This window comes from Eretmochelys imbricata, chromosome 14 (assembly GCF_965152235.1).
Source record: "Eretmochelys imbricata isolate rEreImb1 chromosome 14, rEreImb1.hap1, whole genome shotgun sequence".
NCBI classification, from domain to species: Eukaryota; Metazoa; Chordata; order Testudines; family Cheloniidae; genus Eretmochelys; species Eretmochelys imbricata.
The window spans coordinates 55,612,698-55,679,911 of NC_135585.1; the positions used below are offsets into that span (position 1 = coordinate 55,612,698).

Genomic DNA, 67,214 nt, shown 5'->3' on the forward strand with positions numbered 1-67,214 from the left:
CAATCCTCCTCTGGGAAGTGCAGACCCTGTCTCCTCCTCTCCCCCCAGACCCCGCACCGAGGCCAGGTTGGAGGCCGGAGGAAGCCGGAGCCGGGCAGTGTGGGGTGGCTGCCATGCTTGCTGGTGCCATGGCTCCCCATCACTTTCAATGGGGGGTGGCCAACCTGTGGCCCCAGAGCCGCATGGCTCCTTGCATAGGCCCCGGCTCCAGGGCTGGGGCTACAGACCCTAACTTCCCGTGTGCTCAAATAGATGGGTTCGCCTGTCAGGTGCCACGAGTCCTCCTGTTCTTTTTGCGGACACAGACTCACAGGGCTGCTGCTCTGAAACCACCGGTAAATTCTGGCTCCTTCTCAGGCTGGCCACCCCGGCTTCAAAAAGAGGGGCACCCCCCCCACTTGGCATAAGGAGACAAATGGGGGAGGTGGAGAAGAACAAGGAAGGGGTGGTTTCAGAGCAGCAGCGGTTTCAGATTGAACAATCGGGATGGGGTGGGGGGTAATAGGAGCCCATATAAAAAAAAGCCCCAAATATTGGGACTGTCCCTATAAAATCGGGACATCTGGTCACCCTACGTCCCCTGTACAGCCCCCGCCCCGTGCCCGGGTATGACAGATATCGCCCCCTCCCCCTCCGGCCGTGTCTGTGGGGCCCCTTGACCTGCGGGATGGTCTGTGTGTGAGCGTGTTCTGCCCCGGGGGTCCCCACAGCTCCCCCGGGAACGAACCACTGAGCGGGGCCCAGGCGAGTCGCTGAGCCTGTGACCAGCCGGGCACCTGCCCTGACCCCCGAGGCCGCACTCAGCTTGTGGCACGGTGCTCCTCGCAGCCGGGCAGCTCACCGGCTATCACTGGGGTCCAACGCAGCGGGGACAATTCACCCCGTGTTCCTCCAGGGCCCGGGCCCCGCGGACGCCCCCAGAGGGAAAGCGCCGGCCAGACGGCACGACAACGACCCCAGGGGCTGCCCAGTCCCTGAACGCAGCGCGCATCGGCCAGGGCAGGCGAGATGTCACCGGGGCTCTCAGCGCCTGGTGTGGGGGGTTGTAGGGCAGCAGCATCTGGGGCCCTGGGGATAGACCGATGGCACGGGGCGCTGCACGGACACAGAGCCCGCAGACGGTCCCTGCCCCTGTGACCTCAGACTGCGTTGTGTGTGTGCGACGATCCCCATCTCCTGGCACAATAGGCTAGAATAGCATTTGCTGGGTGCTGCCTGCCAGGAGCCGGGACTGGCCGACCGGGGAGGGATCCCTCGAGAACTGCCCTGTTCTGTTCATTCCCTGCGGGGGCCTGGCACCGGCCAGTGTCGGCAGATGGGACACGGGATGGACCCTTGGTCTGACCCAGTCTGGCTGCTCCTAGGATCGTTGGTATTTTTCGGCCCTGGATAGAACCGTTGTGATCCACCCCAGGCAGCGTGCGGCCCTGGGCCCCCAGTGCGGGCTGGGTACCTGTACCCGGCCTTGGAAGGGACGAGAGTTTTATTGGTGAATGTCAGGAAACGTTGACACGCCCCCCCCACGTTACCGTCGATAATAATGAAAACGTTCTCCGGGCAAGGTAAGAAACGAGCTGCCTGAGCCCGTGTCCGTGCTCGATTTGGGGCTGTTCCCTTGTGGGGTCTGGCACGCCGTGTCCACACGCTGTGTTCGGACAGCTGCCAAGCTTTAACATTCGCAGTCTCCCCATCGCTGGCAGGCAATAACCATCCGACCCCCCCATCTCCCACAAGGGCGATGTGTAAAGTGATAAAACCGAACAAACAAAAAGGCTTAAAACCCCCCTGGCTCTGTATTTCACCGAAGGCGAATGGGCTCTGCTGGGGCGTCATGCAGGAGAACTATGAGACGGTGGCCTCGCTGGGTAAGGACTCCTGCCCCCTTGGGCACTAGCGGTTTGGGGGTGTCCAACGTGCCCCCTGTCATCTCCTGCCCAGGATCCTTCCCAGGCCCCCTCGCTTCCTCAAAGCTTGTGGGAGTCTGTCCCCACCTCCCCCAAACCCTCCCAGGGGTAAGTGATTCAGAAACACAGAGGAGATGCTAATCCACCCCCACCCCAAGAGCTTTCGGGGGGCAGAAGGGTTGTGCTCACTAGTTTCAGAGCAGCAGCCGTGTTAGTCTGTATCCGCAAAAAGAACAGGAGGACTCGTGGCACCTTAGAGACTAACCAATTTATCTGAGCATAAGATGAGGCTTTCTTCCGGCAACTCGCAGAAGCTACTAGATCGCACGCCCTGGTTCTCATGGGTGACTTTAATTTTCCTGATATCTGCTGGGAGAACAACACAGCGGTGCACAGACAATCCAGGAAGTTTTTGGAAAATGTAGGGGACAATTTCCTGGTGCAAGTGCTAGAGGAGCCAACTGGGGGGGAGCTTTTCTTGACCTGCTGCTCACAAACTGGGAAGAATTAGTGGGGGAAACAAAAGTGGATGGGAACCTGGGAGGCAGTGACCATGAGTTGGTTGAGTTCAGGATCCTGACACAGGGAAGAAAGGTAAGCAGCAGGATACGGACCCTGGACCTCAGGAAAGCAGACTTCGACTCCCTCAGGGAACGGATGGGTAGGATTCCCTGGGGGACTAACATGAAGGGGAAAGGAGTCCAGGAGAGCTGCCTGTATTTCGAGGAATCCCTGTTGAGGTTACAGGGACAAACCATCCCGATGTGTTGAAAGAATAGTAAATATGGCAGGCGACGAGCTTGGCTTAACGGTGAAATCCTAACGGATCTTAAACATAAAAAAGAAGCTTACAAGAAGTGGAAGTTTGGACATATGACCAGGGAAGATTATAAAAATATTGCTCGGGCATGTAGGAATGATATCAGGAGGGCCAAATCGCACCTGGAGCTGCAGCTAGCAAGAGATGTCAAGAGTAACAAGAAGGGTTTCTTCAGGTATGTTGGCAACAAGAAGAAAGCCAAGGAAAGTGTGGGCTCCTTAATGAATAAGGGAGGCAACCTAGTGACAGAGGATGTGGAAAAAGCTAATGTACTCAATGCTTTTTTTGCCTCTGTCTTCACGAAGAAGGTCAGCTCCCAGACTGCTGTGCTGGGCTTCACAACATGGGGAGTAGATGGCCAGCCCTCTGTGGAGAAAGAGGTGGTTAGGGACTATTTAGAAAAGCTGGATGTGCACAAGTCCATGGGGCCGGACGCGTTGCATCCAAGAGTGCTAAAGGAATTGGCGGCTGTGATTGCAGAGCCATTGGCCATTATCTTTGAAAACTCGTGGCGAACGGGGGAAGTCCCGGATGACTGGAAAAAGGCTAATGTAGTGCCAATCTTTAAAAAAGGGAAGAAGGAGGATCCTGGGAACTACAGGCCAGTCAGCCTCACCTCAGTCCCCGGAAAAATCATGGAGCAGGTCCTCAAAGAATTAGTCCTGAAGCACTTACATGAGAGGAAAGTGATTAGGAACAGTCAGCATGGATTCACCAAGGGAAGGTCATGCCTGACTAATCTCATCGCCTTCTATGATGAGATTATTGGTTCTGTGGATGAGGGGAAAGCAGTGGATGTATTGTTTCTTGACTTTAGCAAAGCTTTTGACACGGTCTCGCACAGTATTCTCGTCAGCAAGTTAAGGAAGTATGGGCTGGATGAATGCACTATAAGGTGGGTTGAAAGTTGGCTAGATTGTCAGGCTCAACGGGTAGTGATCAATGGCTCCATGTCTAGTTGGCAGCCGGTATCAAGCAGAGTGCCCCAGGGGTCGGTCCTGGGGCCGGTTTTGTTCAATATCTTCATAAATGATCTGGAGGATGGTGTGGATTGCACCCTCAGCAAATTTGCGGATGATACTAAACTAGGAGGAGACGTAGATACGCTGGAGGGCAGGGATAGGATACAGAGGGACCTAGACAAATTGGAGGATTGGGCCAAAAGAAATCTGATGAGGTTCAATAAGGGTAAGTGCAGAGTCCTGCACTTAGGACGGAAGAATCCAATGCACCGCTACAGACTAGGGACCGAATGCCTAGGCAGCAGTTCTGCAGAAAAGGACCTAGGGGTGACAGTGGATGAGAAGCTGGATAGGAGTCAACAGTGAGCCCTTGTTGCCAAGAAGGCCAATGGCATTTTGGGATGTATAAGTAGGGGCATAGCCAGCAGATCGAGGGACGTGATCGTCCCCCTCTATTCGACATTGGTGAGGCCTCAGCTGGAGTACTGTGTCCAGTTTTGGGCCCCACACTACAAGAAGGATGTGGATAAATTGGAGAGAGTCCAGTGAAGGGCAACAAAAATGATTAGGGGTCTGGAACACATGACTTATGAGGAGAGGCTGAGGGAACTGGGATTGTTTAGTCTGCGGAAGAGAAGAATGAGGGGGGATTTGATAGCTGCTTTCAACTACCTGAGAGGTGGTTCCAGAGGGGATGGTTCTAGACTATTCTCAGTGGTAGCAGAGGACAGGACAAGGAGTAATGGTCTCAAGTTGCAGTGGGGGAGATTTAGGTTGGATATTAGGAAAAAACGTTTTCACGAGGAGGGTGGTGAAACACTGGAATGTGTTACCTAGGGAGGTGGTGGAATCTCCTTCCTTAGAAGTTTTTAAGGTCAGGCTTGACAAAGCCCTGGCTGGGATGATTTAGTTGGGGATTGGTCCTGCTTTGAGCAGGGGGTTGGACTAGATGACCTCCTGAGGTCCCTTCCAACCCTGATCTTCTAGGATTCTATGATTTTGTGACCTACAGCTCACGTCAGCGGATGACGAAAGCTCATGCTCAGATAAATGGGTTCGTCTCTAAGGTGCCACAAGTCCTCCTGCTCTTTGTTCATTAGTTTGTGTACAAACACACACACGCGTGCGCACGCGCAAGGGTGTCACTCAGGGATTGGTCTTGGTCCCTGACGCTGCCCCGATCCCTCATTCCCCCTGATTCCCTCCGTGTCTTTCTGTCGAGCAGGGTTCCCGATTTTCACACTCGTGGTGATCTCCCAGCTGGAGCGAGGGGAGGAGGCCTGGGTCCTGGAGCTGCCAATCTCTGAGGAACACACGATCCCCAGGGCCGCCCTAAGAGGTGAGGAATCAGTGAAACCAATTCCCAGAAAACCCGGGAGGGAGGGAAACAGCTTCCCACAGAGGCCTCGCGGGCTCCCTGAGACCTGGCTCCGCTCCCTGCGGTCGGGATTGTGCCCAGCGGACAGCAGACCTCACACCAGGCTCCACTCCCTTCCCCTGAGTGTTCGGACGGGCCCTGGAGGCCGGGTGGGTCCCTCCTGCTGCTCTGGAGAAGGCGGGTGAGGACTCCCGAACCTTCAGTCTCCTCAGTGGTTATTTTGGTTTGTTGCCCATGTCCTGGTCCCCGGCACAGGGCCTGAGCCGGGTCTGGATTCTCTCTCTATCCCCGCAGGTGACGGGCCGGCGAGTGGGAACGTGGAGGAGAAGGCCCAGCAGGCAGGGCTGGAGCGAGTGAAGCCCTGCGGGGCAGTTTCGGGCAGATCCCCCGGGAACGGTTCCCAGAGTCCTGCCCTGGGAAAGGCCTGGGAGAGTCAGAGCCGGCCAGAGCAGGGAAACCCCCCGGAGGAGAGACGGGGCAAATCTACTGAGCTGGGGGGAGATGCCACAGCCCCCCGTCAACCAGAAATGCAGCCAGGAGCCCCCGCGGGAGAGAAAAAAACCACGTGCGCCGAGTGTGGGAAGGGCTTCAGCGCCAGGCTGGCCCTCGTTGCCCACCAGCGGGCCCACGCGGGGGAGAGCGCGGAGCCGGCGACGCCCTAGGGGCCCCACCGGCCCTACCAGTGTCCCCAGTGCGAGAAGAGCTTCACCCGCAGCTCCCACCTGGTGGCCCACCGCCGGCTGCACGCGGGCGAGCGCCCCTTCCAGTGCCCACGCTGCCTGAAGGAGTTCAGCGAGAGCTCCAGCCTGGCATGGCACCCGCGCGTCCACACGGGCGAGCGGCCTTACCCCTGCCCGGTCTGCGGGGCCAGCTTCAGCCGCAGCTCGACCCTCACCAAGCACCAGCGGACCCATGCCCAGCAGGCCAGGCCCGCGGCCAGCCTGGCAACGGCTGTCCCGCCCGCCCAGGACACCCAGTGACAATCGGCTCTCGAGCGTCCGGCTGCAGGGTCAGGAGCTTGCAGCTACCACCCCCTTGCTGAGCGGGGCCCCTCTGGCTCCGCAAACCCCCGGGAGAGGTGGGGCAGCCCCAATCGACGACCCCTCAATGATGGGGAGAAAAGAACCCATCTGGGTAGCTCCCGCTCCTGCCCCCAGCCACGGAGACAGGGAGAAGGGAGCCCGGGCCAGGCCCAGCTCTTACACAAGAGACATTTCCCCACCTCCCTCCCAGCTGCACGTGGCTCCCCAGCGTGGCACCCGAGAAGGGCCACCCCAGGTCTTGGAACGAAGTCCCCTCCAGGCGGTCGGTGCGGGCGGCTCTCGACTGTTTGGCTGACTCGGGCGGCTCTCTCGGACGCTCTGTGGTTCTTGCTGTTCCGTAAACGCCAAGGCGATTAATACATGGCCGACATTTCGCAGCACTCCCCGGTCTGCACTTTCCCCAAGGACCAGCCGATCAATGGCTGTAAGAGCATCACGGAGCGGGCGACCGGGTAACGAAAGTGACCGGGAGCAAAGAGCGTTTGGTGGAGTCAGAGCCGCGGCAGGAAACACGATGGAGGCCTCAGTCCCCGTCTCCGTCGGGGTGAAGTTTCTGAGCCTTTCCCCGGCTGGGGGAGGCTCGTTCGCAGAGGGGAAGTGAGTGTGTCAAACGACTGACTGACCAATCAGCAGGAGGCGCTGTGGGAAGCCGGGTCAGGGGGATCACAGGACAACGGGACGGTGCGTTCCCCAGATCTGGAGCCGCTCTGGGATTTCACTCTGGATGGTGCGGACGGTGCCTCTCCCCTCCCTGCACTGGGGTGTGTCAGGACCCAGCACAGAGCGATCTGGGGGGTTCATTTCGGCAACTGTCGCGTTCCTCTCGGGTTTCTTTGCCTAATTTCTCCTACTGCCCCATTGTTCTCAGTCAGCCCGTGCGAGTTCAGGGCTGGTCGAATGATGATTATTTCTGTATCACCGTAGCACCGAGGCGGTCCAGTCACGGAGCCCACTGCGCCAGGCGCTGTACAAAGAAAACACACAGTCCCTGCCCCAGACAGCTTCCAGCCTCGGTGTAATTATGACAATAGGTGGGACTCCGAGAATGAGCAATAAAAGTGTATGAAACACACAGGTCCTCCGAGTCGGGGCCAGGATTCGTATCGACAGTTGAGCGATGGAGGGAACTGTGAGACCCGGATCCCCGCAGCCACGAGAGCCGTCGCCAGGGGGTGGCAGGAAGAGGCAGAGGGTGGGAGCGGGGAGATTTGGAGCTGGGATTCTGCAGGGTTTGCTCCTCAGAGCCAGACGCAGGCTGGGAGCTGGGAACTGGCTGCACTGTGGGGAGACGGGAAATAGCTGACGAGTGTCGGAAGGGTTTGCCCTGTGTGTCAGACACCCCCCAGAGAGGGAGAGGGGTGCCCCCGATTGCTGAGAGCCTGAGCTGTGTAGGGAAGTGGTGGGGAAGCCCCCAGGCTGGGCCTGGAGCCGGGCCAGGCCCAATGGCTGAGGGCCGAGGGGGAAGAGCAGCCCCCCAGTCCAGCTGGTCTCCCCACCCGCCCCACAGCTACTGGGTGGGGAAAGCAGACACTGAACCAGACACCCCCGGCCCCAGCACCCCCCGCCCCAGCATGGGCGTCTCCAGGGGCTTCACAGCCTTTCTCTGGAGATGATGGGTGTAAACGGGGCTCCCATGGGGGCAGAGACTCCCTATGGCCTGGGCAGAGACCCGGCTGGGATCCCTGGTGCCCTGTCGGCACTGCGAGTTCACAGCCCCGAAGGTGTCGCCCCATGGCTGAGTTACTGATGCCTCCCCCAGGCCTTCCTGGCTCAGCGCACCCCACTGCGCTGGCTTGGGGGTCTCCTGCTCGGGACATGCCCAGGGCTGTCCAGCTGCCTGCGGCCCAGCGCGGTTCTGCACAGACAGACTCTCTGCCCCCGACCCAGGTACCCCACCCAGGGACCCTAGCACCCACCCACCAGCTGGCCCAGCACCCACCCAGCCACCCTTGGCACCTCTTCAGCACCCTTCTCAGCCCTCCACAGAGCTGGGGGCTCGGGGTGAGTGGGGGCCAGGGGGTTCTGGCGGATTGTGGTGATGGGGGGACAGGCAGCCGGGCGCCCTGTCCCCGCTCACGGCTTGGCTGGCCGGTGGGGGAGGAGGAGACGGTGGTTGGGGCACGTCTACACTCCCCTGGCTGCGCCCTAGTGTAGACGCTGCCTACGGGGAGGGAAGGGGTCAGTCGATGGCAGAACGAGGGATCTTGGGGTGCCCAGGACTGTGGGGTGAGAGATTGTTCCCCCCCACCCCAAACACCAGCTCCCCCTCCTGGACCCCCTGCAAAGCAGGGCCCACAGCCCCCCCATGCCAGCCCTGTCTCTCTCTCCCCTGGGGGGCGGGTTCCACCAGCTGTTCCCCGGGGACCGTGGCTGGGCTCTGGGACACCCACTCCTGAGCCAGGGGCAGCGGGCGACAGGGAGACCCGGGGGCCAGGCGGGGCGCGGACCCTGCACAAAGGGCCCCGTCTCCGCCTGCCCCGAGCCCCCGGTCCCAGATCTGCCCCGAGCGCACTAGCAGGGGCCGCAGCCCCGGGTGTGCGGTGCGGTGTAGACGGGCCCTGCCTGTGCCGCTCCCCTCCCGGCAGCGGGGGCGGGTCCATGGGCCGCTCACCCCCCCCCATTCCGGGGGCCGCTCTCCCCGCCCCCCCGCCCGGGGGTTGGGCTTCCTGGGTCATCGCCGCGGCTGCATCCGCGCCCGGCCCCGCTGCTGCGCCCGGCCCGGGCGGGGGGAGCCCGGGGGCCGCGCTGGGCTCGAGCCGCCCCTGGGCCGCGCAGCGCCGAGCTCCGCAGGGGGAGCTGCTGAGCCGGGGCCGGCAGGTGCGGGGGGGCCGCGGGGGGCGGGGCGGGGCGCTGCGGGACCGCGGGCCGGGGCCGGGCGGGATACCGGGGGAGTGGGGCAGGTGGGGGGATACAGACCCCATCCAGCCATGGGGCAGGAGCAGCCCCCACTAGCGTCCCTTGGGGTGTTTCTCCCCCGGCGGGAGGCAGCGCCTGGCCGTGTGTGAGTGTCTGACAAAGATCTGAACATCCCACAGCCCCCCCCCCGCCCTCCCAGAGACCCCCCCACCGCCCTGGGTGTCTGTAGTGGGGACAATGGTACCCCCCTGGGGTGGTATCCCCCTCCCTGCCCCCCGGGTCAGCCCCACGGGCCCCTCCCGCCCCCTCCCTGTGTCCTTGGTCAGCCCCACGGGCCCATCTCGCCTGGTATCCTGCCCCCCCCCGTGCCCCGGATCAGGCCAGGTCCCCCGGGCCGGAGCGGGCCGGAGCAGGCCGGCGCTGGGTTTAAATCACGGGACGTTCCCTGTAGCAGATATTCTCCTGCCGCGTCGCACGCCCTGATCTCGCCTGTCCCCGTCCCCCAAGCAGGATTTCTCATCCCTGGGCCGGACGCGCTCTCCCGGATGGAGCGAGGGGCAGAGCTGCCGGTCCCAGGCCCCCGGGGTGCTGAGGAGACCCTGAGAGACGCCCGCACAGGTGAGGAATCGCTTAAACCGGCTCGGAAATTCACCCCTGGCTTCCTGGAGCCTTTAAATCTGGGCAGTAACAGCAGGGGATTTACAGGCCTTCTAGATTTGTGTGATGAGCATCTAGCCCGGAGTGAGGTCAGGAGCCCATTGTGCTCGGAGCTGGACATACAGCTAGCGAGAGACAGTCCCTGGCCCGCGGACCCGGCAGCATGCAAGGCAGCGAGAGGAGGGGTGTGAGGGCAAAGAGAAGCCCAGCGAGAGGACGTAGCAGCCGGCGATGGAGCCGGGAATAGAGCCCGAGGCGGAGGAGTGACTTGTTTGTGGTGGTTAAGTACCTGGGAGGGGGGAAAGTAGCAGCTACTAAAGGGATCTTTGTCCGGGTCCCTTCTGGCCGTGAGCTCTGCGAGTCTGACCCACCAGACTGCACTGCCCCTCGGCACCCGTCACACCGGTGATTCCCCTGGAGGTCGCTCTGAGTCTGACCAGTCACCCAGCGTCTCTGGCCGGCTGTGCCCGGTGCCCGGCAGCACGGCCGCTTTCATGGATCGCTCCCACGCCCGCCCCGCCCACGTCCTGGGACTTGCAGGGTCGTTTCTAAGCTCATTTCGAAAGCGCAGACTTCGGCGCGAGAAGCTGATCCTGGGACTCCCGGCAATGCTCCAGTCAGGGGTGTGGGGAACCTGGCGGCCGCTGGCTGCGGCCAAGGAGACGGGTCCGGTCTCGTCCCCAGACCCTGCACTATCTGTCCATCCACCCCGGATCCTAGTGTATCCAGTCTACCCCCCGGCCCCGCACTGGGAGCCCCTGCAGCGCTGCCAGAGTGAAATCCGCCTGACTCTCGGCAGTGTCGCAGCAGCCCACAGGAAACGGCCCTGAAAATGGCCTGTGTCTCTCAATTTCCGGCGGCCGGGGGATCTCTGAGCAGCACCAGGCTGCCTGTCTGCAGACTCAGGAAGGCGGTGCGGCCTCACCTGGCTCCCTACAAAATCAGCCTCCCAACAAGAAGGGCCAGAAATGAGAGCTTGACTCCTGTGGGAGTTCCTGGCTTGGGGCCTCTCCTCCCGCCAGGGGCAGTCACAGCAGCCAGGGGATTTTTTACGCCTTGGGTTTGTTCCGCTTACCTGAGGAGTCCAGCGCAGGGAGTGACGGGTGTCTGGATTCTCTCTTTCTTCCAGCACGTGGGAACGAGGAGGAGGCAACCCAGGCGGGGGTGGTGAAGGAGACGCTGCCAGGAGGGTCTGGAGGGGACGTTTCCCGGAGTCCGGAGCCGGGGAAAGCCTCCGAGGGGCAGGAGGGGAACCCCGCGGAGGGGAGTGGGGCTGAATCCGCTCCCCGCGGGGGCGACACGACGGACCTCAGCGAAGCCACGGCCCGGCCAGGGCGACTCTACACCTGCCCGGAGTGCGGGAAAGGCTTCGCCCAGAGCTCGCACTTCATCCGGCACCGGACGGTGCACACCGGGGAGCGGCCCTACCAGTGCGCGGACTGCGGGAAGAGCTACCGGCAGAACTCGGACCTGGTGACCCACCGCCGGCTCCACACGGGCGAAGAGCCCTTCCGCTGCGCCGAGTGCGGCAAGCGCTTCCGGCAGAGCTCGGAGCTCCTCGTCCACCAGCGGAGCCACACGGCCGAGGCCCCCTACCCCTGCCCCGAGTGCGGCAAGCGCTTCCGCCGCAGCTCCCACCGCCTGGCCCACCAGCGCACCCACACCGCCGAGCGCCCCTGCCCCTGCCCCGACTGCGGCAAGGGCTTCCGCACCCGCTCGGACCTGGCGCAGCACCGGCGGGTCCACACGGGCCAGCGGCCCCACCAGTGCCCGGACTGCGGCGCGCGCTTCAGCGTGCGCTCCACGCTGGTGAGCCACCGGCGGGTCCACACGGCCGAGCGGCCCTTCGCCTGCCCCGAGTGCGGCCGGGCCTTCGCCCAGAGCTCCACCCTCAACCGGCACCGGCGGGCCCACGCGGGCGCGCGGCCCTTCCGCTGCCTGGAGTGCGGCAAGCGCTTCAGCCGCAGCTCCAACCTGCTGACCCACCAGGTGCTGCACACCGGCGAGCGGCCCTACCCCTGCCCCCGCTGCCCCAAGCGCTTCAGCCAGCGCGCCAACCTGCTGACCCACCAGCGCACCCACACGGGCGAGCGGCCCCACCCCTGCCCCCGCTGCCCCAAGCGCTTCAGCCAGCGCGCCAACCTGCGGGCCCACCAGCGGCTGCACGCGGGGGACCGAGCCCCCGGCCGGCCCCCCGGGGCGCTGGACCAGCCGCCCGGCTCGCCGGCATCGGGTGCGGCCGGTCGGGGGCTCCCCCGGCTCGGCAGCCCCCAGCCGTCCCCATCAGCGCGTCCCTCCTGCCGGCCCGGCGTGAACGGCCCAAAGGCGCTAACGCTGTCCACCGTCGTTCCACGCTGTTAGAGGCGGGCCGGGGTCGGGTGCAGAGTCCTCTGCCCGCTCAGCGCCCGGGCACCTTGACCACGCCGCAAAAAAAGGCCAAGCCGGTAAAGCCTTCACAGTGTGAAGTACGAAGCCAGCCAGGCTTTCCTTGTCACAGCGTCCTTGGTCCCGTTCCCATCCGCCCGGGAGAGGAAACTCCCTTTCTCTGAGCGTCTCCTGGGTGCGTCAGAGCTGGCAGCGACGGGACAGGAGAAGGGAGCTGAGACGGGCTGGAGCCAGTCGTCCGATCCTGTTCAGCCCAGGTGTTGTCTGGGCTTTGGCTGGAGCTGGGGGAGGTGGCCGTGTCCTCTGGGTCCCGCTCTCTGGCCCGGGCTGGGTCGGCATTTCTCAGGGTCGAGATCCCAGGAGACAGGGGGGGGCAGCCAGGGTGGGGAAACTCGCTCCAGTAGACCCATCTGGTTGTTTTGTTTTTCCCCCCAAAGTTTCTTTCTTTGAGGCCCCGCAAAGGGGGTGGTGGGCGGCCCAGCCCAGCCCCTCGTTATTATGTTCACCGATTAAATTCATTTCCCTACTGGCAAACTTAGTGTAAGTCACTTCGTTCCCCTGTTTTCGTATTTATTAAGTTCAACCCTTAACACACACAGCCCCAGGGCCGTATCAATCGTCCTTTTCGGTTGAACTGTCTGGGTTGTGCACACCTGCCTGTAACACCCTGATTCAGAATAACCTGACTGACTTTTCGTGACTACTTCCCAGGCAGGATGAAGTTATAAACCCGGTTGTCCCTGTAGGTCCCTGGGCTAGTGACCTGACCCCGCTCTGGGGGGCTGCGGGGGCTGCGTAGCTCTGTCCCATACCCCGGAGCAATTACAGCGGGGCCCCGTGCATCCGATCGAACTGGGACCGGGGCCAGATTCCTACAACAGAACATACAACCCCGTAGTTTTCATGGACCCTGAAATCTATTGACTTGTTGTTGTTGTTGTTTATTCTTGTCTCTGGAGTCTGGACCTCGACTCTTCCTTGACCAAGAAATTTGGACTTTGGCAAAGTCCAACGACTACCCCTGCTATGTAAAGATTAATTCAGCACAGATGTGTCCCCAAATTCCCCAGTCCTCACCCTACGCGGGGGACCAAGAACTCCCCCAGGGGGGAGGCTCATGGCATGGGACGCTGACTAACTGGAATGACTGTAACCCAGGGCAGCGGGTGGCCTGGCTCAAGCTCACGGGAGTCAGAGCAACTCCCGCCCGGAGGAGACAGGACGGATGTTTCAATCCCAGTTCAGGAGAGAGGTGTGACGGATCTGCAAAGCTGGGGGGTACAGCTCCCATCAGCCCCCTCCCCATTGCACGGGTCCCTCCTCCTGGCTGAGCAGGGACTGCCTGTCCCATCAGTTCCCCCACTCCCAATCGCACTCCAAGCCAGGTCAGGGGAAGGTGCTGAGCCGGGAGGTGGCTGGGCTCCGGCTGGGGGCCGGGAACCGCGTGGCAGCTAGAGAGAAGCCCAGGAACGGTGCCAGAGCCATGCGTGGAACAGGCTGTAAGTGCCGGACATCCCAGTGCTTTACCTGGCTGATTTCAAAGGCAGCTGTGTGAGAGTCCCGGTTCTGGGCCCATTTCCCTCTGCTGCGGCTGGGGAGGCTCTGAGCACGCAGAGGCACCAGGTGGGCTGGTTGCAGACTCAGGAAGGTGGTGCTGGGATCCCCATTTGGCTTCTGCTTCCCGCCCAGCCAGGCTGGGAGCTTTAACAGGTTGAATCCTGCAGGTGACGGGCCGGCGAGCAAGAGCGAGGAGGGGCGTCCCCAGAAGGAGGATCGGGAGCGAGCGGAACCGGGTGGGATGGTGCCGGGACAATCCCAAGGGAACGAGTCTGGGAGCCCCGAGGGTCAGTGCAACGCAGGCAGGCTGAGCTGGTGCCAGGATTGTGGAAGGAGCTTCCATCAGAGCGCCCAACTTCTCAGACACCAGGCCGTCCGTAAGGGGAGAGAGCCCACAAACGCCCCAACTGCGGGAAAGGCTTCGCCCTGGGCTCAGACGTGACCAGGCATCAGCGCGTCCACACAGGGGAGCGTCCCTACGCGTGCCCTACGTGCGGGAAAGGCGTTGCTCACAGCTCCGACCGCATCCGGCACCAGAGCCTGCCCACGGAGGAGAAACCCTATAAGCGCCCGGCCTGCGGGAAGGGGTTCCGGGTGAGCTCCCACCTCGTCACCCACCAGCGCGTCCACGTGGGCGAACGCCCTACTGCTGTCCCGAGTGTGCGAAGGGCTTCAGCCACAGCGCCCAGCGGGTCAAGCCCCGCCGGACCCACACGGGTGAGCGCCCCGACTGCAGGAGGGCCCTGGGGCCAGCTCCACCCTCGTCACCCACCAGCGCACCCACACAGCCGAGCGCCCCTTCCAGTGCCCTGTCTGCCGGAAAAGTTTTGGCCAGGATTCGGGGCTCCCCCGGCCCCAGAGGATCCACACCGGGCAGTGCCCCTACAAATGCCCCAACAGCGCCGGGGAGTCTGGGCACGGTGCCCTGAGGTGATCGCTGACCCCCTGGCTACCCAGCCCCCCCGACGGGCTCCACCTCACCACTGCTGGGCCCCTCCAGCAGCCTGGGGGGGGGAAGCCCCAACCAGCCCCTCCTCCACACTGGGTGCAGAGGGTGCCAGCCGGGAGGTGAAGTGGCTCCAAACAGACATTTCTTCTGCTCTCAGGACCCAGCTGATTTCCAGCGGTCGGACAGAGCCAGGAGGTTACTATCCCAACCCTGGTTCTGTCCAGAGAGACTTTACCGGCACGGCTGATTCCCCCGGAAGCAGCAGGGGTTGATCCCTGAGCCGCAGGGGCCGAGGCTGGGGTGTCCGGCAGAGCCACCGGTGCCCAGAGCCCTGGATTCGGCTGGCGTAAATCGGCCGCAGCCCCAGTGGGGTCGGTGGGGCCGGGTCCCCGGCTGGCGTGAATCGGCCCCAGCCCCAGTGGGGTCTGTGTGGATTCACACTGGCTGGGGATCTGGCCCCTCCGCCTATCAGCCCCGCCGACTGACCGATCTCTGCAGGCCCAAGCCAGCTGGGCATGTAAATGCTGGTTAGCGGGGACAGCCTGGCTGGTGTCACAGCGGCTCACCAGCGTCTCCGGGACAGGCTGGCTCCGTACGTTCACAGCTGTGACTTGACGCAGTTTCTGTCCTTTGGTTAAGCTAGCGTCAGCAGGTGGTAAATGAAAAGCTGGGGGGAGAAGGGTGCAGAGGGCCGAGGCGTCGGACAGGCCCGCTGGAAGGGAGCCGCGGTCGCACTGGGGACTCCAGGGCTGGGTCTCTGATTGGGCTCGTCGTGTCATTCGCTCATTACACAAGAGTAACCTGGGCCCCAAACCCCCGTGTTTGTTAACGAGACGGAGACGCGGCTGGGTTCTGGCAGCTTCCGACCCGCGGAGCACGGTGAGCGCCTCGGGAGGCTCACGGGCTGGTTAAAGGGAAGCTGCCCTATTCCAGGTGACGCGACACGGACTCGTCAGATCTCCACCGTCGAGGGCCTCTGCTAACTGCCATTGTATTACCAGGGACCAGGGCCCTCGGTGCCAGCGGCTGGCCCTACCCGTGGAAGAGACAGTCCTGCCCCCAGGAGCTTACACTCTAAACAGGCAAAGCAGAAGTTCTCCCCATTCACAAGTAGGGAGATGAGGCACGGAGAGATTGAGTAACTTGCCCAAGGTCAGCCAGCAGCTCAGTGGCAGAGTCAGGAATAGGACCCAGGCGTCCTGAGATATAGCCCAGTGTTTTCCCCATGCTACCCTTCTTTCTACCTCCAACACATGGTCACTCCCCTAGGACCAGCTCTGCGTTTCTTTCTCTAGCTTCTGGGTTAATTGGCCCATAGTGTCAGTTAGTAAAACGGGCAGCCGGGTTTCCTCTCGTTCAGGAAGGAAGGACGGGGCGCGGGGAAGGGCCAGGGGCAGGGCTGAAATGCAGCATCCGGAACCGGGCCCTGGCACTCAGGGCCAGGGCTGTTTGGGGTTTTCCTGCTCTGAACCAGGAAGACTAAAGTGGCTTTGCGTTTCCCAGTCGCCCCGAGTCCTTTGTCCGAGAGAACAGGAGTGTAAACGGGGCGGCGGGCCCCCCAGGAAATGCTCTTGAGGGGTTTATCGGCGACACCGTATAACCTGCTGGTTCTGCTCTGTGACCCGCGTAGGCCTGGAAGGTTTCGCCCCAAGGCTGAGTTTCGATCCCTCCCCCGGGAGCTCCCTGCGTGACAGGCCCCGCTACGCCGGCTGGGGACTTCCCCTGCGTGATCCGCACGCAGGCCGGCCCCATGGCCCAGCCAGGCCTTGTGCAGCCCCCGCTGGGCTCCCCTGTGGCCTCTCTGCTCCCCCACACCCCTGCTGATCCCAGCCAGGCTGGAGCAGGGGTCCGATACGGGTGTCAAGCCCTCTGTCTCTCCAAGGGCCGTACCCAGCCCCTGTTCCCAGCGTGTCTGAGCCTCGCGGGCTCTGGGGCAGGGGTACTCGGACTGCGGCTCGCACGCCCCGAGGGCCTGCTCACCCCGTCTCCTGCGGCTCTTTGCAGCACCCGGTAGGAAAGCACCCCGTGATTGAATTATTAACCCGGCTCGGTTATTAACCCGCCAGCCGGCTTTTCCTGCGTTCTTAACCAGTGGCCTGATCAACTTGCCAGTTGTTAACATGTTTGTTGTGAGAATAACACACACCCACACACACCCCACAGCTCCCCTGTGACCCTGCTTCCCTGGGGAGAGACTGGAGGGAATGAAACAAGGACTTCACACCCCGGCGGCTCTTTGGGGTCATGCGGGTCGCTCTGAGGTCCCAGTGTCTAATACATGAATCTTGGGGTGTCACCCCATGGCCGGCGGGACCCAGAGGCTGGGGGCCTGGCCCAAGCTCTCCCAGGCCCCCCGGGGCGAGCTGGCAATTGCAGGCAGGTCTCCCAGGCGAGCGCCCCACCCCGGGGTATCTGGGTGCCCCGTCCAGCCCCCCCTTGCCCCTCAGGCAGGCAGCCCTGGAGCAGGGGAGCTGAGCGGGTGGGGGGCAGGGGCTGCAGGACTGGAGGGCCCAGCATGGGATCGGGGAGCAGCCAGAGCTGGGCGGGCGCTTTGCTTGGCCCTGGTCCTGCTGGTTCCCCCCCAGACACGGGTCTGTGATTCCGGGAGCCTCCAGGCCCCTCCGGGAGGGTGGGAACCGCCCGGGAGAGGCGGGTCCGGGGGCGGGTCCATGCCCCCCCCATCCCGGGGGCCGCTCTCCCCGCCCCCCCGCCCGGGGGTTGGGCTTCCTGGGTCAGCGCCGCGGCTGCATCCGCGCCCGGCCCCGCTGCTGCGCCCGGCCCGGGCGGGGGGAGCCCGGGGGCCGCGCTGGGCTCGAGCCGCCCCTGGGCCGCGCAGCGCCGAGCTCCGCCGGGGGAGCTGCTGAGCCGGGGCCGGCAGGTGCGGGGGGCCGCGGGGGGGGGGGGCGCGTGAAGGTGGGGGGGCAGGAGCAGCCCCCACCGGCTGATGGGCACCGGGCAGGGGGGAGATTAAGATCTGAACATCCCACAGCCCCCCCGGCCCCCCCGGCCCCCCCACCCCGGGTGCCTGTAGCAGGGACAGTGAGACCCCAGGGGCTGTGGTACCCCCCGGGGTGGTATCCCCCTCCCTGCCCCCCGGGCCCATCCCGCCCGGTATCCTGCCCCCTCCCTGCCCCCCGGGTCAGCCCCACGGGCCCATCCCCCCTGGTATCCTGCCCCCTCCCTGCCCCCCGGGTCAGCCCCATGGGCCCATCCCCCCTGGTATCCTGCCCCCTCCCTGCCCCCCTGGTCAGCCCCACGGGCCCATCCCCCCTGGTATCCTGCCCCCTCCCTGCCCCCCGGGTCAGCCCCATGGGCCCATCCCCCCTGGTATCCTGCCCCCTCCCTGCCCCCCTGGTCAGCCCCACGGGCCCATCCCCGCAGTACCTGCCCAATCCCCACGCCCCGGTCGAGCTCTATATCTCTCCACCCCACTCCCTGCGCCCTGGACCAGCCCGAAAAGGGGCTTCGTTAGAATCACGGACCCTTCCATGTGACAAACGTGGGGCTACGTCCCCAGCCCTGATCTCGCCTGTCCCCGTCCCCCGAGCAGGATTTCTCATCCCTGGGCCGGACGCGCTCTCCCGGATGGAGCGAGGGGCAGAGCGGTGGGTCCCGGGTCCCCGGGATGCTGAGGAGACCCCGAGAGACGCCTGCACAGGTGAGGAATCGCTTAACCCAAGTCGGAAACCAGGGCAAACCCCCCAGCATGGGGTGTCGTTATTACTATTTGCATTAGCAGAGCTCGTGGGCCGGGACCCCACCGTGCTGGGTGCTGTTCGATCCCGCAGAGGCTGCCCCGCCCTGCAGAGCTCCCAGTCTGACTAGGCCGGACGCACACAGGGCGGGAGGGGAAACGGGCCCAGGCGCCTGGGGTTTGCTCCTGTGCTCGCTTTGGCTGTGCCCTTATTCAGTTCGCTTCAAAGGCACCGGGAGGCCGCGTGGCCTAGTGGATACAGCTCTGGCCTGCGAGTCAGGAGAGCTGGGTTTGCGTTTGGGGGGCAGTGCCTCAGTTTCCCCATTGTACAGATGGGGATAATGACCGTGAGCTGCCTTGTAGCTAGGGATTATTTTCTTTCTGAAAATCTGTGACAATTTAAGCCGGTGGGGGCCTCAGGGAGCTCCTGCAGCCAGGGTGCTGCCTGGAAATGTGATGGCCACGTGCTGCAGGAAGGGAGACGTCTGTCTAGTCCCATCCCTAGCTCCTACCCCATCCATCCCTCATCCCTAGATCCTAGTGTGTTTATCTGTCTGTTTGTCCCCCTGGTGAATAGCTCCAAGTTCAGAGCCTCCCAGCAGGGACAGGGTGAAACTGACCCGATCCCTCTCACAGCAGCCCTGAAACTGACCAGATTCTTGCCAATTTCCCTTTGCTTCTGCTGCTGGGGAAGCTCTGGGAGCAGCAGCCCAGACACCCGGCTCCCTGTCTGCAGACTCAGGAAGGCAGCACAGCAGCTGCGAATCATCTCCCCAGCCAGAGGGGCCGGGAACATCAGTGCATTGCTTTGAAATGAGCCCTGAACCCCGCAGGGCTCCCGACTCGGGTCTCTCCCTGAGGGGCAGATTCCCAGCCACAGGGGAATGTTCTTTGCTTTGCCACCCCCCTTTCCAAGTCGAGACTGACCCGTGTCTGGATTCTCTCCCAGCAGCCGAGGGGCTGACGAGTGAGGCCGAGGAGAATCCCGAACAGGACGGTCCGGAGCCAGCAGAACTCTATGGGACGTTACCGGGAAGTTCCCAGAGTCCTCAGCGGGGAGCGGCCTGCGAGCGTCAGGAGGCGGAGAGACCGGGTGAGTCCGCGCCGTACGGGGCGGATTTAAGGGGCCCCCACAGGACCGTGGCCCAGCCCAGAGCCTCCCTGGGAGACAGACTCTTCACCTGCCCCGAGTGCGGGAAGGGCTTCGGCCAGAGCGCGCACCTCCTCCGGCACCAGACCGTGCACACGGGGGAGCGGCCCTACAAGTGCCCCGAGTGCGGGAAGGGCTTCAGCCAGAGCTCGGACCTGACCACGCACCGGCGCGTCCACACGGGCGAGGAGCCCTACGCCTGCGCCGAGTGCGGCAAGCGCTTCGCCCAGAGCTCCAACCTGATCCGGCACCAGCGCACCCACACGGCCGAGACCCCCTACCGCTGCCCCGACTGCGGCAAGCGCTTCCGCCGCACCTCCCACCTGGTTATGCACCGGCGCGTCCACACCGGGGAGCGGCCCTACCGCTGCCCCGACTGCGGCAAGCGCTTCAGCCACAGCTCCCACCTGCACCGGCACCGGCGGGTCCACACGGGCGAGCGGCCCCACCGGTGCCCCGAGTGCGGGAAGGGCTTCGGCGTCAAGTCCACCCTGGTGACGCACCGGCGGGTCCACACGGCCGAGCGGCCCTACGCCTGCGCCGAGTGCGGCCGGGCCTTCGCCCAGAGCTCCACCCTCAACCGGCACCGGCGGGTCCACGCGGCCGAGCGGCCCTTCCGCTGCCCCGAGTGCGGCAAGCGCTTCCTCCAGAGCTCCAACCTGGTCACCCACCTCATTCTGCACACGGGCGAGCGCCCCTACCCCTGCCCCCGCTGCCAGAAAACCTTCAGCCAGAGCTCCAACCTCAGCCGCCACCAGAGGACCCACGCCGGGCCCCGAGCCTGCCCGTGCCCCGAGTGCGGGGAGAGCGTCCCGCCCGGCACCGGCCTCTCCGCCCGCCAGAGACCCCGCGCGGGGCAGGAGACCCCCTCGCCGCCCTGCTAGGGCCGGCTGGTCCCCCTGGTCCCCGCCCGCCAGAGACCCCACGCGGGGCAGGAGACCCCCTCGCCACCCTGCTAGGGTCAGCTGGTCCCCGCCCACCAGAGACCCCACACGGGGCAGGAGACCCCCTCGCCGCCCTGCTAGGGCCAGCTGGTCCCCGCCCACCAGAGACCCCACGCGGGGCAGGAGACCCCCTCGCCGCCCTGCTAGGGCCAGCTGGTCCCCCTGGTCCCCGCCCGCCAGAGACCCCACACGGGGCAGGAGACCCCCTCGCCGCCCTGCTAGGGCCAGCTGGTCCCCCTGATCCCCGCCCGCCAGAGACCCCACGCGGGGCAGGAGACCCCCTCGCCGCCCTGCTAGGGCCGGCTGGTCCCCGCCCACCAGAGACCCCGCGCGGGGCAGGAGACCCCCTCGCCGCCCTGCTAGGGCCAGCTGGTCCCCCTGGTCCCCGCCCGCCAGAGACCCCACACGGGGCAGGAGACCCCCTCGCCGCCCTGCTAGGGCCAGCTGGTCCCCCTGATCCCCGCCCGCCAGAGACCCCACACGGGGCAGGAGACCCCCTCGCCGCCCTGCTAGGGCCGGCTGGTCCCCGCCCACCAGAGACCCCACGCGGGGCAGGAGACCCCCTCGCCGCCCTGCTAGGGCCAGGTGGTCCCCGCCCACCAGAGACCCCACGCGGGGCAGGAGACCCCCTCGCCGCCCTGCTAGGGCCAGCTGGTCCCCGCCCACCAGAGACCCCACGCGGGACAGGAGACCCCCTCACCATCCTGCTAGAGCCAGCCAGAGTGAGGGGTGCGCTCCCCTATTCCCTCGCACCTCTCCCAAGTATCCGGCCACCCCATCCCTGCTAGCAGCTGATCAGACCCCTCCTCTGGCTCTGCCAAGCCCAGGCCGCCCAGATCCGTTCCTCCTCACAGCTGGGCCCGGAACCTGGCACCTCTCTCTGATTCCCCAGCCATGGAAAACACGGGGGCTGCATCCTGCCCGGCTGAAGCCATGTCCTGGGAGGCGCTGCCCTCTCCCTTTGGTGCTCCCCAGGGAGCTGGGTGCTGGGGTGGCTAGCATGTAAAGGGCTGTGCTGGGGCTTGGCTGGCAGGATAGAGAGCCAGTCCCACTCGCTCTCATTTCCCTGTGTCTCCCCAAGGAGCGTGGCACTGTGCACCCTGTCAGTGGTACCCCGGAGCCCTTGTCAGGAGCTCCCTGCCGCCTGGGGGACTTGGCAAGTGCTGTCACCCCCTTCCCGGCTGTATTTAACAAGCTGTATTTATGATGAGGCGTTCCATTCTAGCTCAATGGATAAAAGGCCGATGACGTCGTCCCGCGATGGCCGAGGCCGCCCGACCGGGCCAGCAGTCCAGCCAGGTCTCTCCTGCACATCCCTTTGCCTCATTTCTCCTCTTCCCCCTCCCAAAAGAGTTCAGTGCTGGATGGACCCTGCAAGTGATCAATAAACCATGTAGAAAAGACCAGGAGTCGCTGCGTCGGGAAGCTCCAGGGTTTCTGTCGGCTGAGGGTGAGAGTCACGGACCGAGAGTGAGAGGCTGAGAGGGGTGTGTTTGGGGGGACCATGAGTCCCTGATCCCTGCAATGTGGGGAGGTAGGGGCAGGCAGGGAGCATGGGAGGATGGCGGTACAGGGCTGGGGGCTGCGGGGTTTCTGTTGGCTGAGGGTGAGAGTCATGGACTGAGAGCTAGCAGTTGACCCAGAGGGAATGGGGGGGGCTGCGAGTCCCTCATCCCTGCAGTGGCGGGAAGGTAGGGGCAGGCAGGGAGTGTGGGGGGACGGAGGTACAGGGCTGGGGCCCGCAGGGTTTGTTTCTCAGACCCGGATGTCGAGGCTGTGAATGCTTTGCACTGGGGAGGGATGGGAGGCAGCTGATGAGTGTCCGATGGAATTGTGCTGATGGCAGAGGGATGAAACAGGCGCCCCCAGGATGGGAGGGGGCGTCTCCTGATTGCTGGGACCCTGAGCAGGGCTGAGGTGTCCCCCCCCCCCCCCCCCAACTGGACCTGTAGCCAGGCCAAGCCTGTCACTGATGGGAGGGGAAGAAGAGGGGCCCAGCAGCCCCAGCTGGTCCCTTCCGCCCTGGTAGGGATGGCAGAGACAGTCTGTCACCCCCACAAGCAGAGCTGGAAACTCCGGGGGGATCAAAGCCTCTGCTAGGATTGGAAAAGATGACACCGCCTGTGTTGCTGGTGGATGAGGGGTTAATGCAGCAGTGCCCAGTGGCTGCAGCGTGTGGGGCTAGCAGTGCCCGATGTGGGGCTAGCAGTGCCGGATTGCAAAGGCTGGGGAGAGGCCCAGGACCGGCAGAGGGGTCAGCTCTGGTTCGGTGGCATTCACAGGCAGAAGTCTGGAAATGGCAGAAGATAGTAACGTGGCTCAGACCAGTGGGGTGTGGGGCTGTGGCCTGAAACGCCTGGCAAGGCGAGCCGCTGGGGAAGGCTGCGTGAGAAGTGAAGGCGCGTCTGTCCTCCAGGTCACGGGCCTACGGGCAAGGCCTTTAGATGCAGAGGGTCACAGGCAAAGCACATGTATATGGAGACTGATGGAGTCCAAGGCCAGACGGGACCACTGTGATCATCCGGCTGACCCCCTGGATAGCACAGGCCAGAGACCAGCCCTACGATCAATAATGGGGCAGATCTCGGAGAAGACCAGCCAGCTGTGATTTAAACATGGTCGGGGTGGAGAGTCTACCCCAGCCATCGGTAAATTGTTCCAATGGTTAGTTACCCTCACTGGTAAAAATGTACACCTCGCTCCCGGTCTGACTGTCTCCAGATAGGAAGCACACCTTGCCGAAAAAGAAGAAACTGTCCTCTTAGTATTTGAAATCACAGAGAAACCAGCAACATTTCCGTTGGAGTGCACAGAAATGGGACGGAGGCTAGTGCGGAGTGTAAGACGTTGCCACGTTAGACGTCTCTGTAGTTCAAACACACGCCACAGTTCAAGTCAGCGTGCAAGTTTTCTCGTTTATGTCCCACATCTAAAACAGAAGTGAGGTTTGGCAGTTAGAGGGTAGCTTCACTCTCTCACCGATAGTGTCACGTTACAAGGGAGAGATCTGAGACTGTCTCTCTCTGGCAATTCTCACTCACCCTGCGGAGACCGGATGGCTGCAGGGGGGAGTAAGAAACCGGGCAGAGCAGAACAAGTGACGTAACGAAGTTGCTAGTTCTCAGTAGCACTTCAAGTTAGGAGCTGAGTTTAAAAAAGACAACGCAGAACTGAACCATTAAACAAGGAATTGTTACAGAGCTCTCCCAACAGGCAGGGCAGCTCCCGATGGCGGAAAATACCCAGCAAGACAATTGTGAGCTTGCGGTTAGTTCTTTAAGCAACAGCAAAATAGCTGCAGTAAGTTGGTCCCTGTTAGATCAGCCTATCCCACCAAACATGCAAATGTTATTTCTGTGCAATTACAGTGCTCTCCCGGTGAGAAACAAACACGGGGATTTAGCCACCAGCACTTCGTTGCAGGGCGTTCCATTTAACCCTGTAACTCCGTCCAGATTCTTAGGAGAAGATTTCAATGCTTAAGGCTATTTCAGGGCTCTATCCCCCCCACGTTTAGAGTGATTTTGCTTGGCATTTCTTTGGAACCAGGATATTTTGCTGGTATCTGTGGACGTTGTTAAGTTTAAGAATTTCAATGCAAAGATCCAAGACATTTCTGGGACACAAATCTGAACTAGGAGGGAGATCAGGGTTCTGGAAGATGTGTGCTTTACAGGGCCAAAGTCTGGCTTCCTTCAAAGCACAGAAATTCCCTGTGGAACCGTCGCAGTGAGCACGGCCTGTTCAATCATCCCATCCTTTGGTACAAAGGGGGATGGTTCTCTCCCCTTCCTTTTGGTGTCCGGAGTCTCCTGGCGTGATGGTGGGGATGGGGATTTATTATTGTATTTTTACGTAGCTAGGTTTGGCTTGTCAGACAAGCACTTTCTTTCCTCGGGTTTTGTGTATTTGGGACTTCGGACCTCTAAGGTTCCAAAACCCAGGTTCTTGTCCATAAATGACTTTTAGTTAAAAGAGACTCCCTCTTGGGAGAGCAAAGTTCCTGACCTTTGCGTGCGTAGGAGGGCTCTTCGCCAGTCGGGAGCGAGATGCCCGGGCTTTTCAGACCTCAGGGGCTTTAGATGAAGGCTGCTCTCGGGGGAAGAGAGTCGGGTCTCTTCGCGAACAGATCCAACAAACTGGGATTTTGCAACATTTTGTATATACTTATTTTCCTATTCAGTTGTATTGAGGGGCTAGCTCGGTTCCAAAAACTGATCAATTTATTGTGTCAATCATCAGCCATTGGGCAGGCCCGGATTTTGGGGTAGATTCAGTTGCAAATTGTAAATTTGTCCAACAGTGTCACTTCATGTTTCTTACCCATCCAGCTGGCCTGCTGGATCCAGAAATACCCACCTTTCCAGGGCGTCCAGCCTCCCTGGGAATTCCTTAGTGGCTTCTTCAGCACTGTTGATTCAAATGTACACTGACCAAGTCGTTTAAATGTCGTTTGGCTCGACTTTCTGTTGTTACTTCCTGGGCCATTTCAGCATAGAAAGAAAGCTTCTGCTGTAACGTGGTAATTATTTTCTGGGAGTTTTACTACATTGCAGAGTTTCATGGTTTGTTCTTTTTTCTGCTGGTTCTTAACTTTAATTTGAGGAGAGTTCATTCCATCTTTCTCTTATGAATAAGAAGTTTTCCCCAATTTGATTCTAATTTTAAACAACTTCTAGGTTTATTATCAAAACAATCTCCGAATTCCCAGTAACTAAAATATTCTGGCTATCCCAGGCATTATCCTAAGTAACTTAAAACATTAGTAAAATAAGCAAGAATTCTATTTCTAACTCATAATATGGTGTAATATCACATGTATAATGAAAATGCCAATTCCTGTATAGACCATCTCTAGACCAGTCGTGTGTAAAGATACACTTCCACAGTAATTCTCATACTAATACCAAAAACTGTTTCTAAGCTAATAAAAAAAAACTAATTACAAACCAAAATTATAACAAATGTAGTTATATGTATTGAGGCAAATTGTAGGATTTTGTTACAAAAAAAGAATGGAGAGTTGTTACCTTGAGAATTAAATTCTAATTTAAATCTGGGAACCTTGGTGTGAACTTGGACATTAATTCACTCCTTGGCGTACATCTCAAAGCGTTTACATTACAAGAAGGGCACCGGGGTCAGGTTTAGTGTAGAGATGAGAGATCTCCCCAGCACGAAGGGAGTCTGGTGTAATAGCTGTGACCTCGTCTCTCCTGGACAGTGGTGCCTCGTACGGCCGAGTCTTAGCTACTAGGAGTGTGTTTAACGCGACACAAGACTTACACTATGGCCTTCGTTTGTAAATTTCCATGCAACTTTTCAGAGAACGATGAACATAGTTGGTTTAAAACGAAGCCTGACGGGAGCCCGTGATCAAATTACATCTTATGCCCGATTTGGTCGATGCTTTAGCCCAGGATCGTGACTTCTGCGTAGGAGCTGTCCAAGCACAAGGACAAGGGTGGGTGAGTAAATGACTCTCTTGAAGTCTCTTGGTGTCCGTTTGCCATCTAGTCTCACTACTGTATGCCACCGTCAGACGGAAGTGATTCAATCCCTGGCTCCAGAGGGGGCTCTGGCTCAGGAAGGAGGAGGGGAAAGGCAGTTACACAGTCTTTACGACAGTGCAGGTTCAGGGAAAGGTGATTCTGCCCTTTAGCATGGTCTGGGCCTGGTTTCACACCAGCTGGTCCATTAGACCATTGCTGTAGGGCTGCTAATTAAAGGAATATCAACACTGGGTATTCAGGGGTCAGATTTAACCCTCTAGGCCTGACAAGGAGAAAAACCAGCTGTTAGCTGACTCTGGGGCAGGCGAGAGGAGCGGTTTGGGGGGGGGGGGGGAGGGCTGGAACCCAGACACTGGTGGGCCAGGGGTGCCTGTGGGAATCAATGCACAGCCCCAAGGAGGAGGGCTGGGGGATCCCTTACCGGGGGATGGTGCTATGGGAGCAGGGCAGGAGGTGGCCCGTGGGAAAGACTCCGCGGAGAGGCCAGGGGCTGCGGGGGCACAGACAGGGCTCCCTGGCTCAGAGGGGCCTGGGAACCCAGAGCTAGGGGGGAGTTGGGAACCCCAAGAGGGAAGGGTCTAGGCTGGAAGGGCTAATGGAGTACTCAGCAGCGAATGCCTTATTGGGGGAACTAGCACGGGACTGAGAGCAAGGTGCCAGCAGGGCCGCACTGTGCCACAGGCCCATCTACCCCGGTATCCCGTCTCTGCTTGTGGCCAATGCCAGCTGCTCCAGGTGTAGGATGCCCCCTTGTGGACAATTGTGGAATAACCTGTTTCTGGGGGTCAGTTTTTAAAAAAACCACTCGGGGTTGGATGCTCTCCTTAGCCATAGGAGCGTCCAGTCCTGCTAAGCTCTTTATGTCAGCTGCATCTTGTGGCAATGAGTTCCACAGGCCAGTTGTGCACTGCATTGAAACAACAGCCTTTCCCTGGTGTTTTAGGGCCTGCTCTCAGTGACTCTTGATAACCTAGTGCAACTATCCGGTGGTTCTGGGTTTGGGCAGCAAATGCACAGAACCGGATCCCTGACTGAGTGACCCCGGTAACCCCTTGAGCTTCATCCGTAATGCACCCTGGAGTTCTCTTGTTTGGCCCCCCGCCGACAGATCCTTCACCCCGGGATTAACTCCATGGCTGAATTGCTTCTGCCTGCCACCAGGAGTCAGTAATGAGCCCAGGATGGGTGGAACCCAGGTCCAGGCAAGCCACTGAAATGACTTTGTAGCGGTGTGTTTCTGGCACACGAACTTAGCCCAAAGGCGGGTGGGGAATAGGATCAGGTCATAACCTCAGGAGACTCAGGTTCTATTCCCAGCCCTGCCACTGGGTGAATGTGGACAAGGCATTTGCCATCTCTGTGCCTCAGTGTCCCCTGCCGCAGTTACTGTCCTGACTGTGTACATTGCCAGCTCCTTGGGGTAGGGCCTGTTTGTCCAGCGCCTGGCACCGGGGCCCTGGGCTGGGACTGGCTGGCAGGCACTATTGTAATGCACAGGATGGAGGTTTCTGCAACGTTTTCTACAGACGTTGTCTACAGAACCCGACTGCTAGTTACAGACGAGAGTCCGAAGCCTGTACCCTGAAAATAAAGGCTTGTTTCATCGCCATGGCTACTTGTTATTTAAATGCCTCAAATCCGGGGCCCAGTCTTGCAGCCCCTGGGCCCAGTCGTGCAGCCCCTGGGTGGTTCTCAGCCCCTCCACACGGCTTGTCATCCACAGATCTCCAAGCTCTTTACAGAGGAGAGCATTGTCATCCTTCTCCTACAGAGGGAAAACTGAGGCAGGGAGAAGGGACAGGACGAGCCCAGCTCCCTGTGCAGTGAGCCTCTCTCAGAACTGTGCAAAGGCCACTTAATTTTAATCCCCTTTCCCTAGCTGGATGCCCCAGCCCCCAGCAGCTCTGCCCCCCGAATTTCACTGACCGGCCCAGCTGGGCTGCCCTCCACACATGGTGATCGGACTGGGGGTGTCTCTGTCCCTCCTGGAGTGACGTCTCCCCTCAGCCAGTCCCTGCCGGGGGGCGGGGGAGTAATACAGCTTAGTCGGTTCTCAGGTCTCTTTGGGGCTGGGGGAGGAGGGATTCTCACTGCCCCAGTGAACACGAAAACAGAGAGGGCCGAGCTCAGGGAGCTGCTCTTGGGGGTCTTCTCTCCGTGAGGGTCTGGGGAGCTTCATCCCACGGCACAGACGGTGGATCGGGCGCTGTGGAGAGGGATGGGAGATTGGGGGTGATGAACGGGCAAAGTGCGCTGCTGAATGGGACCATCGGGGGAGTCACTCACCCGGAGAGGCTGGGAGTGAGTCCAGTGCAGAGACCCCAGCATCTCTCCACCGGGCTGCAGGGTCTGGGACAAGGTGGGGGTCCCGTCACTGGTGCAGGCTGCCTGAAATGGGGGTGCTGGGTGGCAGGGGCCCCTCCCACTGTGTTGACCTGTAGGCTAAGGGCCCCCCAAATATTCCAGGACACAGGCTGGGTGAAATCAAAGGCTAAGCTAGCTCCGTGGACTGCAACACGGGAGAATGGCCGGGGGGTGAGTGTGAATGGGGGAAAGATCAACGGCGGGCTGGGGTTTGTACCTGCAAGCTCAGATCTGGTTCACCCTGAGGCAGGGACGGGAGCTGGCCGGGGCCGGCTGGGCCCAGACACGCCTTTCCCCCAAGGTCTGGGGGGTCGGATGTGGGGGTCGGTGCAGGCTGGTGCCCAGCTGTGGGTGTGGGTTCCAGACCGTCTTGCCCTCCAGCATGAGACCCGGGCGGCCGGCAGCACGGGGGGGTTCCCACAGCACAGACACGACGGGGAGGCTACAGCCCTGACTCCCCCGCTGGGCTGGGGGCGAGGGATGCGAACCCCCCCCATGCCAATGGAGCGAGGCTGAGCCTGGAGCGGGTCCGTGAGGGGCTCAGGAAACACTTGGAGGACGGGGAGGAGAAGCTGCAGCGGAGAGGTGAGGGGGGCCGGGAACCCAGGGGACACTCATCTCATTTTAGACCCCCCCACGCCCCGCACTCTGCCTGCAGCCTGCCCTTCCTCCCACCCCTTTGGGGACACCCCTGCCCCTGTGATCCTCTGGGCTCCTCACTCTGGGTCTGTGTCACTATGTGGGGTGAGGCCGGGGGGGTGGTTGCTGGCTGGGGTACGAGGGGGCATTTGGAGGGAAGGGGTGAGCCCGGCCCATGGGTGACCCGTAATAGGGGAGGGGGCTTCTGGGATCCCCCTCACCCCCCTGTTCTGTTTCAGATGCGAACCCGGAGCTGGGCGCCCCTCTGGGGCTGGGCACTGGGGTGCCTGTCACTGCCGGGGCCGCCAGCTGGAGACAGACGCGCTCGGGGGGGGCCCGGGAGGGGGGATCGTGGACCAGCTGGGCCCTGCGCTGTGCAACTGGCTGAGCCAGAGCTCCCGGGGACAGCTGCGGCCAGGCCAGACCCAGACACGGGGGGCCAGTTCCCCTCCCTCAGCCCTGGCTTATCCTAGAGCCCAGGGTGTCCGTCCTGGGGGTAGCCTAGGGGGTTTATACTCCCTGCTCTCAGGTGCATTACGGAGCAGCTGCAGCCCCACACACTGATGCATTCGCAGCCCCCCAGGGCGGGATCCCCAGTGTAGAGACCCCCTCCCCGCGATGGAACGTGACCAGGGCCCGTTTCGTCAGTGGGTCAGGAACAGGGCATAACATGGGGGCAGGGAGCGTGAGTCCTGCTCTGACCACTAGCCCCCACTCCTCTTCCAGAGCTGGGGAGAGAACCCAGGAGTCCTGGCTCCCAGCCCCTCCCCCCGCTCTAACCATTACACCACCCTGCCCAGCCAGGTGTTTACCCTGCGGGGGAGGTGCCACCCTCTGTGACACTTTCACTTTCAGTCCCCAGCTGGCAGACGGTACCAGGTGATGGGGCAGCCGCTCGCTTGTGGGGCTTTCTCGGCTGGCCCGGCCCTTTCTGGGGCAAAGTCCCCGGCGTGAGGCCCCAAAGTCCCCGGGGCGAGGCCCGGGACAAGGTGCACTTGGAGAGTCACTCTGTTGGGGATCCCAGTGGGGAGCGCCCCGGCCAATGTAGGGGGGAAGTGACCGGGCTCAGCATGGCTGTGCCCCTCCCCCTCCTCCTGCTGGGGGTCTTCGCCATCCCAGAGGGCTGTTGCCGTGAGTATTGGGGTGCTACCCCCCAGCACAGGGGGAGTGGCAGGATCCTGTCCCATTAGGGGCTGCGGTGACCTGCGCTAGGGGGATGGGCCAGGGGCAGGGGGAGGGTCTTTGGGGGCTCAAATCCAGACCCCCGCCCAGGGCCCAATTCTGCTCTTGGCCTCCTGGCTGTGAATCAGGAGCGAGCTGCTACCGGGGGGTGTAAAATGAGCGCGAGGCCAGAACCGAGCCCCGGGTGGCTAGCTGGGCACGGGCACCCCGCAACCCCCATAGCCGGGTGTCCTGGGGAAAGAGGGGGTGTCCCAGAGAGGGGTACGGCTGCAGGGAGTAGGGAATCCCTGCCAGTTGTTATGCGGGGGGGGCGGTACAGGGAGCAGGGCTGCCTCCCAGCTGGGCTCAGCTCCTGATCCGAAGGAAGTGGGGTCAGAGTCAAACTGCCAAGGTTTAACCCTTTCCTAGCTGTCTGTGTTTGGGTCAGCCCTGCCCCACTTCCTTCCCCACGACATTAGGCATGTCACGACTTCTGGCCATGCCTCAGTTTCCCCTCCCATCCTCCCCGCTTTGCCCCCTCCCTGTGGGACACTGGATTTTGCGGTGACGGCCTGCCTAGCCCCCCTGTGGTTTCGTGCCCCCATCTGGCGAGCGCCCAGCATGAGGTGGGTGAGGCCGCCAGACAATAATTGCTGCTGTTAATGAGGGCCCTGGTCATGCCAGGCGCTGCATGGACCCTGCTCAACTGAGATTGGGCCCGCCGTCACGCTGGGCACTGCATGGACCCCTGGTCCAACAGAGAGTGAGGCCCCATCTACCCCCTTGCAGTGTGGGGCGGGGTCCCGGCTCGCCCTGGCGGCTGGCTGGGGAAAGGGGCTGCTGGCTCTGGGGGGGGGGGTCTCTCCCCCTTGCAGTGTGGGGTGGGGTCCTGGATCTCCTCAGGGCCTGGGATAGGGTGGGGGGCTGCTGGCTGGTGGGAGGGGGGTCTCTCTCCCCTGCAGTGTGGGGTGGGGTGCCGGCTCGCCCTGGGGGCTGGGCTGGGGGCGGCTGGCTGACGGGGGGGTCTCTCTCTCTCTCTCTCCCCCCAGGCCCGCACTCGCTGCGCTATTTCTACACGGCGGTGTCGGAGCCGGGCCCGGGGCTGCCCCAGTTCACCGTGGTCGGGTACCTGGACGACCAGCTCTTCTTCCATTTCGACAGCAAGGTGAACCAGGCCCAGCCCCGCGCCCCCTGGATCCGGGCCGAGGGACCCGAATACTGGGAGCGGCAGACCTGGATCGCCCGGGGCTGGCAGGAGGCCTTCAACGGCAACGTCCGCATCGCCATGGAGCGCTACAACCAGAGCCGGGGTGAGGGGCCGGGGGCCGGAGCGTGGGGCCTGGCGGTGACCCCACAGCCCGGGACCGAGGAGGGACCCCAGAGCCCGGGACCGAGGAGGGACTCTGGTCTGTCTCCATCCTCCAGCCCTGGCCCCAGCGGTGACCCCAGGCCCGGGGACGACCCTGTCCCATATCCCTGGTCCTAAGCAGTGACTCCATCCCCCATCCCCAGGTCTGGAGGTGACCCCGTCCCTTGTCCCCATCCCCAGCAGGGACCCCATCTCCGGGCCTAGCCGGGACCCCCATCCCTGTGGTGACCCCGTGCCCAGACCTGACGGTGACCCCATCCCTTGTCCCCATCCCCAGCAGGGACCGTAGCTCTAGGCTGAGCAGTGACCGTACCCCCAGCCCTCGCCCTGCCCTGGGCAGTGCCCGTCACCCTGGACAGAGGAGAAACCAACCATCACCCCAGCCCCCGGGGAACCCCAGCCCCAGTGCTGAGCGGAGCTGTGACCTGGGCCCGACCCCTGGGCTAACAGTGATCCGACCCCGGGCCAAGCCCTAACCCCGACCCTCGCCCTGAGGCCAGGCAGAGCAATAACTGCAACCCTAATCCCAGCCCTGAGCTGAGCTGTGACCCTAGCCCTGACCCCTGGCCGAGCCGTAACCCCAACCCCTGGCCGAGCCATGTCTGACTGAGCCCCTTCCTTCCCCACGACATTAGGCCTGTCACGACCTCTGGCTATGCCTCAGTTTCCCCTCCCATCCCCCCCTTTGCCCCTCCCTGTGGGACACTGGATCTTGCGGTGAGGGCTGCTGCTCGCCTGACCCCCTGCCTAGCCCCCCTGTGCTTTCGTGCCCCCATCGGAATCGAGTTCAGTAGCAACACAAGTGACTCACCCCAGGGTGCCTGCGGGGGCTGGGCCGGGGGGGCAGCGAGGGGCCGTGGCCCCGAGTCAGGTCTAACGAGCCACGTCAGGCGCCGTGGCCAGGGCTGTGGCCTCACCCAGCTCCGTGGGTGTCTCTCCAGGCCTGCACACCTTCCAGTACGCCTACGGCTGCAAGGTGCCGGCGGACGGGGGCTTCCGGCAGTACGGCTACGACGGGCGGGATTTCCTCTCCTACGACACCCGCATCCACACCTGGGTGGCCTCCAGCAAGGAGGCCGAGATCACCAAGGGGAAGATGGAGGCCGACAGCCACCTGAGCCAGCAGCAGCGGGACTATCTGGAGCGGAAGTGCGTCGAGTGGCTGCAGAAATACCTGGACTATGGGAAGGAGATGCTGCAGAGGAGAGGTGAGGGGGGCAGGGAGCCCCCACTGCAGAGACTCCCCCACTCCCTGGCCTGTCTGAGACACTAATTAGAGTGACCCAGGGCTGGGTTACAGGGCAAGACCCCTCGAGGTCAGCTGAGCCTTTTGGGGGGTCCCCATCTGTGCCATGCCGGCAGGGTGCAGAGATGGCTCCCCAGTCAGGTCCCACCTCCCCCTGCCCCTGGGCTCCGGGGAGGGGCAGGTCCCCGTGGCGTGTTTCCCAGGCTCTGACCGCTCCTGCTTTCCAACGACTGGACCATGGGGGTGCCAAGGGACCCGGGTGCTGCTCACTGGCCCTAACCCAGCGGCCTCCCCCTCTGCCCCCTCGTCTCCCCAGAGCGCCCGGTTGTGCGAGTCACCGGCAGAGACGCCCCCGGCGGCCCCACCACCCTCTCCTGCCGGGCCCACGGCTTCTACCCCCGGGACATCGCCCTGAGCTGGCTGCGAAACGGGGGGAGCAGAGAGCAGGAGACGTGGCGAGGGGGGGTCCTGCCCAACGGGGACGGGACCTACCACACCTGGGCCACGGTGGAGATCGACCCCCAGGAGAGAGGCCTGTACCGCTGCCGTGTGGAGCACGAGAGCCTGGCCGAGCCGCTCGACACTGCGTGGGGTGAGGCCAGGGTGTGTGGACGCTGGATGAAATGGGGGGGTCACAGGGTGACTGGCCCTACAGCCCCCCCGGTAACACACTTTGCTCACCTCCCCAGGAGGAGAAAATGAGCGAAGCCGCAGGACAGGCGGGTCGTGTGGCTGGCGGCGGAGGAGGCTAAGACAGGAACCAGGGGCGGGGGGCACCCCGGAAAGCCGGAGCGAGCTGATAAATGAAGCGGGGTGTGACCGCGGAGCCGGCCTGGATCCCAGCTGGGGCTGGGGTCCCGGGCAGTGAAACGGCGGCTGGAGGCGAAGCGGGCTTGAGAACACGGGGAGCCTGGCGCCAGGCCCCTGTGCGTTGGCGGGAGTTCAAAAGTCCTGTTAACAACGGATTGGAAGGGGAACGGCGAGACCTGGGCCCCGGGGAGAGGGGACACTCGGGAAGGGGCAGGGCAGGGCGCCCGCTTCCCCTGGCCACTGCGCTTTGCAGAATAAGAGACGTTCCTGGAACAGACTCACCGCGGGGGCACGGAGCACGGGGCAGGGTGAAGAGGCAGCCGCGGGGGTGCGAGTGGGGGGAAGGACGTGGTGTTTGGGGGGGTCTCTAACTCCCTGCTCCCGTGCAGAGCCCCCGTCCCGCTCTGCCCTGCTCCCGGCGCTGATTGGGGCCGTCGCGGTCGCTGCCCTGCTCTTCGCTGGGACAGTCGGGTTTCTTCTCTGGAGGAGGCGGCGCCCAGGTAATGGGGCGGGCGGTGCCAGGACTCGGGGAGCCACCCGTCAGCGTGGGGCGGGCGATGGGGCACTGGGTCATGGGGATGGCAGCAATCCAGACCCCCGCCTTGGTGCTGTGTGACTGCCCCACGGGGGAGGGGAGAATGGGCCAGAGACCCCCCCGCTGGGAGCTGCTGAGCCAGAGCCAGAGACGGGGGAGCCAGAGCCGGGTCTCTCTCTTCCCTTCCTTACGCCCGGCTTCTCTGGGGACACTGAGTCACGCGCTGAGCCCCCGGGGTCCGTGGACGCGGATCGGAGCCGGCTCCTGCCCCGGCAGCGGCCGCACTCACTGCGACCTGCCTTCTCTCTGCAGGGAAAACCGGAGCCGGCCACACTCCAGCTCAGGGTGAGCGTGAGCCCGTCCGTGCTGCTGGCAGGTGTGGGGTGGGGGGCCGCGGCCCAGCCCGGGGACCCTCCCCCGGGACCGGGCGCTAACGCCCCATCACCACCCGCTCAGCCAGTCACCCGCAATCCCCTGCGTCGCGCGACGTGCCCCCGGCTCTGCGGGGTGCAGGCCCCCCTGGTCTCCGGGCGGAGCCGGGCCAGGCGGGGGGCCCCTTGGCTGGCTCTGCCCGGGGCAGCTCCGGGCGATGCCGTTCCCTGTCTGGGGCAGGCCAGGGGGTGGTGAGCCCTGGGCTGGCGGGGTGGGGGGTGGAATCGATTCCTAGGGAAGCCTCTGCCTCCCGGCACCGGTTCAGGAGACACTAACCCCCCTTCTACCCCCACAGCCAGCAACCGGGACTCCAGCTCCTCTCTGGAAGGTAAGGGGGTGATGATGGAGCAGGAGGGATTGCCCCTTAGCCCTTCAGCTCCTGGTCAGAGGCCCCAGCAGGGAGACCAGGCGGGGGTGGGATCTCGCGGGGGGGGGGTGTATGAATGGGACTTGGCGAGTCACCCCCGCACTCCCCAGGAGGGTCATCTGTGAGCAGAGCAGGTAACCAGGAGCCCCCCCTTTCCCCGCACTGGGGCCAGGCCCCCCATAGCAGAGCTGGGAGGGATGGTCCCTGAGATCCCACCGCGAGGCCCTGCCACATGGGCCCTTCCTCACCCAACCTCAGGGTCAGGGCCCCCCAGGCTGAGCTGGCAGCTCCCCTGGTCATGGGTGGGTGGGGCTGGAACCCCTCTGAGGGGGGCTGTGACCCCGGGAGCACACCAACCCCCTGGGCTCGGAGACGCTGACCCTGTCCCCTTCTCCCCCACAGCCAGCGACAAAGAATCCAGCAAAGGATCTACCAGGGGTAAGTGCCAGGGGGCTCCAGCCCTGGGGATCGGCTGCAGTCACGGAGACCTCTCTGGGGAGATGCCTTCCCCAGGCCCTGCCCTGGGGTGCCCTGCAGTCCCCCAGCCGGGGGTGGGTCCCCTCTGCAAGGGGGGTCATTCCAGGCAGCAGGGACTCGGTGGGGGGGGCTGGGACAGGACTGGGGCTGAGTGTGACCCCCCTCCCACAACAAAGCTGAGCTGGGACCCAGATACCAGGACCCTCAGATCCTGAACCCCCCCGGCCATTCCAACCCCAGCTGGGGTCCCTGCACACCCCACACCCAGCCTCCAGCCCTGGTGCGTTATGAGGATTATTACCCCAGAGCTGGGTCTGCCTGGACCCGGCCCCTGCCCCCTTTCTGATCCCTTCCCATGGCCCCTGCCTGGGCTGGGCCATTTCTGGGCCTCCGAGACGTTCTGCTCACCCCCAGTCTGATCCCATTGGGGTGGGGTGGGGGGATCGGCCAGGAACCAGCTCCCTGCTCAGTGCTAACCCCTTTCTCCCTCCCACAGGCAGCGACCCCGGGTATGACACCGGCTCGCAAGGTAAGTGGAGACTCCAGCCCTGGCTGCTCTCTGGGCGGGCAGCTCCCCACGGCCATAGGCCCAGAGACCCCCAGGCCCTGCCCCTCTAGCAGACCAGCCTGGGAGCAGAGCAGGGGAGCTCTGAGCGCCCTGCTCCCCGCAGTGGGGAGCAATGAACCAGCCTGGGAACTCCCTCCTCTTCCCCCCACCCTGCCCCAGACAGAGCTGGGAGCGACCCTGCTGGGTATGGAGTGTCTCACCCCCATGTGACCCCACTGCGGGAGGGTCTGGAGAACGGCCCGAGGGTGGGGGGAGCCTCTGTCCGGCTGCAGCGGGTCCCTCTCTGGTGTCAGCCCTGATCCCCACGAACAGACATGGCTCCTGCAGAGGCGACAGTAGAAAAAGGGGGGGCACCTGGGGTGGGCAGCGCCAGAAAAGTGGGGAGGCCTGCAGGGGCCACTGGAAAAAAAGGGCAGGAGCCCATGGGGGCTGCGCTGACGTGGGGGCAGCACGTGACCCTCTTTGCCCCTCTGTACTGGAGCCTCTGGGGCTCCGGGCTCCACCCTGACTCCCTGTATCTGGTTCCTGCAGGGTCGGAGGCCGTGATGCAGCCAGGGGGGCACACGGGTGAGGGAGAGACCAGCCGCCCTCCAGAAGCTCAGCAGCTCCTCCCCGGGGGGGTTTCTGCCCCGCTCCACGACGGGGACCCCCCAGCAGGCATCGTCTGGGCTGGAGTCACTCCTGGGCTCTCTCCCCGCCTTGGCCGCTGACTGCCCATGTGACCTGGACCGAACCCCTCACCCTTTCCCTCTGCCTCAGCGCCCAGGCCCTGGGTGCGCCGCTCGCTCGCGGGGCACGGTGGGTTAAGTACCTGGGATCTGTCAGACTTACAGTGAAAGCTGCTGTGTGGGGCAAGCACCCCATGATTTCTGCAGAGCCGCAGGTCTCAACCAGGGGACGCGTACCCCTGGGGTGCGCAGAGACCTGCCAGGCGGTACCTCAACCCTGCTGGATATTTCCCCAGTTTTACAACAGGCTGCACAAAAAACACCAGCAAACTCAGTGCAAACCACAATTTCATACCATGACTTGTTTCTGTTGCTCTGCCTAATGAAAGGTTTCCATTGCTCTGGGTAGCGTACGCTGACATGTAAGTGCAATGTTTATAGTCCAGTTGACTTATCTTATAATTATACGGTAAAAACGAGAAAGTCAGCCCCTGTCCAGTGATCCGACCCTGGGCCAAGCCATAACCCCGACCCTCGCTGTGACACTTCTGTAGTTTTATGTCTGATTTTTAAGTAAGTATTTTTAAGTGAGGTGAAACTTGGGGTGAAACCTGTGAAACAGGTGAAACCTGTTACAGTGTGTCTGGCAACACCCATTGTTTCATGTTCTCTGTGTATATAAATCTCCCCACTGTATTTTCCACTCTGTGCATCCGATGAAGTGGGTTTTAGCCCACCAAAGCTTATGCCCAAATAAATTTGTTAGTCTCTAAGGTGCCATGACTCCTCCTGTTCTTTTTGCTGGACTAGATCATGTAACTGAACCCCTGGAATAAAGGCCCTGTCTCTTGTGTGTGCCCCATTGTGGCTGGGCGTTTGCTGTGTGTCTGTCTGAGCCCGTCTCCCCTCCCAGAGCTGGGCTCTGCTGCCCCAGCGAGCCGAACCGCGCTGTTGCTGAGAACTGACAACTCCAGTCAGTGGTGGGGGATTCTCAGACCGAGGCGGGGGCATCCCCTGCTGGCACCGCTGCAGCCGGGCGCTGGGAAGAGCTGGTAAAGCCCAGTGGCTCCGTCACGTTGAATTTAATCTGGATCCGGTTTGAATCAGAGCTGCTCCCTCCAGAACCGCGTACAGCCAGACCCGGCTAACGCCGCGCAGACGTCTGGGTCTGTGCAGGGCAGAGGCACCCCAGCCCCACCCTGCGCCTCCTCAGCCGAGCCAGAGCCGGGGGAGTGCGTTCATTGCCCGGATTGCAGTCGTGTCTGGAGGGCGCAGGCCAGGCGGAGACCCCCCCGGCGCCAGGCTGCACAGCCAGTCCCTGCCCCAGGGAGCGGACAGCTCTGGGGAGAGACGCTCAGACTGGTTATGCATGGCGCGGCCCTCTGCGGGGGCGGCTGCGCCCAGGTGATCCTGGCCTAGCGAGGTGGTAACGGCATGTCGGTGCCTGTCTCAGGTCGGGGGGGTGCAGCTGGGGGCAAGATCCCCACGGATCCAGCCGGCCTGGGGCAGGGTGCAGCTCCCGTGGGGACTGGCCCGACCGGCATTTCAGCCCCGGCTCCCTGCCGCCTGCGTGTGGCCCGCGCTGGGCCTGGCGGGCGCCAGATGCTGGATAGCAGCAGCTCCGACGCTCCCCCAGAGCGCGGGTCCCCACGTGACGGCCTCGCGCCCCGGCGGCTGAGGAAGTGACCGGGGAAGAGGAAGCGTGACCCTGCGGGCTGCTGCGAGCACACAGCGACTTCGCCATCCTGTCGCCCCCCCGGCCCCCGGCATGGGGAACTTGTGGCCCTGCGGTGACCGGGGGAGAGTTAAACGCAGCCGCTGGGCCGGTCCCCTGCCCTGGGCTGGGCGCCCCTGTCACCGCACAGGCCACCGCACAAAGTGCCGGCCACGGAGGGGACAGACACACCCCGACCCCCCGGGGAGCTGGGCCTGTTCGCTGGGTTCGATCCAGCTGCCTTCTACTACCCATGGGAAGGGAGGGGCAGACCGGGGTGGGCCCGGGGGGGGCAGGGGAGCGGGCACGGGGGCAGGGAGGTAGGGCTCAGGCAGGCAGAGCCGCAGCAGGACCGGCTGCGGGGCCAATGTGGAGCAGAGTCTCCCCACAATCCACCAGGAGCTTTGTTACTTGCTGTTGAGTTTGTGTGGAAGGTGCCCGGATGCCAGGGTGACGGGCAGCAGGCTAAAACCCCGAGAGAGGCCCGGAGGCAGGGCCTGGAGCGATAGGATGGGTCAGTGGGGAAGGAGGACACGGGCAGGGCGAGGATTAAAGGCGGGGGGGGGGCAGGGGAGTTAAGGGGCCAAGTGGCATTGGAGGAGGAGCCCCATTTCCAAGGGGTTTTAGGGTCAGATTTACAAAGGGGGGGGGGTTCGAAGGGGTTGAAGCAGGTTTGGGGCCTGACTCCTGTCGATTTCAAAGGAGTTACTAGCTATGGAGATCCAACACTAGGGGGCTAACCCCACCGGGGGGCTCTGAAAGGTTAACACAGGGGGGCTGGGAGCCAGGACTCCTGGGTTCTCTCCCCAGCTCTGGGATGGGAGTGGGGTCCAGTTGGTTAGAGCAGGGGGGGCTGGGAGCCTGGACTCCTGGGTTCTCTCCCCAGCTCTGGGAGGGGAGTTGGGTCCAGTGGGTTAGAGCAGGGGGGGCTGGGAGCCAGGACTCCTGAGTTCTCTCCCCAGCTCTGGGAGGGGAGTTGGGTCCAGTGGGTTAGAGCAGGGGGGGCTGGGAGCCAGGACTCCTGGGTTCTCTCCAGGACTAAGGCTCCTAAATCACTTTGGAAAACGCCCCCTGGCAGCGCAGGGGGCAGGCTGAGGGGCAGGTGGGTCATGTGAGCAGGTGGGGGGCGGCTCATTGGGGGGGCGGGGGGGGCTGGTGTGTGTCCTGTCTGAGCACGGAGGGTTCAGTTCTCTCCCCCCATCTCTGTGACTCTGTAACTGAAGTGCGGGGTGGGGGGAGGCCCCGGGACCCCGTGTCTGGGTGGGGCTGGATGGGGGCGGGGGGTCCCGGGGCTGCCCCCCAGCTGTGCCGGAATCTCACTTCCTCCCTGGCCCGGCCGCGTGGGTCTGTCGCAATGGGCAGGACACGCCCGTGGTGCCCAATCCCCGCGGGGGGGCGGCTCCCGGGGCCGACATCAGCCCCCCCCCCGCCCCACACAGCACAGCGGGATCGCGCCCCACACGGCATGGGGGGCCCAGGCAGCCTCCTCCTCCTCCTCCCCCTCCTGCTGGGGGGCGCTGAGTCACGTGAGTAGGGGCAAACGGGGGGGTTAACCCCTCCCCCAGGAGTGGGGGCTGGGAGTCAGGGCTCCTGGGTTCTCTCCCCAGCTCTGGGAGGGGAGTGGGGGCTAGTGGGTTAGAGCAGCGGGGGCTGGGAGCCAGGACTCCTGGGTTCTCTCCCTGGCTCGGGGAGGGTAGTTGGGTCCAGTGGGTTAGAGCAGCGGGGGCTGGGAGCCAGGACGCCTGGGTTCTCTCCCCAGCTCTGGGAGGGGAGTGGGGTCCAGTGGGTTAGAGCAGGGGGGCCTGGGAGCCAGGACTCCTGGGTTCTCTCCCCAGCTATGGGATGGGAGTGGGGGCTAGTGGGTTAGAGCAGCGGGGGTTGGGAGCCAGGACTCCTGGGTTCTCTCGCTGGCTCTGGGGGATATTTCTCTGCCACGGGGAGGGCACAGTGGTATATTTCCCATGGTATTGGGGGAGGGATGGGAGGTACTGCCCAGGTGGGGGAGCACCTGGCAGCAGTCTGGGGTGCCAGTGGATAGTGGGTGAGTTGTAGGGGGCTGGGAGCTCACTGGGGAGTTGGGGCCAGACCCACCCCCCGAGGGTGATGTCATTGGGCTGGGGCCAGACGTGGCCACGCTCAGCTGTGACAGCGACCCCCTCCCCACTGTTGTCGCCCCACATCTGCCCCATCCCCCCTCCACTCTCCCTGCAGCTCTCTGCCTGGCCTAGGGAATCGGGGCTCATGGGCCGTGCAGTGGCAGGGCTGCCCTGCGGTGCTGGGGAAGGGATCTCCGTGTGTCTCTCCATCTGTCCACTGGCTGTGTGTGTCTGTCCCTCCCTCCCTCCCTGCTGGGCATGCATGTGTGTGTGCGTCCAGCGTCCGTGCCCACACACACACCCTCTGCCCCATTCTCAGCTCGGCTGTTCACTCCCTACTGTGTGTCAGGTGCCCTGCAGTGCCCCCAGATGCTGGTGATTCCCTGTTTGCTCTGTGCTTGAGGAAATGAGTGCGCTGTGCGTCAATCCCCCTTACAATTACATTGGGGGGTTTTGGGGGGGGTCTCTGTGGAGCTGTGGGGACTGCTGTCCCGGCGTTTGGGGAGGGGGGTGCAGACAGATCCCGCTAACACCTCCGTTCCCCCTCCCCCGCAGGGTCGCACTCCCTGCAATACTTCCTGACGGCCGTCTCGGAGCCCGGCCCGGGGGTGCCCGAGTTCACCGTGGCCGGCTACGTGGACGGGCAGCGGTTCGTGGAGTACGACGGCGAGGCCCAGCAGATGCGGCCCCGGGCGCCCTGGATGCAGGCGGCCCAGCCCGAGGTCTGGGAGCAGGAGAATCGCGTCCACAAGGTGCGACAGGCCTGCTTCCGGGGCAAGGTGCGGACCCACCTTCACCTCTACAACCAGAGCAGGGGTGAGTCGGCGCCCGCCCGTGGGCAGAGGGGCCGGGGGCACTGGGGTCGAGGAGGGGGAGGGAGGGGACCTGGAGCGCTGCTCTGGGACCCAGGACTCCTGGGTTCTGTCCCCCAGCTCTGGGAAGGGAGTGGGGTCTAGCGGGTTGGAGAGGGGGTGGGGGCTGGGAGCCAGGACTCCTGGGTTCTAGCCCCAGCTCTTTTCCCCTGACCTGCTGAGTGACCTTGGCCAAGTCAGTTCGCCTCTCTGTGCCTCAGTTTCCCCTCCGGTTTCTTGTCTCATAGAATCATAGAATCATAGAATATCAGGGTTGGAAGGGACCCCTGAAGGTCATCTAGTCCAACCCCCTGCTCGAAGCAGGACCAATTCCCAGTTAAATCATCCCAGCCAGGGCTTTGTCAAGCCTGACCTTAAAAAACTTCCAAGGAAGGAGATTCCACCACCTCCCTAGGCAACGCATTCCAGTGTTTCACCACCCTCTTAGTGAAAAAGTTTTTCCTAATATCCAATCTAAACCTCCCCCACTGCAACTTGAGTCCATTACTCCTCGTTCTGTCATCTGCTACCATTGAGAACAGTCTAGAGCCATCCTCTTTGGAACCCCCTTTCAGGTAGTTGAAAGCAGCTTTCAAATCCCCCCTCATTCTTCTCTTCTGCAGGCTAAACAATCCCAGCTCCCTCAGCCTCTCCTCATAAGTCATGTGTTCCAGACCCCTCATCATTTTTGTTGCCCTTCGCTGGACTCTCTCCAATTTATCCACATCCTTCTTGTAGTGTGGGGCCCAAAACTGGACACAGTACTCCAGATGAGGCCTCACCAATGTCGAATAGAGGGGGACGATCACGTCCCTCGATCTGCTCGCTATGCCCCTACTTATACATCCCAAAATGCCATTGGCCTTCTTGGCAACAAGGGCACACTGCTGACTCATATCCAGCTTCTCGTCCACTGTCACCCCTAGGTCCTTTTCCGCAGAACTGCTGCCTAGCCATTCGGTCCCTAGTCTGTAGCGGTGCATGGGATTCTTCCGTCCTAAGTGCAGGACCCTGCACTTATCCTTATTGAACCTCATCAGATTTCTTTTGGCCCAATCCTCCAATTTGTCTAGGTCCTTCTGTATCCTATCCCTCCCCTCCAGCGTATCTACCACTCCTCCCAGTTTAGTATCGTCCGCAAATTTGCTGAGAGTGCAATCCACACCATCCTCCAGATCATTTATGAAGATATATATAAAGTCTCTTTGCCCTGTGAGCTGTTTGGGGGCAGGGGCCGTCTCTCACTGGGTCTGTGCCGCGCCCCCAGTGGGCCGGGGCTCCCTACACCCCTCTCTGTTCCCGGGAATGGCCGGATCAGAACCAAGGTCCATGCAGCCCTGCCCAGCAAGGACCCCGCGGGGGCAGGGGAGGGCTGGCACTGAGGGGGACGCAGGGCAGGGCCCCTGGAGAGGGGCAGGCTCCCTGCCCAGCAGGCTCTGGGGGGGATCCAGGGAGGGGTCAGTCGCAGACCCAGCCGTGGTCCTGGCTCCGTGGGGTCCCCGTCCCAACCCCCCCGGCTCTGCCCCGCCCAGGCTTCCACATCTTCCAGTACGCCTACGGCTGCGAGATCCGGGCCGATGGCAGCACCGGGGGCTTCCGGCGCTTTGGCTACGACGGGGGCGACTTCCTGATCTACGACGCCGCCCGGCACCGCTGGGAAGCTCCCGCCCGGGAGGCCGAGGCCACCCAGCGCCGGTGGAATGGGGACCCGGTCGCCCTGCAGTATTATCGGCACTTCCTGGAGCGGGAGTGCGGCGAGGCCCTGCACCGCTACCTGCAGCTCGGGCGGGGGGCGCTGGCCAGGCGGGGTGAGAGTGGGGGGCGCTGGGGGGGTGGGGGGCGTTGGGGGGGCGGGGAGAGGGCGCCGGGGGGCGCTGGCCAGGCGGGGTGAGGGCGCTGGGGGGTGCTGGGGGGCAGGTGAGGGTAGGGGGTGCTGGCCAGGCGGGGTGAGAGTGGGGGGCGTTGGGGGGGTGGGGAGAGGGCGCCGGGGGGCGCTGGCCAGGCGGGGTGAGGGCGCTGGGGGGCTCTCAGGGGCGGGGAGAGGGCGGGGGGCGCTGGGGGGTGGGTGAGGGTAGGGGGTGCTGGCCGGGCTGGGTGGGGGGGGCGCTGGGGGGGTGGGGAGAGGGGTGGGGAGGCGGGGAGAGGGCGCTGGGGGGCGCTGGCCAGGCGGGGTGAGGGCGCTGGGGGGTGCTGGGGGGCAGGTGAGGGTAGGGGGTGCTGGCCGGGCGGGGTGAGAGTGGGGGGCGCTGGGGGGGTGGGGGCGTTGGGGGGGCGGGGAGAGGGCGCCGGGGGGCGCTGGCCAGGCGGGGTGAGGGCGCTGGGGGGCTCTCAGGGGCGGGGAGAGGGCGGGGGGCGCTGGGGGGCGGGGTGAGGGTAGGGGGTGCTGGCCGGGCTGGGTGGGGGGGGCACTGGGGGGGGAGGGGGAGGGCAGGGGGACTGGGTGGATAATAGGGGGTTCTGGCGAGGCAGGGGAAAGGCGGGGGTGCTGGGTGGGAGGGGGAGGGCCGCCCTCAGGGCCGTGGGGCTGGAGGCAGGGACATCCCTGATGCTCCCTGACCCCCCATTAGGGGACACCCCTGCCCCAGGGATCCCCGGGACCCCTCACTCCGGGTCTGTGTCCCCATCCGGGCCGAGGGAGGGACGCTGGGGCGGGTGCTGGTAATGGCTGGGGGGACCCGGGTGCTGCTCACTGGCCATGACCCTGCAGCTCCCCTTCTGCCCCCTCGTCTCCCCAGAGCGCCCGGTTGTGCGGGTCACCAGCAGAGACACCCCCAGCGGCCCCACCACCCTCTCCTGCCGGGCCCACGGCTTCTACCCCCGGGACATCGCCGTGAGCTGGCTGAGACACGGGGGGAGCAGTGAGCAGGGGCCGCGGCGAGGGGGGGTCCTGCCCAACGGGGACGGGACCTACCACGCCTGGGCCACGGTGGAGATCGACCCCCGGGAGAGAGGCCTGTACCACTGCCGTGTGGAGCACGAGAGCCTGGCTGACCCGCTCATCGCCGTGTGGGGTGAGGCCGGGGGAGGGGGGTGTTGGGGGGGGTGAGCCCCCGTGTGGGCACCGGGGACTGACCCTGTGATGGAGGAGGGGGCTATGGGGCGCTGATGGGGGAGCGGGTGACTGACCCCTGTGCTGGGAGAGGGGGGTTATGGGGCGCTGACGGGGGAGCAGGGAAGTGGGGTCTGTGGGGTCTCGCCGGGTTCCCTTCAGCCACTCTCCTGTCCCCGACACAGAGCCACCGTCCGACTCGCGGCTGGTCCTGGTGTTGGCGGGCGCGATCCTGGCCCTGGGGGCGGTCGCCGTGCTGGTCGGCCTGGCCTGGAGGAGGAGGCAGTCAGGTACGGAGCCAGGGCGGGGGGACCCCCGGGCTGCCCCTCGCCCTGCGGTGCAGCCCCAGCACTGGAGCCGTGGGCCTGCCCCACAGGGGGGTTGGCAGGGACACTGATGGGGGACTCAGGGAGGGAGCCAGCCGTTCACCCTGGGGTGTCTTTGGTCCCCTCCCTGCGTGCTGGGTTTATCCGGGGACCCCGACTCCAAGTGTCCGTGCTGGGCCGGGCCCCAGAGAGCGACCAGAGCTGGCTCCTGCCCTCTCTGAAACCTGCCTTCTCCCCGCAGGGCCCAAGGCGGATCTGTATTCGCCGGCACTGGGTGAGTGAGATGACCCCCGTGCCGGGCCGGGCACTGTCCGTGTCCCCCCCACGGAGACCGGCCTGTCCTCGGCACCGAGCTGTGCAGTGTGGGGCGAGCTGGGGAGCAGGATCCGGTCACCACGAATGGCCCAAGGGCGCTGGGCCTGCCGGGACGGTCGCTGTCCTATGGGTCTCCCTGAAACCCGAACCCCACACCCAATCCCCGGGGCCCCTGGCGGGAGGTTCGCTCCCATGCACCTTCCCCAAATGCAGCCTGGAAATCAGGTGTCAGGGCCTGCCTGGGGGTCGGGGGGATTAACCCCTGGAACAGCTGGCCGCAGGCCAGGGCAATTCTCTGTCGCTGGCCGTGCTTAGCTCACCAGGGGGGTGTTTGCTCCCGGATCTGCTCTGGGGATCATTGTGGGGCCGGTCGCTGGCCCGGGCTATACAGGACAGGGATGAGATGGTGCCTTCTGGCCTTGGACTCGGTGAAGGGGGCTGATGTTAGCAGCCCCCGAGACTTTAACTGCCCCCCATTAGCACACGCTGAGGTCCCGGGTCTCTGCCGTGACTGGTGCTGCAGAAGGGCTGGGGGGGTGCGTGGAGCCGGGTACTTCGGTCTGGCATCGCACCGTGAGATCCTCAGGGCTGGACCAGCCTGGGGTGCTCCGCACATCCAGCCCCGGTGCATTGTGGGGATTATTACCCCACAGCTGGGTCTGCCTGGCCCTGCCCGTGGTTGGCCCCTATGGCTGGCCTGCTGGCCCCAGCCCGCCTTCCCTGTCGGGGATGGGCCATTTCTTTGCCTCTGTGTTGCAATCTGATCAGCCCCCATTTGTTCTCCGTGGGGCTGGGGGGTGGGGTCTGCGCCCAGGGGACCGCATCAAACCCCGCCAGACACTGACTCCCTTCCCTTCTCCCCCCACAGCCAGCGAGCATGGATCGGACAGCTCCATCACCGGTACGTGGGGGGGACTCTGTCCCAGGGGAGTCACCGGGGGCTCGGTGGAGACCCCAGGCCTGGCACCTCCTACAAACCAGCCCTGAGCTTCATGCCGGGGTGCTGAGTGCAGGGCCGGGTCCATCTCCCCTCTGCAGAGAGGGTGTCTCTGGGAGGGGGAGAGTTTGGGGTGGTCTCTCTGGGCAGTGGCCCCAAGGGGAGCCCCCCAGTGCCAGCCCCTCTCTGACCCGTTCAGACGTGGTTCGGGGTAGACCCTGACTCTCCCGTGTCTCCCTCCTGCAGCTCTAACGTAGCCGGTCGGAGCCGGAGGAGAATCCAGACTGTGAAGACACGGACTGACTGATCCCCACCTCTCCTCAGCGTTATCTCCCTGTTACTCCTTGCGTAGGGCCTCGGAGCTGTGCCTGGTGCTTTGGTGAACGGCCCCATGTCTCCTGAACCTCCAGCCTCCCTGGGACCCACTGCCGGGGGGCTGCCTGCCCTGTGCTCTGCGTGTCGGCCACGGGACGCAAACTGGCCAGCCCTGATGGGCACAGCCAGCCCCATTCACTGCATGGTTTATTTAGTGTGTAAGCCCCTCGGGGCAGGGACCGCGGCCTCCGTATCTCTGGGGTGCAAGGGTTCTTCACATGGAAAAATCTCAATTTTGGGCCAAAAACTGAACTTTTGGTTGAAAACCACAAAATTCCATGCAGCGAAGCTGCCGCAGGGCCTCGTGGGAGCTGGACTTCGGGTGCCCTGTGCTCCCTCGGTGCAGCATGGGAGTCCCTGCTGGTAGGATCAGCGTGGTCTGGGAGCCAGGACTCCTGGGTCCTATTCCCAGCTCTGCTGCTGGCTCGCTGCGTGATTCCCACCCCTGTTCTGTGCCTCAGTTTCCCCTTCTTGAAAATAGGGAAAATACTTTCGTTCCTGCCCTGGGGGGGTTGTGAGGGTGCCTGTTACAGGGCCTTGTCCCAGAGGATGTGTGTGTGTGTGTTAATGTCACGGAGTGTGGGGGACTCCAGGCCCTGCACCCCTCTTCCTGGGATTCACTGGGACTCTCAGCCAGCCAGTAAAACAGAAGGTTTATTGGACAACAGGAACACAGTCCAAAACAGAGCTCGTGGGTACCCCCAGGACCCCTCAGTCAAGTCTTTCTGGGGTTCCCTGAGTTCCTCCACCCAGCCCCAAACTGAAACTAAACCCCCCCAGCAGGCTCCCTCCTGCAGCCTCTGTCCACATTCCTGGGCAGAGGTGTCACCGTCCCCCCGCACCCCGGCTCAGGTGACAGGCTCTCAGGTCTCCCAGGGAAACTCCCCTGCCACATGCCCAGGTCACCGCTCCCTGCTGCGTCACTGTTAGTCTCTGTTTAAAGCACTTTGAAGACTGTTTGTCCCAGCACCCAGCGGGGGTGGGGAGGGTCCTGGCGCTGGCCGCACTGGGGGGACCCGCAGAACCGGGCTCAGACGTTTCTCTGGCTCTGACCCACTGCCATCACTGCCCCAGAACCGGGCACAAACTCCTCGCTCTGCCGTGTGCGTTGTCACAGGGATACAGACACGGCCCTTTCCGTGTCCTGCCCTGGCTGTGCACGGCCGGCGCGGGGGGCTCTGGGCGGCCCCTGGGCCGGCAGCTGCGGGTTCTGTCCCATGTCCGCGGCCAGGGGCCTGGCAGCTGCTGTCCGGGTTCTCGTCGGTGTGAGACAGACCAGCTGGAGACTGTTACGCCTGCTGTTAAAATCACCTTTTCATTCGCTATAAAAGTCGACACGAAATGAACCAAACGACCTGTTGCATCCGATGAAGTGAGCTGTAACTCACGAAAGCTTATGCTCAAATATATTGGTTAGTCTCTAAGGTGCCACAAGTACTCCTTTTCTTTTTGCGGATACAGACTAACAGGGCTGCTGCTCTGAAACCTGTTTTTACCTCGTGGAAGTGAAACATTCGGCCGTGTCAGGCGGTAACGACGGAATGGTTCGTTTGGCCGTTTCCTCCCCACGCAGTTCATTGAAGTCGCCCCGTTCCCAGCATTTGATCGGCCGCATTTCTGAATGCACCGAATTTTTGTTGGGTGGTTTCTAGCCCTGCTGGCACCTGGCAACCACAACACCCCTAAGGGCTCGAACCTGAAGGGTATTTAAACAGAACCAGGATTTTGAAAAACCTCCCTGGGTTTTTTAAGCTGATCTCAAAACGTCAGGGGGCCTGGCTGGTGATTTCTGACCCCTCGCAGTTACGGATCCAGCCTCCCTCCTCGGCGACCCCCCCGCGGGGCTCTCGGGGTGGGCTCCTCAGCGGGTGGAGATCAGCATGGCCAGGCCGGGGGCGATGGAGCTGAGTTACCCCAGCGGGAGGGCTGGCCCATCGGTCCTGGCTATGCTCCGTCTCCCGCTGTGCGGCGTGGATGAAACCCCCCCACCGCAACACCCCCCGTCCCCGGCTCACAGCCCGCAGGCGAACACAAACGCACCTTTCGGAACTTTTTACAAACTCGTGGTTTTGGGGGGGCCCGACCCCTGGGGTTCAAATGCCCGGGGCTGACAACGTTGCTCCCGCAGAACTGGACCCTGCCCTGCCCTGCCCTGCGGATGGGTTTCCGGCACCAGCCTGCTTCCCACTCAGCATCCACACACGCCCCATTGGCTGGGCCCCTATGCGGCTGGGCGTCTCAGCTCACAGCTATGGGGGGCTGTGCAGGGCCCCCTAGAGAAGAGCATGCAGCCTGCCTGGGGACGGGGTGCAAATCCCCTTGTGCCCCGCAGGGCAGGGATGCCGTACACCTGGATCTGAGCTGCCAATTAACGCACCTCACTTACTCTGGGGGAGGCTCACGCCCAGCTGATCTGGCTCTGAGCACGGCCCAGAGGCACAGACCCAGCTACTCCTAATCAGACGGCACTCTGGGAGCAGCTAATCCAGATCAGCTCAGCGCTGTGTTCGCACCTACTTCATGCAGCTCACGTTCGCTGACACGTTGCCCTGGGCCGGGGTGGCTCATTCCAGCTTGTGCCACAGCCATAACCCGCCCCAGCCCATGGGCCGCTCCTGCCAGTCTCCGGGGCAGGGCAGGTTGGGGTTAAATACCCCCAGGTTGAGCCAGCCGGGGCCAGTTTGCTGCTCCACGTGGCATTGCCCCCCCCTGCATTTCCTCGCCAGCTGGGCCCAGGCCAGCAGGGGATTTCCTGGCTACAGACCCAGCAAACAACCCGCCCTGATTAGCCACTAGAAGGAGCCCGCAGCCGCTTTATTGTGTACCCGTGAACCAGGCCCTTTCCGAGAAATCACCCGGGAGAGGAGAAACCTTCCCACGCTGGGCTCCAGAGGGGGCTGCTGCCTCGCCCTAGCCCAGCCTGGGCCTTCCTCCGGCTGGGAGGGGAGCTGGGCTCAGGGCAGCTGGGACAGAGAAATCCCCTGCTCCTTGCTCGCCTGCCCTGCCACGTTCACCCTGGGGCACTAGCTGGGCATACGGCATCTGGGGGCAGAAACGCAGGCTGAGCTGGGGAGTGGGGGGTCGGGTCATGCTGGTGCCTGGGATAAGGTCCCTGTGGATGCAGCCTGACCCCCAGCGCGTGGGGGGCTGATGTTCCCCTGGCCCAGAGACACACAGTCTCCCCAGTGCTGTAAGGGAGCTCCCAAGGCTGGACCACCAGACAGGTCAGTGCGTGGGGGTCCCTGGGGGAGACCCGACCTCCCCAGCCACCTGCGTGGGTATTACAGATCCCCCAAGGCACTTTCCATAGGAGCAGGGGTTTGCCCCCACTGTCCTTGGCCAACGTTTCCACCGAGTGTCTGGCCGATGCGCTCTCCCCCAGAGGTGGCTGCATTTCCACGGGGTGGCGTGTGCTGTGCGTGGTCTGTGAGGCCCTTTGGGACGCAAGGCACGCTAGCAACGGCAGGAGGGCTGCAACCCCGAGCTACTTCTGCTGCTCCAAGGGAGTCGGATTTTCCACTGCGGTCACTCCAAAAGGCCAGAGCCCAGCGCAGGCCCTGTTGTGCGGGACAACCACATCGGACCGCCAGCCCCTGCCCGGACGAGCTGACAGGCTAAAAGGCAGGACCCCACAAGGAGGGGCTGCAGCAGAGGGTCACAGTGTTGCCAGCTCTCACAATTTTGTCACAAGTCTCGTGATATTTGAGGGTTTGGTGTAAAATCCCAGCTGCTGGAGTCCTGGGAGTAGGGGAGAATTACAGCTTGGTTATTTTTTGTAAAGCACATCTCACCCTGCTGATTGCAAAGAAAAGCTTAAAACCACAAACCCAAAAGACTCAGAAACCAAATAAGCCCCCCCTCCATTTTTGTAAATCTCATGATTCTTTAGCCAATCTCATGATTTTTAGGGTGTGTAATTCATGATGTTTTAACATGTGGGGCTGGTTATAGTGCATATGAAGAGGTGACGTCTCAAGAGGGACCTGATGGAGAAGGTTGGCAGACTTGCTTGGGAAGCGTTGATAAAATACAATATTCCCCAACACACTGTGTAATTAGCTTGTGGAACTCACTGCCACAGGACGTCGCTGAGCCCAAGAACTAAGTAAAACTCACAAAGGGGTTGGCCATTTCTGTGGCTCACAGAATCTCCAGAGCTGGACTAGTTCATGCTGACAATGGGCAGGGATCTCAAACCTCGCACCGCAGGGCCTGAGCCGATCTCTGACAATCACAGGGCAGATTTTGTCCCATAGCTGCTCCTGCGGGCTCTGCTCCTCGCTCTGCCCTGGCTGGCACTGGTCACCGGGGCAGACGGGAGCTTGGGCTAAGTGGACGTGGGATCTGATCCAGTGTAGCAATCCCTGTGTTCCTCAATAATAATCCCCTTTGTTCCTGTCCCGTACCCCACGTGTGTCCCTGTGGGGCTGCCCCAACCCCACTCGCTCCAGGAAACAGATTTTGGTTCCATTTTCCTCCCCGTTAGATAACAAGAGGGATCCCGGAGCCGCGGCTTTGGGGTTGATAAGATGGCCGAAGTTCCTCTAGTGGGTCCGGCGCTGTTCTTGGCGGGGAGCTAAGATGCCACCCTTTGCCTCTGTTCTTGGGGCATTGATGGCCCCGCTAGTGGCCCAGGAAGGTGGTAAAGGAGGGAAGGGGTCTGGGTTTGCTTGAGCCCCAGCTCCTCTCAGCCCCTGCGGGTTCTCACCCTCATCCCCCTTGGCTGGGGAAGGGCATCTCCCTCCTCTCCTGGGCAGGGTCCCCCCTTACTTCCGTTCTCTGATTTTCCAGGTCTCAGAGCACCCCTCTAAGCTCCAGTCCCCTCTCCTTCCTCCTCTCTCTCTGTCTGCCCGAAGCAGGGGGGTTTATGAAGTTCCTAACAGGGCCTTAATTGACCGCAGGTGCTCCAGTTAACCTGCAGCCACCTTCCCTCCTCTACAGGGAACCACGCCTCAATTAGCCTTGAGCTGATATATTTCCCCTCTCGCACTCTCCTACTGCTCCCTGGCCTCCCCACTGTGTATCCCAGGGCCCCCCCAATGACCCAGCACTGCACAGGACCCCGAGCCTGGCTGCAGAGATACAAGCCCGTCCTCCCAGCGCCGGGCTGCGACTAGACTGTTCTACCGACACTGTGCCCCTCTGCACCCCGGATCTCTCCCTGCCGCGCCCCCCTCTGCCCGCGCTCCCTGCCACCAGCAAGCTCACCCTGGGCCGGCCCCTCACAGCCGGGGCCTGAAGTGTCTTCAGGGGGCAACCCCCACCCCGGGAAGCCCCACTGCATGGAGAACTGGGGTAAGGGCCTGAGCAGCCCCAGATATGGGGCGTACAAAGGTGACCCAGGGCTGGGGGAACAGAGCTGGGCCCCGTCTATTGCAGCCCGGGGGTTGGCAGGTGTCAGGAGCGGGGTGATAAGAGGCTGGTTTGTAAAAGGCCCCTGGGGAGTAAGGAGTGGGCCATGGGGGGAGCTGGGGTACAAATCTCTAAGGTGGGTGTAAATCAGGATAGCTCTTCATGGCTCCGCGCTGATCTACCCCCTCCGGGCTCCAGCCCCGTGCATCCGCCCAAGGAGTCTCGCAGGCCGCCGGCGCTCGGAGAGGTTTATTGGGTATAAAAGAGGGGCCGGCCCAGAACTCATTCGTCGTAGAACTTGGGGATCTCGTCCCCCAGGAACACCTGCTCCACGGCGCCCGACTTGGTGATAGTGACGAGATAAATAACCCCCCCGCTGGAGCCGTCCCGGCTCATCGCCAGGGCAATGGCTGGGGGAGAGAAACAAGGGGTTAGTGAATCGGTGCCAGCAGTGGGGAGAGGCCCCGTGTCCCATCCCCTGCCCCCTGAGCCAGCCGGTCCCTGCCCTGGGGCTGGATCACAGACAGCAGCTCCTAGAGGGGAGAGGCCCCGTGTCCCGTTCCCTGCCCCCTGAGCCAGCTGGTCCCTGCCCTGGGGCCGGATCACAGACAGCAGCTCCTAGAGGGGAGAGGCCCCGTGTCCCGTTCCCTGCCCCCTGAGCCAGCCGGTCCCTGCCCTGGGGCTGGATCACAGACAGCTGCTCCTAGAGGGCAGAGGCCCCGTGCCCAGCCCCCTGAGCCAGCCGGTCCCTGCCCTGGGGCCACCGTGCCCTGGACCTGCCTCACGCCACCGAGGAGCAGGTACCGTTCTTGGTGAACTGGCGACACTCCTCTGGAGTCATCCCGGGCTTGTAGGCTGCATCCACGTAACCATAAATGTAGCTGCTGCCGGACCCGCCGATGGCAAAGGGGTGGCGGGTGAGCATCCCCCCCAGCGTCCCGTACACCTGTGGGAGCGAACGCACGCCGGGTGAGAGCCCAGGCCTGGCGCGGGCCGGGGGTTGGGGCGTCGTGGACGGGGGGCGACTGACGCTGCCGTTCACTGACCGCGGTAAAGACCGTCCGTTCCCTCGACCCCCTGCCGGGTCTCAGGGTGGGCGTCTCTCCTCACCACCCGGCATGGCACGGACCCACAGCCAGGCCTTGGGAGCCTCCCGGGGCCACGTGAGCATGGATGGGGCAGGAGGTTCTGGGTTCAGGTCCCCCCGGGGTGCTGGCCTGGCTCCCGGCAGCGGGTGACCTGCCCAGCCATGGCCAAGGGAGGGAACGAGGACACGTTAATGGGGTGTTTTTACCAAGCCTGGCCGGGGCGAGGGGCCACGGAGCCCTGCGGGGAAGCGACCGGGATGTACCCGGGGGCAGGTCTCCTCACCTGGCTGGCGGGTGAGATGCAGGAGCTCAGCCCCGCTGGGGGCGGTTAATGCTTTGCCCCCTTTCCATCGCCCCGAGGGGTCAGGGCCCCTTTGCACCCTGGGCGTAGCTTGTTCTGGCGCATTAACCGGTTTGGCTGGGACGCTGCAGGGAGACGGGGATGGGCCGAGGGGAGATGATCACGGTCCAGAGATCCCCCTGCAGCTGTCAGCCCCCCCCTCACCTGCCCCCCTTTCCTCCGGTCCCATCCCGCCACCATGAGATGCGCCGACAGCTCCTCCTTGTACTTGTAGCTGACGCCCTTCACCAGGCTGGCGGCCGCCAGGACCAGCGGGGCCTCGTCCATGTCCAGGCTGGGGAGAGGAACTGGGGGGGTCAGTGATAACAGGAGGAGCTGCCCCTCACAAGGGGCCATGCGAGCTCCAGCCGGCACCCCCAGGGGACCCTCCCCGCCCTACCTGTGCAGCTCCAGCTGGTAGTGCACCATGTCCGCGATGGCTTGGGCGTCGGCGGCGGAGCCGGAGAGAGCGCAGTAAATCCGCTCGTGCAGCGGGGCCAGCTTATCGAAGACCCGGTTCACCACGGCCTCCCTGGGGGGGGAGTCCGGAGCCCAGCGTGAAATCCAGAGCCCCGAGCGCAGAACCGGAGTCCGACCCGGGCGCCCAGACTCAGAATCCAGGACCTGCCCCGGTCCCAGACCCCCTGTGCTGGGTGGGACACGCGCCCACCCCCTGCTCTAGTGTAAGGCGCGGAAAGGGTTAACGACCTGCAAACCCCAATCCTGCTCCCCCTGCCCCGCAGAGAGAGGCTGCACCTGGGCTCTGAGCAGGGGCAGGCCTGGCTGTGGGGTCTTCACTGGAGAACCGGGGCTGGAAGCTGTGGGGGGTGTGGAGGCCCTGGGAGGCTGCTCCGGGCTGCTGCCGAGAGCCTGGGAGTGGGGTCTGTGGAGGGAGATGGTTCCCGGGGACGGGGGCTCTAGTCCGGCTGGAGATCTTGGCTGGGCGAGGGGAGGCCGAGGGACTGAGGACAGGAGCCAGGTGGAGCGGGGTGGGGCTGGGACGTGCGCTAAGGCAGGGTCTGAAGTACAAACTCCAGGTGGGAACCAGGACCCCCAGGGAGCAGCGAGCAGGCAGCCAGGGGACGGGGAGAAGCTCAGACAGCCCCTCACAATGGGGCACAGTCCAGCCAGTGTCCCTATGTGGGGGAGCGAGAGAGAGATTCCCTCTATTCACCGGGGACCGGAACGCCCGTCTGCTCCGGGGGCCTGTCAGCTGGGTGAGGCCTGGCACTTACCCCGCAGAGACCCTGGAGTCTGATCCCACTACGACCCCGCCATCAAACTCCACCGCCATGATGGTCGTCTGGGGAAAGGGAGGAGACAGAGGTTCAGTGCAGGGACCCTCAGAGCCCAGGAGAGACTGAGGGTCACCCCACGCCCTGCAGGGAGCCAGCACCGGGCTCCTGGGGGGTCCAGGGCTCCCCCCAAACCAGGGGCTGGTGGGGCTGCAGGCAGAGAGCATAACTGGCCCTCACACTGCGACTCCACTGTGGGGGAAAGGGGAGCCAGGACTCCTGGGTTCTATCCCAGCTCTGGGACGGGAGTGGGGTTTAATGGGTTAGAGCAGGGGGCGCTGGGAGCCAGGACTCCTGGGTTCTCTCCCAGCTCTGTGTGGGAGTGAAACCGGGGCCCTAGACGCGAAAGCCCCTTATCGTGTTCTCTGGCCCAGCCGGTCCCGTCCAGCCCACGGCTCAGTGGGATCAGACGGGGGTGGCTCTGGGATTTGATCACACATGGCAAAGGGCCGGTTGCGATGTGTGACAATGGCCTGGCCAGGCAGCCGGGCACAGAGCCCTGGGGCTGGCAGCGCCGGGGGTGGGGGTGGGGGTGGGGGAGGCTCCAGCACCTGCTGCCCGGAATGGGCAGGTGCTGAGGGCGGCGGCTGCGTTACCGATCCAGGGTTTACACCAGGGAGCGCCCAGCTCGGGCGCCAGGTTCGGGGCGGGGGGGGCGCACGGCACCTCCCAGCCAGAGTCCCCCATTCCCAGGCCACTGGTCTGACCCAGGCCATCTCCTCCACTGGGGAGCAATACGAAAAGAGTCATTTGGGGGGCAGGCAGGGAAGACAATGTGACTGAGTGGTCTCGGCCCCTACCTGGAAGGGGGAGACCCTGGGGCCAGTTCCCTGTTTATCCAGAGAGGAAGAGCTGCAAAGGAGAGATGGACTGTTACTCTGAGGAACGTGGGCGCGCAGTGAGTTTAGGTGTCTACAGGGCGAGGAGGGAGATTGATGGATCGCAGAGGTGGGATGTAGGTGCCCAAGTCGGGGGTTTAGGCAGCCAAGTACTTTGGTGGATCCCACCTGGGAGTCTCTCTCTCCCTGGCAGGGTTTCTAACCTTTAATCCTTCTCGTGGCTCTTCTCTGATCCCTCCCCCATTTATCCCCAGCCTGTGGGCCCTAGGCCCAGACCCAGGATCCCAGCTGTGGTCACACCAAGGCCAAATCCCATGGGAAAATCCCCTCCCTCCCTATGCCACCTCAAGATTCCCCTCTTGATCTGTCCCACTGGCCCTTCTGTTCACAGCGCGGCACTGGGAGCTGCTGGTCAGCTCGTTATCCACCACCGTGGCCCCACGGCTCAAACACCTTCATTTGTTAATCCTCAACGGACTCACCTCTCTGCGTGAGGGTATTTTACACAGGGAACTGAAACACAGCCAGGGAGAGAAGCCAGGAGTCCTGGCTCCCAGCCCCCCTGCTCTAACCCACCAGCCCCCACTCCCCTCCCAGAGCTGGCACCACCAGGCTGCCTGCGGCTCTTGGCTTTCATTGAAAGAACAAGTACGTTTCTCACCCTTGTGGCTTGAGAACGTGAAGCAAGTGCCACCAGGAGCCACAGGAACCAGAGGACACATGGATTCTCTGTCAATTATGATTTAAAAAATCTCAGTGTTCAAGATGTGGGCATACCATGGATTTATATAGAGGCAGTATGATATTTTCTGTCTGATTATCTATCCCTTTCCTAATGATTCCCAACACTCTGTTAGATTTTTGGCTGCTGCTGCATATTGAGTGGATGTTTTCAGAGAACTACCAACGATGACTTCAAGATCTCGTTCTTGAGTGATAATTTAGACCCCATCATTTTATATGTATAGTTGGGATTATGTTTTCCAACGTGCATTACTCTGCATTTATCAACCCTGAATTTCATCTGCCAGTTTGTTGCCCAATTTTGTGAGATCCCTTTGTAACTCTTCGCAGTCTGCTTTGGAGTTAACTATCTTGGGTAATTTTGTATCATCTACACATTGTTTACCCCTTTTTCTAGATCATTTATGAATATGTTGAATGGTACTGACCCCACTACAGACCCCTGGGGGATACCACTATTTACCTCTCTCCATTCTGAAAACTGACCGTTTATTCCTACCCTTTGTTTCCTCTTTTAACCAGTTATCGGTCCATGAGAGGACCTTCCCTCTTATCCCACGACAGCTCACTTTGCTTAAGAGCCTTTGGTGAGGGACCTTGTCAAGGGCTTTCTGAAAGTCCAAGTGCGCTATGTCCACTGGATCCCCCTTGTCCATGTCTGTTGACACACTCAGAGAATTCTAGTTGATCAGTGAGGCATAATTTCCTTTTACAAAAAACATGTTGACTCTTCCCCAACTTACCATGTTCGTCTCTGTGTCTGATCATTTTGTTCTTTTACTATAGTTTCAACTAGTTTGCCTGGTACTGAAGTCCAGGCTTACGGGCCTGTAATTGCCAGGATCAACCCTGGAGCCTTTTTAAAAAATTGGCTTCACATTAGCTCTCCTCCAGCCATCTCGTACAGAGCCTGATTTAAGCAATAAGCTACATTCCACAATTAGTAGTTCTGCCATTTCACATTTGAGTTCCTTTAGAACTCTGGGGTGATACCATCTGGTCCTGGTGGCTTATTACTGATCAGTTTCGTCCAAAACCTCCTCTACTGACACCTCAATCTGGGACAGTTCCTCAGATGTGTCACCTAAAATAGGCGCTGGGAATGGTTCAGTAAGAGGCTGCTGTAATCAGGAGACATGAGGTAGGACTAAGACAATGTGCCGTTGTTTGTACTATGTATGTCCATAGATTTGAACTGCAGCATTTATCTGTGTGCGCTCCAGCTGCATTCACTGTGTTAGGTGTAGCTATATTGAATGGTGGAGGGGTTTGATTTGGCAGGTTGGCCAAGCTGTCACTGTGATATGAGGTGTGTGTGTGTGCATGCCTGGGTGTACCTTGAGGGATCAAGTCTAGTTCATTTCAGTATTGAATTCTGTGGGGCATATCAGTAATGGGGCATGTGGTCTTCTTGCCATGGAATTGCCAGCTATCTGGTGGCATACATGGCAGTGGTCTCTGGGGTTTAGTGAAGGGTAAGTGAAGGTGTCATGGATCCACAGGTCCGGTGCTCTGCAAAACCTTTGGAACAGTCCCTTGGAGGAACCCCCACAGGGCGCCAGACCCACTTAGTGTCTCACTCTCTGACTAGGGCAAGTGACGTGGCTTCACCACCTCCTGGAACTGAGACTCGAAGCCGTCAGCACCCTGCTTCACGCTGTGAGCTCCCCTGCAGCGAGTCCACCTGGTGGGACACTGAGAGAGACTTGTGCACCCAAAGGGAGTGATGCCCCCACCCATTCAGCATCTGCAGGGACTCAGCCAGCTTGGGGCAGCAGAAGGGTTTGTTACTTGGCTGGACCACAGCATAAATGCTAGATAGTCCTTGGTTAGTACAGAGAGCAGAAAATTACAGCATGGCCCATTCCGGGTACCCCAGAGCCACAGCCAAGTGGTACCCACCCTTGGCTCCTGCTCTGTTCCTCTGAGTCCCTTTGTCCTGTCACGAGCCCTTTGTCTAAGTTCCTGGGTGAGTCACCCCCACCTGGCCCCTCCTCAGGCCTTTGTCCCTCTGCTGGTCAAACCTGGCTGGCTTCCTGCTGAGGGGTTGGGACATCCAGGGTCCTTAGCTGCTGGGCAGCAAGTGTCCTGCGGGCTGGCTTTGCCATTATCTTTATGGCCTCTCCAGGACGAGCCAGTCACACCTGTGTGGTAACCCACCTGAGTGTAAACAACCCTTTTCCACCCTCAGGTGGGAATGCTGTATATAGGGGAAACTAAGGCACCATATTCACACAAAATATTTATAGAAAATTCCCACTCTGTCACAGAAGGCAAAGTCTCTGGGCAAGGATGAAGGGGCAGTAACAGAAAGAGGTAGCTTTAACTCTGCATGGACTACATTTTTAGGCAGTTGATTAATACTTAGATTAGAAATGCTCTCTCTAACCTGGCTCCTGTAGATCATGGCCCTGGGATCAGCTGGGGTGGCTAATTCCAGGTCACACTGTAGCAAAATAAACCACACAGGGTGTGGGCAGGAATGGGTTATATGTCTAGGGGCAGTGTGGTGCAGAGTAGGGCACAAAAACCCACAGATCCAACCCGCCTGGGGCCGTTTTCAGCTCCCTCGGGATGTGCATAAGCAGCATTTCAGCTCCAGGTTTCTGGGCTGCGGCGTGCTCTGGGGCTGGCTACAGAAATGGCAAAGAACCAGCTTTCATTGCTCTCATACGGGCAAACACGCTGCACGATTTTACCCCGGCCCCCCCTCGGAAATCCCCGGGGAAAGCAGAAAGCAGCCCCGAGCAGGCAGAGGCGGGCGCTGTTGCAAAATTACACCGGGGACCGGGGGGGGCCCTGTCCGCGGAGCGGCTCCCTCTGCACAGGGGCGTTAACCCTGTAGCAGTGCCGGGATGAGGAGCGGGGCAGGTACCCCCCGAGGACAGGGGAGCATGGCGCCAGGGCAGTCCAGGCGCAGGGACACAGGCTGAGCCGGGGGTCGGTTTGCAGCCTAGCTCCAGGGCGAGGTGGCGACCATGTAGTCACGGGGCTCGGCCCGCGGGGACGCCCCGGCTGCGCCCAAAAGGCTGCTCTCAGTTTCCAGCCGAGTCGGTAACCTTCCCGGGCGGGTTCTGCCCAGAGACCGGTGACGGAGGCTGGCTCCGTCTGTCGCTATTGGAGGGACCGGCCCCTCTCGCCCAATCCCTGCAGAGGGGGAGCCCCAGGCTCCGCGCCCCGGGAGATCAGCGCGCTGCGAGGCGGAGGGGCGCAGCCGTCGGGGCGGCGGAGAGAAGGGCCCCGCTGAGGATGGGGGCGCGGGAGACCAGCCTGTGTTTGTTCCTCCTCCTCCTCCCCCTGGGGGCCTTAGCCGTCAAGGGACGGGGTTCCCGTGAGTATCCGGGGTTACCCCCGGGGGTGGGGCCCGGGGGCGTCTGGGAGAGGGAATCTGGGCACCGGGCTGGGCTGGGTCGGGCGGGGTCCGGGGGCTTGGCGGCATTGCGGGTTTATTGTGTTCCCATGGTTATTTGTCAGCATGTTTTCATTTTTGTTGATTTAAATGGTCGCAGTTCTGAGAAATGGGGGGAGGGGCGGGGGACAGCCAGTTGTGTTGTGTCCCCCGACGTTAAGACACAAAGTGAAGACTGAGAAGTACTCGTGGCACCTTAGAGACTAACCCATTTATTTGAGCATGAGCTTTCCTGAGCTACAGCTCACTTCATCGGATGACGAAAGCTGATGCTCAAATAAATGGGTTAGTTTCTAAGGTGAGCCCTCCTGTTCTTTTTGTAGCGATAATCACAATGGCCCATTTCCAACCGTTGACAAGAAGGTGAGAGTAACAGTAAGGGGGGATTAAACCCGGGGAAATAGTTTTACTTTGTGTAATGACCCATCCACTCCCAGTCTTGATTCAAGCCTAAATTAATTGTATCCAGTTTGCAAATTAATTCCAATTCAGCAGTCTCTCCTTGGAGTCTGTTTTTGAAGTTTTTTTTGTTGAAGAATTGCCACTTCTAGGTCTGTAATCGAGTGACCAGAGAGATTGAAGTGTTCTCCGACTGGTTTTTGAATGTTATAATTCTTGACGTCTGATTTTGTCCATTTATTCTTTTACGTAGAGACTGTCCAGTTTGACCAATGTGCATGGCAGAGGGGCATTGCTGGCACATGATGGCATAGATCACATTGGTAGATGTGCAGGTGAACGAGCCTCTGATAGCGTGGCTGATGTGATTAGGCCCTATGATGGTGTCCCCTGAATAGATATGTGGGCACAGTTGGCAACAGGCTTTGTTGCAAGGATAGGTTCCTGGGTTAGTGGTTCTGTTGTGTGGTGTGTGGTTGCTGGTGAGTATTTGCTTCAGGCTGGGGGGCTGTCTGTAAGCAAGGACTGGCCTGTCTCCCAAGATCTGTGAGAGTGATGGGTTGTCCTTCAGGATAGGTTGTAGATCCTTGATGATGCGCTGTAGAGGTTTTAGTTGGGGGCTGAAGGTGATGGCTAGTGGCGTTCTGTTATTTTCTTTGTTGGGCCTGTTCTGTAGTAGGTGACTTCTGGGAACTCTTCTGGCTCTATCAATCTGTTTCTTCACTTCAGCAGGTGGGTATTGTAGTTGTAAGAACGCTTGACAGAGATCTTGTAGGTGTTTGTCTCTGTCTGAGGGGTTGGAGCAAATGCGGTTGTATCATACAGCTTGGCTGTAGACAATAAATTGTGTGGTGTGGTCTGGATGAAAGCTGGAGGCATGTAGATAAGTATAGCAGTCAGTAGGTTTCCGATACAGGGTGGTGTTTATGTGACCATTACTGATTAGCAACTCTGTCCACATATCTATTCAGGGGACACCATCATAGGACCTAATCACATCAGCCACACCATCAGGGGCTCGTTCACCTGCGCATCTATCAATGTGATCTATGCCATCATGGGCCAGCAATGCCCCTCTGCCATGTACATTGGCCAAACCGGGCAGTCTCTATGTAAAAGAATAAATGGACACAAATCAGACATCAAGAATTATAACATTCAAAAACCAGTCAGAGAACACTTCAATCTCCCTGGTCACTCAATTACAGACCTAAGAGTCTCAATATTACAACAAAAAACCCTATAAATAAATAAATATAAAAACAAAAACTCAAGTCAGGCGATTATATCAGAATCATAGAAACATAGGGTTAGAAGGGACCACAAGGGTCATCTAGTCTAACCCCCTGCCAAGATGCAGGATTTGTTGTGTCTAAGCCATCCCAGACAGATGGCTATCCAGCCTCTTTGGAAATCCTCTAGTGAAGGAGCCTCCCCAACCTTCCTAGGCGTCGGTTCTATTGTCCTACTTTTCTTACAGTTAGGAAGTTTTTCCTGAGATTTAATCTAAATCTGCTGTTCTGTAGTTTGAACCCATTGCCCCTTGTCCTGCCCTCTGTGGCAAGAGAGAACAACTTTTCTCCATCTTTTTTGTGGCAGCCTTTCAAGTATTTGAAGACCACTAGCTCCCCCCCCCCCCCCATCTCCTCTTTTCCAAACTAAACATACGCAGTTCTTTCAGCCTTTGCTCACAGGGCTTGCATTCCATCCCTTTTTCTTTGTTGCTGGCCTCTTTATCCTTTCCAGTTTCTCTACATCTTTTCTATACATTGGTGATCAAAATTGGACACAGTGCTCCAGCTGAGGCCTAACCAGCGCTGAGTAGAGAGGTACTTGCATACTATACCTCTGTTAATGCAACCTAAAATTGCTTTTGCCTTTTTTTTTTTTTTGCAATAGTATCTCATTGCTAACTCATGAATATCAGCTTTCATTTAAAAAAAATTTGCATTTACCCCCTTTTGTTGCAAAGAAACACTTGAAAATGTGACCTAAGTGTGTGTAAGTGACACCAGGGGTTCTGCTAAGGTATTGTTCTCAGGGGCTTGCACACACTGAGCCCTCTGCTCAGGTGTGTGGGGCTGGGTCCTCCTTCCTCTACTTAGATCCAGCCCATCTGAAGGCAGTGAGCAGTGTTACAGGGGGAGGCCCAACATGCCACAGTGAGTCCACAGCTCACTGACCCCAAGATAGGTTTATTGGAAACCAAATCGCCTAGTAAGCCTTGTGGAGAGGGAGCGGAGGAATGAAGCATGGACACCATTCAGCCTCCTAAAGCTCAGGAGAGGGGCTAACAGCAGTAGGCCCACAGGAGGTTGTAAATGCCCCCTAGCTTCCTTCTTTCTCTAGTCCATCACTTCACACCCCCACAGATCTCTCAAGCATTTTCAGGAGAGGGTTAGGGTTAAACATTATTACCTCAACATGCCTAGTTAAACATTTTTAAGGCTCAAGTACTGGAGAGAAGGCACAGGAGTGTGAGAGAAGGAAGGGCGTGAGTGGGAGAAGGTCAGAGACATTCCATGCTTCCAATGGACCTTCTCAAGCCCATAGAAAGGAGAAGCGACATATCTTCGGAGCCTTATTGGTTTCCCACATGGTCTTGTGAGCCTTAGGAGGGAGGCTGACAAACTTCCTGAGCTTTTTGATAGGAAAAAGATGTTTTTCCATTGACAAGTCTCCCTAGTAATCAGATTAGTTTCAGTTCTGTCTCTGCAAGGAAAAGGACTGGACCAGAGGCTGTCTTGTTTTGTTTAAATTGAAGTTTAGTGCTCCAGTAGAGCCCCTGACATGCTTCACTGAGGTTGCCAACATTGATTTTTCCATTGTGTAGCTCCTAAGTAAAGTTTAATAACTTCTAATAGGTTAGGTTGCTGTTCAAAATTATGTTCAAGGCAGTAGATCTGATAGGAGAGTCCATTGAACTTGAATTTAATTCTATCTTTCAGGATTTTAGTCGCAATAAAGTGGCAAAAAAAAAGCTTTATTAGTCATAAGGAACTGTGCTTACCTGGAGTATTTTGGGGGTTTCTGATTTGGGAATCACACATCTGATTCACTAAGTTTTGCAGAAAAATCTTACTTCAACCTTTGATAAAACCTATCAGTTTTGAGGCCAATATAACTATTTTGGGTTTGTTTGTTTTTTTTAGCAGGGAAGGGGGAAAAAAGTTGTTTATAGTGGAAACTCAGTCCTTGCAGTTTGTAAGCCACAAGGGGACAAATATGAATATTAATTCTTGTGTATTCTGTTATATTTAGTGTTAGGTTACTCTCTATGATTGCTCCTTTACAGTTGGTTTTAGGAAAACCCCTGTATTCCTCTTCCTGTGGTTTTGTGAAAATAAGTCAGGGGAAGGGAGTAGCTCTTAGTGTTGTTTGGGCAGCTTGGAGAAGGTCAGTAATAGTGATCCCGCCTTTTCTCTCTCTCTCTCTCTCTCAGCAACTCATTCCCTGCGATATTTCGTAACTGCAGTCTCTGATCCTGAACCTGGACTCCCAGCATATGTCTCTGTTGGGTATCTCAATGACAACCCCTTCGTTGAGTGTGACAGTGACAGTGGGCTGTATCAACCACGAGCTCAGTGGATAAAGGACAATGTGGATGCTGACTACTGGGAGCGTGGTACCAATCGTGGAATCACAAAACAGCAGGTGTACAAAGGCAACATAAGAATTTTAATGGAGCGGTACAATCAGACTGGGGGTGAGTTTCAGAGAAATAACCTACCCTACAGGCCTAATGGAGAGGGGAATATTTATAGTGCTTGTGTGTTAGTTACCCTGACTTCACAGCTGGTCATCTCTAGATCACATCCCTCATTTCACTTCCATGTATGTTTTATTAGACCTGAGGCACAACATAGAAAGTACAAGGAAAGAGCAGAAGGAGAATCATTCTGCTCAGGATGGCATTTCCCAGATAGAAACGCACTGTGCCTGACTCTCATCTGTCCTGCACCTTGTGTCATCATTTACACCTCTGAAAAGTGGGTGAAAAATAGTACAGTGCCAGAATTCTCCATTCACAAAGGTGGAAATATTTTACGCTCACTTTGCATTCCCTAGGCTGAATCCCCAAAATCACCGGAGCAGAATTCCTCTTTAAACCACATTTACATCCCCCAGTCCTGGGTCTGGTTCACATTCCCCACTCCCAGCCTTAGGACGGCTGTACAGTGTGCCAGTTTGCAGCAGCCCTTGAGGGGCTATTACTTCAGATGGGGGTTACGCTGTAGCCACAATCTCTCTCCACAACCCTCCCCCTCCACCAGGACTTGAGCCCTGGTCTACACCACAAAATTACTTCAGTATAACTATGTTGCTCAGGGGTGTGAATAATCCATACCCCTGAGTGATGTAGTTATACTGACTTACCCACTGGTGTGGGCGGCGCTATGTTGGCATGAGAGCTTCTCCCACTGGCATAGCTACCACCTCTCACAGAGGTGGATACAGCCAACAGGTGAAGCTCTCTCCCATCAGCTTTGAGCGTCTTCATTTACACCCTACAGCAGTGCAGCTGCACTGATGCAGCGTTTCTAGTTTCAGAGTAACAGCCGTGTTAGTCTGTATTCGCAAAAAGAAAAGGAGGACTTGTGGCACCTTAGAGACTAATCAATTTATTGGAGCATGAGCTTTCGTGAGCTACAGCTCACTTCATCGGATGCATACCGTGGAAACTGCAGCAGACTTTATATATACACAGAGAATATGAAACAATACCTCCTCCCACCCCACTGTCCTGCTGGTAATAGCTTATCTAAAGTGATCAACCACCTGATGATCACTTTAGATAAGCTATTACCAGCAGGACAGTGGGGTGGGAGGAGGTATTTTTTCATATTCTCTGTGTATAAATAAAGTCTGCTGCAGTTTCCACGGCATGCATCCGATGAAGTGAGCTGTAGCTCACGAAAGCTCATGCTCAAATAAATTGGTTAGTCTCTAAGGTGCCACAAGTACTCCTTTTCTTTTAGCGTTTCTAGTGTCGACCTGCGTGAGAAAGTGGGGAGGTCTACAGCCAGCTATTCAGCTCTGTACCCTCCAGGTTTGTCCCCACCTTGAGTAAATTTTCCCTTGCCCAATTAGGGATGCTTTAGAGACCCTTTGTCCCACCTAGTGGCACAAAGGAGCCATATTAGAGGCCAGGGTGTAGCCAATATAATTGATTAAAGGGCATTTTAGTTTTCAAAATAGTTAAATTAACTTCTTCTAACTATGTATAATGGGAATTGCACTTCTAAGTCACATAGGTATTTTTTTGAAATCCCACTGCACTGCATGCCTAGTTGTAAGTGACTGCAGGATCAGGCTCTTGTGTGCATTTCAGGGTTTCACACTCTGCAGCACAAGAGTGGCTGTGAGATTCGGGAGGATGGCAGCATTGGAGGGTTCCGGCAATTTGCATATGATGGGGACGACTTCCTCAGCTTCGATATGAACACTTACACGTGGGTAGCCGCGGTCAAGGAAGCTGAGATCACGCAGCGCAGATGGAATGAGGATACAGCCGATCTTCAGTATCGGAAGCAGTACACAGAGAAGGAGTGTATTGAGTGGCTAACAAAATACCGCCAGTATGGGAAGGAGGCTCTTCAAGAGAGAGGTGAGGGGTGAATTAGTAGAACACGGGCATACCCTAGAGCAGTGGTAACCAAACAGTTGATCCTAGAGACTCTCCCTTTGGATCGGGATCTCCGGCAGTGCAGTGGGGCTTCCACTAAGGCAGGTTCCCTGCCTGCCCTGGCCCCACGCTGCTCCTGGAAGCTGCCAGCACGCCCCCGCAGCCTGCGGGGTGGGGCTGGGCAGGGGTCTCTGTGCACTGCTCCTGCCTGCAAACACCGCCCCCACAGCTCCCATTGTCTGGGAACGGGAAACTGTGACCAATGGGAGCTATGAGGGCAGTCCCGCACCCCAACACTCTGCCCCAGCCCCAAACCCCCTCCTGCACCCAAACTCCCTCCCAGAGCTTGCACCCCTCACCCCCTCCTGCACCCCTGCCCCAGGCTCAGCCTGGAGCCACCTCCCACACTGCAAACCCCTCAGCCCCAGCCCAGAACCCGCACCCCCTCCAGAGCCCCACCCCAGCCTGGTGAAAGTGAGCAAGGGTTGGGGAGAGTGAGCAATGGGGGGGAGGGGAGGGGGAGATGGAGTGAGCAGGGCAGGAGTTCGGGGAAGGGCGGGATAGATCCTGGGTTGCCCTTATATTCAAAAAGTGATCTTGGGTGTAAAAAGGTTGGAGACCACTGCCCTAGCGCTATAGATGGTGGGTATAATAGGCCAGGGGAAACTAAGCCTCATCTGTGGCTCAGCCGTCAACCCCGCCGCCTTTGAGAGTGCGGACACCTGGGCTGTGGTGGCCCCGCCTGGGCTCAACCCCGGATGCCCCATCCTGCTTTTCCGCGGTGGCCCTGCCCACGCTCCACCTCTTCCCGTCCCTGCTTTGCCCCTCTCCTGAGGCACCCGCTGCTCGTGAGTCCCTCCCTTCCTCCATGGGGTGGAAGAGAGGAGGGACACGGTGAACAGTGGGGGTCTCAGGGAAGGCGGGGTGGAGGGGACTTGAGGTGTGAGAGGGCCAAGTGTGAGTGGGGCCTGGCATAGGCGCCAGCTCCGTGGGTGCTCCGGGGGACAGAGGGGGGGCGTCAAGCACCCGTCGGTGGGAGCAGAAGTCAGTGCCTATGGGGCCTGGGGCAGAGCGGGAGTGGAGTGTGGGCAGGGCCTCAGGAGGCAGCCACACAGGGAGCGGGGCCATGGTCTGGGCACCAGGGGAGCTTCCAGCACTGGGGCCAGGCTCTCTAAATGCTAGAGCAGTGTTTCTCAACGACCAGTCCATGAGATCTCCCTCCACAGTTTAGGAAGGCAGTAAGCTGGTCTCTGGTATCAAAAAGGTCGTGAAACACTGCCCGAGACTTAGTAATAGGGTATTTCCCCTCTCCTGTTTCAGAGAATCTCTGTCCAATCCTGATCTGAATGGCAAAGGGGAGCAGTTTAGCTGATCTATGTCCACCTCCCATCCTGTGTCTGAGTGGTAAAGGAATCAGAGACACCCATCACAGTGACTAAATCATTTGTCTATAAATCTCTTCTCAATGTAGCTTCCATTTCTAAGTTATTATTATTATACTATTATATATTATTATTACTACGAGCCCCAGACATGGCACAGGACCCCATTGAGCTAGGTGCTGTACGAACACAGGACAAAGACTGTCCATGCCCCAAGGAGCTTCTAACTTGGAAGGGAAGAGAATGTTTCTCACTCAAGGAGTCTCTGGTTCCTCCAGTACATACTGAGACCTTCCTCAGATTAAACTTCAGTGTTCCCAAACTCCTGTTTCAGCCCGTGCTGTACAAATTCCCTTATTTCTCTTCCACTTTCTGTCCTAGAAGGTCATAAGAGCTTTACAAGAGGGAAAACCCGCAAAGGTCTCCACCAGCACTCTCCTTGCTCAGTCAGGGGGTCTTCTAAGACACCTATCACCTTGGTATCATGAGCACTGACCTTCAGTTATTGACCTCCCCTGCTGCTTACACCATCAGAATGGAATGAGCTCCCTGTTCTAAAAAGTTCAGTTCCATCAGTTTCACAAATCAGTGTCACTTTTGTCTCTTTAAATAGTTTCTCTGACTCCAGT

The 67,214-nt window shown here is 60.8% G+C and overlaps 5 protein-coding genes and 1 pseudogene across 6 annotated transcripts in view; 4 read left to right on the forward strand and 2 right to left on the reverse strand.

Moving 5' to 3' along the window:
• Positions 1-1,060, reverse strand: part of LOC144274203 (HLA class II histocompatibility antigen, DP beta 1 chain-like) — a 3,454-nt gene extending 2,394 nt beyond the window's left edge. The window contains exon 1 of the mRNA XM_077832834.1: positions 881-1,060. Coding sequence (XP_077688960.1) covers positions 881-1,060 — 180 coding nt within the window. The remainder of the gene's footprint in view (positions 1-880) is intronic.
• Positions 1,061-8,790: 7,730 nt separating this feature from the next.
• LOC144274204 (uncharacterized) lies at positions 8,791-21,708 on the forward strand. Its single transcript, XM_077832835.1, has 9 exons — positions 8,791-8,924; positions 9,474-9,581; positions 10,750-11,976; positions 13,730-13,849; positions 13,945-14,192; positions 14,299-14,492; positions 17,097-17,389; positions 18,062-18,169; positions 19,155-21,708. The coding sequence occupies exons 2-9, from the start codon at positions 9,509-9,511 to the stop codon at positions 20,237-20,239; spliced, it is 3,348 nt and encodes a 1,115-aa protein (XP_077688961.1). The 5' UTR covers positions 8,791-8,924; positions 9,474-9,508; the 3' UTR covers positions 20,240-21,708.
• Positions 21,709-28,047: 6,339 nt separating this feature from the next.
• LOC144274205 (class I histocompatibility antigen, F10 alpha chain-like) lies at positions 28,048-36,616 on the forward strand (annotated as a pseudogene). The gene is made up of 11 exons (XR_013347836.1): positions 28,048-28,171; positions 29,758-29,946; positions 31,026-31,286; positions 32,287-32,553; positions 32,908-33,183; positions 33,791-33,901; positions 34,249-34,281; positions 34,664-34,696; positions 35,138-35,173; positions 35,709-35,741; positions 36,312-36,616. The product of XR_013347836.1 is annotated as a class I histocompatibility antigen, F10 alpha chain-like (transcript).
• A 2,984-nt stretch (positions 36,617-39,600) lies between these two features.
• On the forward strand, positions 39,601-47,471 carry LOC144274757 (major histocompatibility complex class I-related protein 1-like). The gene is made up of 8 exons (XM_077833837.1): positions 39,601-39,688; positions 40,814-41,074; positions 42,642-42,917; positions 43,845-44,120; positions 44,344-44,448; positions 44,726-44,758; positions 45,668-45,700; positions 45,983-47,471. The coding sequence occupies exons 1-8, from the start codon at positions 39,628-39,630 to the stop codon at positions 45,991-45,993; spliced, it is 1,056 nt and encodes a 351-aa protein (XP_077689963.1). The 5' UTR covers positions 39,601-39,627; the 3' UTR covers positions 45,994-47,471.
• A 4,223-nt stretch (positions 47,472-51,694) lies between these two features.
• LOC144274206 (proteasome subunit beta type-9-like) lies at positions 51,695-57,877 on the reverse strand. Its single transcript, XM_077832836.1, has 6 exons — positions 57,794-57,877; positions 54,127-54,194; positions 53,292-53,423; positions 53,057-53,186; positions 52,268-52,409; positions 51,695-51,873 (listed from the first exon to the last, which is right to left on the reverse strand). Exons 1-6 carry the CDS (start codon positions 57,875-57,877, stop codon positions 51,746-51,748), a joined length of 684 nt encoding a protein of 227 aa, XP_077688962.1. The 3' UTR covers positions 51,695-51,745.
• Positions 57,878-58,624: 747 nt separating this feature from the next.
• The window catches only part of LOC144274207 (major histocompatibility complex class I-related protein 1-like), a 15,359-nt gene continuing 6,769 nt past the window's right edge, over positions 58,625-67,214 (forward strand). The window contains exons 1-3 of the mRNA XM_077832837.1: positions 58,625-58,640; positions 63,020-63,283; positions 64,910-65,185. Of these exons, the coding sequence (XP_077688963.1) occupies positions 58,625-58,640; positions 63,020-63,283; positions 64,910-65,185 (556 nt within the window). The remainder of the gene's footprint in view (positions 58,641-63,019; positions 63,284-64,909; positions 65,186-67,214) is intronic.

Coding starts and splice junctions, on each gene's coding strand:
- LOC144274204 (XM_077832835.1), top strand. CDS start 9,509: ATGGAGCGAGGGGCAGAGCTGCCGGTCCCAGGCCCCCGGGGTGCTGAG. Junction 9,582..10,749: donor CCTGAGAGACGCCCGCACAG/GTGAGGAATCGC, acceptor TCTTTCTTCCAG/CACGTGGGAACGAGGAGGAG. Junction 14,493..17,096: donor TCTGGGCACGGTGCCCTGAG/GTGATCGCTGAC, acceptor GTTCCCCCCCAG/ACACGGGTCTGTGATTCCGG.
- LOC144274757 (XM_077833837.1), top strand. CDS start 39,628: ATGGGGGGCCCAGGCAGCCTCCTCCTCCTCCTCCCCCTCCTGCTGGGG. Junction 42,918..43,844: donor GGGGGCGCTGGCCAGGCGGG/GTGAGAGTGGGG, acceptor TCGTCTCCCCAG/AGCGCCCGGTTGTGCGGGTC. Junction 44,759..45,667: donor TCTGTATTCGCCGGCACTGG/GTGAGTGAGATG, acceptor CTCCCCCCACAG/CCAGCGAGCATGGATCGGAC.
- LOC144274206 (XM_077832836.1), bottom strand. CDS start 57,877: ATGGCAAAGCCAGCCCGCAGGACACTTGCTGCCCAGCAGCTAAGGACC. Junction 53,424..54,126: donor GACTCCAGGGTCTCTGCGGG/GTAAGTGCCAGG, acceptor CTCCCCCCCCAG/GGAGGCCGTGGTGAACCGGG. Junction 53,187..53,291: donor TACCAGCTGGAGCTGCACAG/GTAGGGCGGGGA, acceptor TCCTCTCCCCAG/CCTGGACATGGACGAGGCCC.